This window comes from Phaseolus vulgaris, chromosome 1 (assembly GCF_000499845.2).
Source record: "Phaseolus vulgaris cultivar G19833 chromosome 1, P. vulgaris v2.0, whole genome shotgun sequence".
Lineage (NCBI taxonomy): Eukaryota > Viridiplantae > Streptophyta > Magnoliopsida > Fabales > Fabaceae > Phaseolus > Phaseolus vulgaris.
The window spans coordinates 25164432-25236343 of NC_023759.2; the positions used below are offsets into that span (position 1 = coordinate 25164432).

General features: G+C 41.0%; 4 protein-coding genes and 2 long non-coding RNA genes across 8 annotated transcripts; 3 read left to right on the forward strand and 3 right to left on the reverse strand.

Moving 5' to 3' along the window:
- Positions 1-3568: 3568 nt before the first annotated feature.
- On the reverse strand, positions 3569-16431 carry LOC137816130 (probable protein S-acyltransferase 1). Of its 2 annotated transcripts, none has more exons than XM_068619220.1 (6): positions 15975-16431; positions 14947-15126; positions 14549-14857; positions 13883-14104; positions 4085-4512; positions 3569-3989 (listed from the first exon to the last, which is right to left on the reverse strand). In XM_068619220.1, exons 1-5 carry the CDS (start codon positions 16098-16100, stop codon positions 4105-4107), a joined length of 1245 nt encoding a protein of 414 aa, XP_068475321.1. In that variant the 5' UTR covers positions 16101-16431; the 3' UTR covers positions 3569-3989; positions 4085-4104. The 2 variants fall into 2 exon arrangements, with proteins under 2 accessions (XP_068475321.1, XP_068475322.1); XM_068619221.1 differs by having other exon boundaries at positions 3569-3883; positions 15975-16379.
- A 7996-nt stretch (positions 16432-24427) lies between these two features.
- Positions 24428-26288, forward strand: LOC137813802 (uncharacterized). Of its 2 annotated transcripts, none has more exons than XR_011081508.1 (4): positions 24428-24569; positions 24643-24822; positions 25719-25810; positions 25921-26288. It is a non-coding gene; the product is annotated as an uncharacterized lncRNA (long non-coding RNA). The 2 variants fall into 2 exon arrangements; XR_011081509.1 differs by having other exon boundaries at positions 24432-24569; positions 24636-24822; positions 25921-26203.
- Positions 26289-26921: 633 nt separating this feature from the next.
- Positions 26922-32324, forward strand: LOC137813803 (uncharacterized). Its single transcript, XR_011081510.1, has 3 exons — positions 26922-27088; positions 27181-27242; positions 32185-32324. It is a non-coding gene; the product is annotated as an uncharacterized lncRNA (long non-coding RNA).
- Positions 32325-36350: 4026 nt separating this feature from the next.
- On the forward strand, positions 36351-36908 carry LOC137815749 (uncharacterized). Its single transcript, XM_068618862.1, has one exon. It carries the CDS (start codon positions 36351-36353, stop codon positions 36906-36908), a length of 558 nt encoding a protein of 185 aa, XP_068474963.1.
- Positions 36909-43157: 6249 nt separating this feature from the next.
- LOC137815750 (uncharacterized) lies at positions 43158-43574 on the reverse strand. The gene has a single exon (XM_068618863.1). It carries the CDS (start codon positions 43572-43574, stop codon positions 43158-43160), a length of 417 nt encoding a protein of 138 aa, XP_068474964.1.
- Positions 43575-50982: 7408 nt separating this feature from the next.
- LOC137815751 (uncharacterized) lies at positions 50983-51792 on the reverse strand. The gene has a single exon (XM_068618864.1). It carries the CDS (start codon positions 51790-51792, stop codon positions 50983-50985), a length of 810 nt encoding a protein of 269 aa, XP_068474965.1.
- Between the last annotated feature and the right edge of the window lie 20120 nt (positions 51793-71912).

Consider the following 71912-nt stretch of genomic DNA (forward strand, 5'->3'; position numbering starts at 1 on the left):
TTTAAACAAAAGTTGATCAGGTAGTTCGGTTGAAAGATCCAAATTAGCAAACACACGATCAAAGAAACCTTGTGTCTTTATCATAGTGCTGTCATCCAAAATGTTAAGGGGTACTAATGATCCTAGCAATTGAAAATATAGGCCATAGATTCTAACCAAACATTGTGTTTTGGTTAATTTGATCAGAGGCCACAAAATCTTTTGACCAAGCAAAAACTCATAAAGAGAGGTTCCAAGATCCAATAACTAAAACTCATTTCATGTCCTCTAAGGAAGAGAACTTATCGCGCTAAGCACGAAGAAAACTGCTTAGCCAAACCCAAACCTGTGTCACACGAAGCAAAAACACCACAGCGACAAAAGAGCAAACACTTCGTGTGCTCTCATGATAGGTCCAAAACCACTGCAGCAGAACAGATGACGCAAAGAAATCTAATCACACTCTTGGAGCGATTCTTGGAGCCAAAAATCTCAACCAACAACCTTTTTCCTGAAGAATGTATATTATTTAATACTTAATAAATTTATATTATTTAAATATTTGTAGATAAATGTTTTTCTTTTAAATCTTACTTAAATTTAATAATGTACTAAAATGAAGAAAAAAAACACTAAAGCAGAAGGACAACATTTAAATTTTATATAAAAAAACAAATAGTTGATTTAGCATGTTCTATAAAAAATAGGTAAGTTAATTAATTTTACTTATAATGTTTGAAATTTAATTTTTATTTTTAGAATGTCTAAAAAGTTAAATAATTTAACTAGTGATAATATTTATAAAAAAACTGTATATAACAGTGGACAAGCGCTTTTCCACCTAAGATTGAGACTTTTTTTATCGTTAATACACCAATAATACATCTACTTCCATAAAAAATGAGTGAACATTTAATTAATAAATTTCACAATAAATTAATATTATAAAGATAATTCTTCATTAGTACATATGAAATAGTGATCCAAATTTCTTATATTTTGAAAAAGAAAAAATTCATTTATTTCTTACATAAAGGTCCGAATGAAAATTAATTATATAATTAGACAAGGATTTATATCATATATGAATTTTAATCTCTGCAGTCACTATTCCTTAAGGTAGATTAAGAAAAGATGTATATACTATAGTTTATAGTTACAAAAATGCAATTTGCATAGATATTAACCTTTGAATACATAATACTAAGGCTAAAGAGTGTATAGTATTTCTTACCATTTGGAATATGTGCAATAGGTGGCTTGGTTGGGATTAGCTTTGTGTATCACAATGAGTTGGTTAATCATTTTGAGCAATTCTCTTGCATCTATTTTAACAAAGAAGGTAATAAATTATGGAAAAGTCTTGGGTTTCAGTGATTTGGTGTATCTGGAAACATAGAAACAAGACTATTTTTAATCTAAAGATAGATGCAGAGAAATTTTTTACCATGACACAAATTCAATCATGGACATGAATGAAACACAAAGTAAGGAAAGTTAAGTTCTCTTTCTCTAACTTACTTTTATCTCCCCTAACCTGCATTAATATGGCAACAACTAATCTGTTGGGGATACAAGTTTAACCTGCATTATATTTGATTGTTTACTCACTATTTGTTGTTGATAGCCTTGAACTTAACTTGTTGTATAAGTTATTGTTGATAAAATATTGGTTTAGATTTACTTTTTTTTATGGTTTAAGATTTTTGTGTATGTTGTATGTTGCTTAAGGTAACCTGTTGGCTGTTTTTTGGGTATGGTTGTCTCACTTTAAGGTTGCTCTGCCACAACCATAAAGGAGAGTCTTTTGTGTGGATGATGTAGGAAGTCCACTTCTGGGCTACTGTATATGGGTTGGGATACCCCTGAAGTATCCCCTTAATTTTATTTATTCATTGCTTATAAAAAAAAATGGTTTAAGATTTTTGTGATGACTGAAGAGGCGCGGAAGGTCGAGAGTTTTCTTTTTACAGTTATGCTTGAGTGTTACTGAAGACCTTGGGGATGATGGAATGTGGAATTACAAAATAAGAAACAACATTTTGATAACAAATAAGTGGTAGAATTGTAGGTAAGACTCTAAACTGTTTGGCCCTTAAATCTGTTAAAATAGTTTTGATGACGTTTGGAATTCTGACTTAAGCAAAACAGCATTGGTTTAATTTTGTCTTTTGAAAACCAACTTTAGCAATTTGTGCAAGTTTGTGCATGCATATTTTTCTTGGAAATGGTACAGTTTAACATAGATATTTGTTGGAAGGATGGTATTGTCTTGGTGTTGCAAGGGTATAGAGGTGTTACAGGTAGGGAGTAGACAAACAAACGAAAGCAAATATCAAAGGGGGTTGATGAAAGTCGGTTCATGGTGCCAAAAGGCTTGTTGATGCTGGAAATCTATACCTCAACAGCAAAACATTAAAACAATATAGATTTGCAAGTATGCAGGGAAGAGATATGTACTAGAGGTATTATTGAGCAGAGGATGTTTGTAATTAAGCAAAGGTGCACACGATAATAGTGGTTTTCATTGGTTGGTCAATATTGAAGCCAATTTTATGGGTTTATTTGCATATTCTAATTTAAGTGGAAGGTTAGTTTTATGTATATGGGTATGGCTTGATGTATCCTTCTGCGATAGTTATAAAAATTGTGTAATAGGGAGAGAATTATGTTAGTTCTTTTGGAATCTTTAAATGCAAATGGTAGAACTATCTCTTGGGATATAGGAATGAAAAGTATGTTTGTTTTTATGATTTTTGTATATGGATTGGAATACCCCTAAAATGTTCCTTTAATTCATTTATTTCATTGCTAAAAAAACTAAAGCTAAAGAATTTCTAGAAATTTGTAAATAAAATTGATTTGTCTATCATTATTTTAGATTTACAATATATTTTCTTCTAAATGTAAAATTTATTTTAAGTGTTGTGATACATGCTCACATTAGTAACATATATTGTTCTTGAAATTTATTATTAAAAACTATTATATTATGAGTTAAACTCATTAAATAAAAGTAAAATCTATATAATAGTTATGTGATTTTCAATGAATTTCAACATATAATAAAAGGAGAATTTTTCTTATGCTAATAAGTTCTCTATCAAGTAAAAAGAAATGGAATCCAAATTCAAATGCAATTATTACGCAGTTTCTGGTATTCTCAATCATAAAAGGAAATTAATAAGAAAAAAGTTATAGATGCAACGTTCCTCTTATTGTGATGTTAAAACCTTATTGTTTCTTTTAGTATATGTTAGTAACAAATTTGAAATTCAAAAATATTTTTTTTACTAAAGCACAGCGGAAAGAACACATTCTTTGTTATTAATTAAAATATATTAAAAATTACAAAACAAACATGCACATATTTTTTGTAATTTCTAATACATTTCAACTAATATAGAAGGAAAATAGGAAAAAAATTATTTAAAACTATTTCTCTTGAATAATTCTAAATTCTTCTAATTGTATTTTTTATTTAATTTTTTATGATTAAGTAAGATGATATAATATTACTCGTGTTCTAGATTATAACAAAGCAGTTGGAATTGCAAACAAAATTTACAATCCTCACTAAATTTAAGAAGGCGAACAAAGAACAGGTATTGTTGATTTTTGATTAATTCAGCTCTTTCATATTCATTTATAGGTCCTGCATTCATATGTGAACATGTCATTTTTTGTAACTTGTCACCCATTTTTTCTCTCTCTTTGAGTAGTGAAAATATCTAAGTTTCCATTGAGACATGTCATTTGTTTCATTGATCACTTTACAACTTTCATTATAAATCAAACCATTTGTACCCTTTTGCATGTCTCTTCATGCATCAGTAAATCAACATTCTAACCTCAGAATTCACTCTGCCTATGAATACTCCCTCTCAGAATATGCCAAATGGATCTGCATCAAAGACAGTTGAGACAGTGTAGCTATTACTATATGAATCATGCAAGTCCTCAAGGCTTCTGTGACAAACAAGTTCTGCAAATGTCCTGTGTGTTTCTCTCTTGTATTTCAAAAAGAAAAGCGTGTTATGCATGATTAATATAGTATGCCCCCGTGAAGAGTTACAAAAAGACTAAAGCAAACATCAAATGGTACCTTCAAAGAACCAATACGAATTATTGTTTTTCTTCATGTACATTGCCTCCTCCAGTTTTGGATTTAGTTTGATCAGCAGGAACAAAAATATCATATTCACCTTCTTTTTCTCCCGCCTTTTTCTTTAAATTATCATCAATGCCACTATAATCCAATTCCTTCAAAATGGAAGGAACTCGCATACCATCCTTCCCATACATTGTTCCCATTTCCATGTCAAATTTATGTTTTGAGCTTATAAAACCTCTTTCTAGATCTGAAGTATAGGATTCATCTGGAATTTCATCCTCAACCACAACCCATTCTCTAAAATTTATCAATGTGCTTGGGATTTTACTACAAGAAAGTTCTTTGAAGTTTTCCAATATTCCTCTTGTAAATGGATTTTCCTTTTTATCGTATCGATACCGAAAATTCTCATAGGTTGTCTGTAACAAAAGACACGATCAAAATATTAGTATATAATGCAAAGTGATGATAAATCATGTTAGATAATAAAGATCAAGACATATATGCACTACACAATAAAGATGAGCCCTAAACTTTGTAGAAGAAAATGACAAGAATTTCTCATATAACATTAAATTTCAACTTCATTTTCATATCTTAGCATCATTAAGGACTTAATTTTATTTATTGGAAACTTAAAATATCCCTATCAATATTTAAGATATAACAACAAACATAGTTCAACGAAAACGGTGTAATGTATAGAAATAAAGTTTAGTTTATACATATTTTAATCTAGTCAACATCTGATAAACATATCCTATTATCATAATAATAATAGGGCAAGCTCCTATTATCCTATAATTGAGTTCTTTGTAAATGCATGAAGTAATCTTCTTTTATTATGTCTGTGATTATCCTAGGTTAAAAAAGTTAGAGAATAATATAATGTGTACCTACAATCTTTTATCAAGTTGAATGAACTATGGATTTATGGATTGAAGGTGTTGAAACTTATGATTTTATTTTGAAAGAAATATTTTTTAGACTCTGTAATTTATCTAAAAAAATACTTATATTGGCTATACCTATTCAACTTATAATTTTTTATATTTTCCTTATCTATTATAAGATATGGAATAATAAATGATGCTTAATAAATAGTGTTTCATGAGTTATTGATTTTTTTTAAAGTAATCATAAATTTATATTGATAAAAAACACTTCCATGACACAAATGAAGAAAGAGATCCACCAAAGTTTTTATCTAGGTTAAATTTTTTGAAGCAACTTCTTGACATATTGATGACATGAGTGTAATATTTAAAAGCAACCTTGAATCAAATGAGTAAAGTAGTAAAGGAAAGCGGAATTGTGAGGAGAAAGACTAAAACAATGGAAAAACAACTTATTCTTTATTCTTTTTATTGGAAAAGTAATCTTTTATGTCATGATTTTGATATTAAGAACATTTAGAAAAATATTTTTGATAATATGATATATACATTTCTTAAATATGAAAAAGTATAAAAGTTATCTTTAACGTACTAAGAACATTAAAGCACATGAGTCTAAAGAAGATATTTGGTTAAGATGAAATAAAAATATATATATTTCTCTATGCTTTACAATGATAAAAGAATGAAGAAAAGAGATTTCTCAATATATTCAAGAATGTAAAGAGGCTAAACGGTTAATCAAGTAGAATATTTAATTTAATTAATGATGAGAACTATAATGTATTTAGACTTAAAGGTCATGGCATCATATAATATCACATCTTCATATAATATTTACTACCAATTCCATTAGTTTTTATGTCATCATTTACTTGATAGCTTGACCATAATGTTGGTAATGTTTTGTTAATTATTCAAGAGTTATGTTGATGATCATTCCAATTATAATAAAATAAATTTCTCAAATTGGTTATCCTCAACTAAGTAGATCAATGACAACTTCAACTTTCACTCCTACCCTATTATAAAAATCATAAGCATATCAATATTTACTACTAAATTGTCAAGAAGTCTATTCATATGTTAAGTAAAAAAAATTCATGTATTTAAAAATAGCACATTATTATTTTTGTGGTAGTGAATTCAAAACATCCACAAAGAGAAAAACCACAATTGAAGATATTCAAGTACAAAGTTAGAATAAGATAGTTAGTTAAGAATTTTCAAATTGATTTCTTTTTAGAGTAAGTATAAAATATAATTTCATATGAAAATTGTAATTTACTTTAATGACTAATATGATTTCAAAATTAGGTTGTAATTCTAGACAATGCAAAAATTGTGGCAAATGAAATTGAGTATATAGTTAAGGGTTCAATGTTAATCATGAAAATATATAGTAAGTGTAACATCAATGAGTACAAGGTTAAAAATATGGGACCCGTGAATGTTTGAAAATTAAAAATAATGGAATTTTTCTTAAATTATTACAAAATGAACTTTAAGCCTAACTCAACCCCATAAAACCGGCTCATGGGGTGAGGTTTGCACCCACTTATATACAATGAAATATTCTCATGTAGTGTTTGTTGGGTCTATCGTGTCACCCGCTATCGGGTCATTATTGGACCACCCATAATGTGTTGTCCCACGCACGAGCTGTCACTCTTGGCGTGAGGGGGTGTATTGGAGATCCCACATCAACTAGAGATGAGAATATTTCATTGTATATAAGTGGATGCAAACCTTATGGGATTGAGTTAGGGTTAAAGTTCACTTCGTAATATAAATCAAACACATCATGTATTGCAAGTAATGTTCATGAAAAATTGAGACAATCATATTCATCAAATTATGAGAAGTTAGAGGATATAATTGAGTTTGAGTATTACAATTTTCTTGATTTGTTTTCTTAATGTGCAAGTGAGCAAATACTACATGTCTTAGAGAAACGAATGAGAATGTTGACATCTGAAACAAATGAGCCTCAAACATGGGAAAAAAAATAGAGAATGAAATCAATAAAGGATCAGAAAATATACGTTTCCATCAGAAATAAAGGAAAAATCCAATCTACTATTATCACATTTTTTTAGTAGTATTAGTGGAATTTAAGTACATTTATGTACAAAAGTAGGGTACCACCTGTAATATACCTCTTGATTAAATTGCTACATTTTATTTTAAATGGTGGATGATTGAAGTGTCTTTATATGCAAAAGTAGAAGGATACTTTTGAAACACCTTTTGGTTAAATTCATGCACTTTTTTAAGTGGTGAGGAGTAGGATGTTTATAACTTTGGTTTTGGTGTGTAATTGTTATATTATCATATTTATATTATTTAGTTTGTATATGAATTAGACCACCCTAGTATTTTTATATATACACATATAGTTACTCTTTTATCAATAAAAAAAATTACATGTCCTAGAGGATTTGGAAAGGATATTTAGAAATTTACTTTGTGAACTTTTCTCAGTGCATTCATATAAGTGAACATGAAAAATATGATCAGTATATTGAAGTTAAGTAAGCACAAATTTTGTATTTTGTTGATTGATGAGGTTGATAAAGGTTGAAGTATCATTGTCCATATGCCAAGGGATTTATATTATATGAGAGAACTTAGAAAAGATATTACATTTGAAAGTGATTCATACCATTAACAAAACTTAAGCAAATTACTTTTAAATAAAACAAAAAACTTTTGATTAAGGATGAAGTAAAACTTTTGTTAAGGATGAAGTAAAGATGAATTTTATACACAAGTCATGCCGAAAATCAACTTTTAAAAAAATATAATATGTTTGAATAATTAAGAGAAATATATTTTATTTCACATGCAATAAGATTTTATTCACTATAATATTTTATTTACTTACTAATAATGTAACATGATAGATTATCCATTACTTGTCTGCATATGTAGCCATGTCTTCTAAAGTCAAATGCTTAAAAATAGTGCACCTCAAGGATATCATTTTTTTTACGAAACAATCACAACATATACAACAATCAAGATACTTACTTAGTGTCCACATGTTAGATGTGAATCTAGTAAAGTATGTATTCTACATGTTATAGGTAATATCATTTGTGCACAAGTCATAACAAATGAAAATTATTATTTTTCTTTATAATTTTATTATATTTTATCTAACCATTTTTTAAAATTTATTTTTATTCAGTCTAATTAAATCATCTCTTTATATATGAGAAATACAATATAATAAGAGGATTTAATTGATAAAATCAAGTATATATTGATGCCTCGTGATGAGCATATAATTGTGGTATTTGATAGAGAATAGTGGGTTTATAAAGAAGTAACATATTTCTTTTAACATCTCCTATTGTTGATTCAAAGAACATTTCCGTTAACTTTAAAAGTTGGCTAAAAGTTTAAAAATCATAAAAGAAAAATTGTTTTATCATTATAAAAAGAACATGCATAACTCAATTTATGTTGCCTTGTTTTTTTTTTTTAAAATATGATGTACTAACATTTTTTTAGTAATTTAAAAAAATATTACACCTCAACATATAGAAAGGAAAGAAAAACTATAGGATAATAATTTTAAGATTTTGTTATAAAGAAAATTAATTAATAATTAATTGTTAAAGTTCTTAATAATTAAAAATATCAATTATCTTCATTAGTCTATTTCATCTAAGTCCACAATAAGGCAGTTTAAACATATTTTACAATTATATTCGTATTTTGTATATTAATTAATAAATTGTTCATTTTATAATTTTATAGGGTTCATGTAATACAATTATTGAAATAAGGACAAACAAACAATTCCACGTATGGAGGAGTTTAAACTTGTTGTCTATAGAACAACATAAGAAGGTAAACATCTCATGTGTTATTTTGGGTATTAATAAATAAATAATTTTATTATTCATGTGAATTTATTTGTCATAAGATACATTCAAGGATATTATGAGGATTTAGAAGGATGAGAGACACCTTAAAGAGACCTTTTAAGGAATATGGAAGAAAAAAAGAATAAAAAAGAAAGCTTAAGAAAATAGATGACAAGATGAAGACTGGAAAAGCTAGAAGAAGAAATTAGGAAGCAAAATATTTTTTTTTAAATCATTTGAAGAAGAAATTAGGAAGAATAATATTTTTTAAAAATCATTTAAACATGTTGATAAGTATAGAATGTTCTATAAGTTTTGTTGTAGAATAAAAATAAAGTGGAAAGAGGCATGAATTAACTTAACTACCTAGGTGGTTAATCTAGTTCATAAACCCACCCACTTTATTAATGAGAGAATTGCAAACTCCATCACTATTATCATAAATGATTATGAGTTGAGTTCTTTCCTTTTGGATGAGTTTGTTGTGCTTTTCTCACCTATTAATAGGAAGCTTCATAAACATTTTATCCATCCTAAATAAATGGTTCTTTCTTTATACAAAACACATTAAAATTGAATAAATTAGAATTATTATTTTGAGTGTCTTGAGAATTTGATACTCTTTGTATAGGTTATTCAAGTAGTCAATAAACATTGCACTTATACTTGAAGCACTCAAGGTGGTTTCTTCTTCTCCATCCTATCCCCCTCTTTGTCCATTGTTTTTCATTCTAGTATTGTCTTTTCTTTTTTCATGTCTATTGTTGTTTGGGAGAGAGTTATGTCATGGTTCTTGGTGAACTCTTGGATGATTTTTTTTTCATGATTAGATAAATCCTTCCAAAATCCAAAAGAGACTGCATCAAGTTATAACAAGAGTTTTGGCTTTAACTCATCATATGAAGATGCTACATCACTCCAATTAAGTGCTCTTTCCAAATGAGTTTTCCTTTATTTTCCAAACCCAATTTTAAGTGATGTTATTTTTTATTTTCTTTGGTTAACCTTTTATATTGAGGCACTTTCATGGTTTCTTACACATGTTTATAGTATTGTTTTACATTATAATCCATCAATTATTTTCTTCTTGGTTGAGACATATACTTGGTACATATGTAAGACTATTTACTTGATAATCTAGTTTGAGTCTACCTTTTTTATTTTAGTATTTATCTTTGTTCTTTAGTTTTCTTTATAATAAAGTGCTTGAATAATTTTGTCTGTAGTCAATCTCTCAATTTTAGAGAAGTTGCTTCTTGAGAAGGTTTTTGAGAAAGTTTCTTGAATAAATTGTTGTTGAATTGATTTGAGACTTGCAAACATAAACATTCAAGTGTTATTAATTCTTCCATTGAAAATCAAATGTAGATTTTAGTCTAAGAATGGGTTTTCAAATTTGTAGAAGGTATAAAAAAAAATCAATACCAATTACAACCAAAATGGCAAAGAAAAAATGAAGATTGAGTAGTTCAAAGTGTTGGAAAGAAAAGCATTAAAAAAAAACCTGACCGATAAATCTTGGACTCAAATTCTAGTTGTTTTCTTGGGAATCAGCCAAATTAAATCGTCCAATTGATGTGATTTTTTTATTTTGATAATGTGCTTGTTTTGATAAATTTTATTGGGTAATTTAAATATAAATATTGTGGTAATTCTAATTGCTTAGTTATACCTTAAATGTGAGTCTTTTCTAGGTTTTTCTTTTTCTTTTTGGTTGGAGACTTTCGTCAACATCTTTTAATCTTTTGGTTTAACTTTTCTTCCTTTTATATATATTTTTTTAAGTTTGTAAGTTCTTTTTTTTTTTAAGTTTTGTCTATTTTAAAAATCTCTATAATTACTTTTTATTTTGTTTTTTGTTTTCATTTGAAAGTATCTTTTCTTTATTTGTCACTTTAGAAAAGTTTATCAAATTTTTAGATCTTTTGAGAGAAATAGAGTTAACTTCAATCTTTAACATCTTTATAGTAAAAGCCTAACCTTTTGTTTGGATAAGGAATGTCACAATTTCTAAGAAATCCAAATACATAGTTTTATTTTTTAAATGTTCTATTTGGATAAGGCAATTCAAATTTATGGAATTTTAATTTTCTCATTTGGATCTAACATTTCAATTACCAAAAATGCAAAAAAAAATAAAAATTAAATATTAAAAAGTTATTAATCAATTAGAAATATCAATATTAATTTTCTCTTTTAGTCAATCTTGTTTGATGTTATTTTTTTAATTAAAGTTCATCAAGAATTTTTTTATTGATATTGGCAAAGCTTCTTTTAGATTAACATTGACTAACAATGATTATTGAACACTACTAAAAATCATTAAATATAAACCAATTTTAGACACAAAAAATTATTAGTTTCTATAGTGACTAAATTAGATATTATTTTAAAAACTAAAAAAAAAACTATTAGTATCTAAATTAGTTTTTATTATTGATAAATAGTTTCTAAATTGGTATAAAATTAGCTACCTAAGTTTTAACAACCAATCATTTAGATTCTAAAGTTGGTATCTAAAACCTTGGTATCTAATTAGATACCAATTTAGAAATTACTTATCAATAATAGAAACTAATTTAGATACCAATAATTTTTTTAGTCTATAAAATAATATCTAATTTTGTCAATACATCAACTAATTATTTTTGGTATCTAAAATTGGTTTCTATTGAATGATTTTCTTGTAGTGAGAATTATTTTTACAATATTTTGGCTGAAAAGTTGTCAAATTTTCAGTCAATTTTAGTTGAAAAAATTCTCCAAACATTGAAAAAAGTAATCCTAGTTAATGTTTCAGTCTTCATCAAGTCAACGACTTGTCCCATGAAATTTGAATTTCTATATTTTTAAGTAATCTAATTACTCACATATATAATTTCAATTTCTTTTGAAATTTTGTACTTAAACAACGTATTTTGTCATAAAAAATTTAAATTATATATAATAAATTAGTCTTTGAAAATTTCCTACCCAAACATACTATAAGTATTTTAAGTGCAAAACTTCAAAGAGTGGTGAAGATTTTTACTCTAACCAAAAATAAAGTTTTTATGTTTTCTTTTTTTGTTTATTTGTTTCGTAACGATGTCTTCTAAATTTTATTCTCCAATAAAATCAAGAGGTCGAGTTATGTGTCAAACGGGTATATGAAAAAAGAAATAAAAATAAATTATATGAAAAATATAATATATATGTGGGAAAAAAACTGTTCGAGAAAAAGATGAAAGACTAGAAAGAGAAGTAAGAAGAGAAAGATTAAAAGAGAAGCAAGAATAGCAAGAAGAAAGGTAGAAGAGAAAGAAGAACATTTATAATGTCAAGAACTCCTTCTTTCTATGATAGTGAAAGAGAATATGAAGATTATAAAGAAAGAGAGTTCTCAAGAATAAAAACAATAAGAGAAAGAATGTTGCGAGACAAATTTATTAAATAAAATGTAAACAAATTCAAGATTAATGGTGATTCTAATATTGAATTGTGTATTATGTGGGAAAGAAAAGTGAAACAATTTTTATTTTTGTTTGCATATGAAATTAGTGAACTTAATATGGTTAAAATTGCTACTTTAGAGTTTAAGATTATGTTTTAATATGTTGGAACCAAATTTTGAATGATGATGTTAAAGGAAAAAGACTATAAATAGTCACGTGGTTTGGCTCTAAAGGTTGCATGAGAGAAAGATTTATGCCATCATATTACAAGAAATAATTAATCCTTCAACTCCAAAGGTTGTGACAAAGAATTAGAATAGTAGAAGAATACTACTTGAAGAAGGATGTACTAATTATTGAGTGTGAGCTAGAAGACAAAGAAATGTTATTGGAGAGTTTTTCAAATGGTGAATCAATATTTCATTTATCCTTAAAACACTCAAGATGGTGTCTTCTTCCTCACCTTTTCCATCTTAACTTTTTATTCCATTTGTATTTTTGTTTAGGTAAGAGTTATGTAACAGTTTTTGGGTTCAAGTCCCACAGATGATTACATCAATATGGTAATGTATGTGTTAAGTATAATTTGAACACTTTATGAGTTGAGGTGAATTACGCATTGCAACTAAAAAATTTGGTTGATGGTATATTAGTGAGGAGGAAAGGGATAATAGGTGTTATAAAGACCCAATTTGCTTGACTAATTTTGCTTCAAAAATTTATATTTATGACTTGTGATGTATAGATGAGAGAAAGACAAAGATAGAAAGGAAAACAAACGTATATCTAAAAGAGAAGTAAGGAGAGATAAGAAGAAAATGGAATGAAAGAGAGAAGTAACCTACAATAATGAACGAGGGTTTACATTTTGATTGGCCAAAACTTGTTATATTTTTCTATGGAAGGAGAAGTTAGAAGAAATGACTCAATCTAATAATTATACCACAATTTCATCTAAAATGATGTTGTTTATAAAATTTAGAAATATTTCCATGGAGTTGGGTGCTTGGAAATATTAACAATACTAGTAATCCAATGATAATAATTTTATTTGATTGAATTTATACAATCTTGTATACATTTTGTTATTTTTACTAACACAGTAATTCTCTTTGAATTTTTATATGATGAAGAGAGTAGATAAAATGTATAAGTACTAGAGATGTTTCCTGGATTGGATAACTTATGATCAAATTGAAAAGTTTGTGGAAAAACTTTAGCAACTACTTCAAATTCTCTAGAACCAATTTTTAACATATGAGAAAGTGATAACTATTTTAGTTTATAAAAAAAAACACATTTGTGATGGTTGTTGGCTGCCCAAACTTACATTCTAAACCTCCACAAATCATAAAATTTAGTAGTGTCACATCATATTAATCAACAAAATGATATACTAAAATAGTCCAATATTCTTATATATCTAAGTAAAATAATTAATATTATATATAAATAAAACTATATAACTAATAACCAATTCTAAGATAATCACAAATACATAAGACGAAATCATTATATAAATGTTGCAACTATAGCTAAGGTAAGCAAATAAAATAAGACATTGGAAAAACAAATAAATACCTGGTTGGTGGAAATCAAATAAAGATGAAAAACTGTTAGCCCTCCCACGAACCAAACAGCTATGAAGCAATAAACAATGAGAGTAACTGATAGGACATCATGTGACATGTTGACCCACAATTTTCCCTTTTGTCGGAGAAGGTTAACCCAAGAAAATGCAAATACATATATACACAACAAGGTTGATGACGATATGAACATAATGAAGAATGGGTAGTTACGCTGAAAAACATGAACAGAAGGAACAAGTTAGGTTCTAATGAAAAAAAAATAAAAATAATAATAATAATAATAGACTATAAAGTTCATTATCCCTATGAACTAAAACAGTAAAAGTGTGTCATGCTTAAACTCAATTAGAAAAGAAAAAATTATGCACAACATAAGATTATAATGCCATTCATTATTTCATATAAACCAATCTTAATCTTAATATGAGTTCTAAGTTCATTTGTGATTTGTAATAGTGCATACTAATATATTGAAAAGTTATGCAAGAGAATTATTATCATTCATGGGAAATTATGATTGAATAACTAGAAAAGTTCTTTAAAGTGTTTATGTATTTTAATTAAATTGGAGCAAATAATATATAACATAACAAGAAGAAGATAAAAGGAAGATAAGAAAGAAACATTAATGATGTAGATAAGTTGGAGAACTTACTAATCCAATACACTGACCAACCCAAGGGCAATGATGATCAAACTTTTGAACACAATTATTGCAGATAGAACAATGAGAAGCACGTGGTGGACGATACAACAAACAAGTGTCACAAAATTTGACCTTTACTGTGTGACCATTAACTATCATATCTTTGACTCTGGGCAACTTCAAATTAGGGGCCCTATTGTTTACCCATTCCATGGAGGGTGTGTTTAAATCTAATGGGTCATCTAATTCAGGTGGTTGTGCATTCCTTGGGATAATTCCTGGATCTCTACCAGATGTCATGAAGAGAAAAACAAAAACCTGTTGCAACCAGTGAAATCTCGTGTTAAAAATATCATTCTCATGTTAAGTACTCAACTTTGATAAGGAAACCTTTCAACTTTACCAACCAAAACTGTGAGAACTACTCCGCCGATTAGTACAGGGTTGCTAAAGTGAGGGTCTTCTTTCTTTAGTGATAATAGCATTCTTATGCAAAATGTTATTGCAGGACCTCCAATCAGGAATGATGTTAGAAAAAGAGATGATGCATCCTGACCGAAAACTAATCTTCCACCACATAGAAATTTCTAACAACAAAAATGTTAATTCAAAATTAGACACTACTTCCTAAATAAACAATTTGAGTAATTAATTACCCATAAGAGATTACTTGTTTATATATTTTTTTTTAAATATCAATTCTTTATTAAAGTTAAGTTTCACATGTTTACATTCGTTTGAAGTTTTATTGTTTTTTTTATATGGAAGAGTAATAAAGTAAGATATGAGTGTATCAAACAAAAAGGTTTTATTCTTATCAGAGAAATAAAGATAAACCAAGATTACCATTAGGGTGTTGTGGTCATAATAGAGAGATTGTTAGGCACATTTTCTACTTTTTTATAAAGAAAATAATAAAAATTGAGTATTGGGTGTTTCAATTGGAAAAAAACCGCAAAACCAAAGAAATATCTCATGGTATACTTCTATGTACTACTGCCAACAACACTTGAACATTTAAATGTTGAACCAATTCCAAGAAACAAATTTTGGACCAATGTTTGCATCTACTAATCATATCAAACATTGAAATATACATCTTGCAGTAATCCAAAATTCTTTGAAAAAATATTCTTTTTTCCTAATTCCAATTAAGAACATAAAAAAACAGCTTCAAAAGAAAGCTTCACTCATCCATAAAAACTATAAATTCTGAAAATGAATGGCACTAGATATCTTTATATGTTATCAAAATGACAAATACTCATCTGAATCACATAAAATGTAATTTTTCCCCTTAAGGCATCATATGTGACACATTAATTATGCCATCGAATAAAACCAATTTTCACCTTGTTTTATTATGAAGAAGAAGCAAGATATTTGATAATAGGAGTATAAAGGGTGATAAATTTAGAAGGAAAAAAAGGTGTACATTGTTTCCTTTCCAAACTTGATAGAGCCTTGCTTTGACAGTGGAAGGTTGAATTGAGGTGGCGATAGAAGAGGAGCGAGAGGCCATGTTATTGTTGTTCTGGTGGTAGGAATTATGGGTGAACATGATGATGTTGTGTACGTACGTTGTTGTTGCAATGATCACCTTTGTCAGCAAAAATCCAGTTGCATTGGTTGTGTTGTATGGAATAAAGATTTTTGCTTTATGTTTATGATTATTGTCCCTCACCGCGATATCAATTGGCCGTGGTAGGGGAACAACAAGAAGGGAATTCAATTTCCCCTCTGAAGTTCCTTCCTTTCTTTCTTACAATCTCATTTTCTCACACCTTCTCGCATCTCTCTCCCCTCTCTCTCTCTTCACCCATCAAACAACCATTGCTCTAACGATTTTTCAAATTTCACCGATCTTTTCGCTTCCACCAACTATTTTCGACAACATTCCCAAGAAAATAAATGCACTTATATTATGCATTAGGTTCCAATTACTTCAGATTATTTTTGTAATCAATTATCATTCAATTTAGAATTATAAATAGTTTTCTAAATTAATGAATTTTTTTTTATGGAATAGAGATGACTGAGTTTACAAAATATTCATTATTCCTCAAAACCATTAAAATATATTTTATTATGAGAAACTAATTACTTCATATATATATATATATATTATTAATAATAATAATCAAGGAAATATTTTTATTTAATTTTTTATAGTACTTTTAATTTGTATGAAATTAGTTTATGTTTCCTTTTTCTCTAAACTTTATTTGTTGCATTTTGAAGTTAAATGATTTTGATAAATTAGTCTATGAATTATAATTAAAATAAGTATACATTATTAAAGATAAGAATGTGATTAAAACTAACATACAAATGCAAAAAAATCACCCATCAAGTAATAATAACATAAAATATATAATATATTAAAATATAAGAATTTGCATAAGTACTTTTTATTATTATTGTTATTTTTATAATATTGTTTTCTAACTTTCCATCGTTAAAACTTACTTTAGTAATCAAATATTATATATATATATATATATATATATTATCACCACTAGGGCACACAGCGCATGTGTATCCGATTTTTTATTTTTATCATTTATATATACTGGAAAATCATAAAATAGAAAAAAAAATTTAGAACAGTTAAAGGGAAATCTGCATTTTTTATTTATATATAGTTATGTTTAATATTAAAATTGAATAAAAAATATTATTATTCACACACTCATATTAGTATAAATTTAAGTTCATTTTAATAAATACAAACACATGTAAGAAGACACATAAATTTTATCAAAACATAGCTAACACAATAGTAATACTTACCGATTATTCAATTTTATTTTATTTTTATTAAATATAAATTTTAATCAAATTAAATAATTTTTTAAAATGCATATTATCACCAATAAAAATAAAATCATAGTATGAAATAACATTTTAGTTTATAAAATTAAATATTTATATTTACTTTTAATTAAAAATTTATAAAAATTAAATATTTATATTTACTTTTAATTAGACAATTTTAAAATAGTAAATAATTTTTTAAATAAAATTATATTATTTTTTAATACTATTTTTTGATAAAACTAATTAAAGTAAAGAAAAGTAAGTTAATAAATAATAAGATAAACATATAAGGGTATTGATATATTAATTTCAAGTAAATTTCATATTTGTTAACAATATTAATTTATCTACAAATGAACTTATTTGATATTTCTTTATTATAAAATTTGAGAAAAGATTGATTTCTTGTCTTTAAAAACTCACATATTACAACACAATAAAAATTGAAAATTTATAACTATTAATAAAACATGAAAAATATACTATCAATTTATTCCTAATTTTTATTCCTCTCTCCAATTTTTTATTTTTTTTTATAATATATCAGTTTTTCATGAAATATGAGAAGTATGGTAGAAAAAAAGAATGTGGAAAGTAGGTAAGTTGAGAATGAAAGAGAGAGAAATTGGAAAGTGGTTTATGTGTACTGGAAAATCATAAAAACTGTTTATTAAATAAATTTTAAAACTGCTACAATAGTAGAGAGTATTTAGGAATAATAAATGTAGTGCACCTTTCTTTCAAATTTAATATTTAATATTAACTATTTTTTTAGTTTTAAATTTAAATTATAAAATAACGAAATAACCAAAATAAAATAATAAAATGAAATATTGATATAAAGATAAAATAGGAAAATAAATTTATACAAACAAAAACAGTTATAATGGGGAATCTCATATATATATATATATAAATAACCAAAATAAATTAATAAAACAAAATATGAAGTAAGGATAAAATAGGAAAAGAATTTAGAGAATATCTTGAATTTTGTATTTAATAAAAAAGGAGATAGATTTTTTATTTTATTATTTAATTATATTAAAATGTGGAAAAAATTAAATACAAAATTTATATTACTATTTGTGTTAATCTTTTATTATTTATATTTATTTTTAATTAAATATGTTTAAAATAATTAAATAATTATATTTTTTTATCACAATAAATCAAATGTAATATTATTGAAGAATATAATATTTTAACAATGTGATTCTTAATGAGTAAAGAAATTGAAGTTATTAATTTATAAAATAAACTAAACATTTCTATTGAAAAAAATAAAATAAAATGTATACATTAAAGAAATAGGAAAAAAAAGATAAATAAAAGAAATGAAATATGAAGAAAATTAGTAATACACCAATCTCAAAATTAGGATTTTTGAGGCATTGAGGAGGCGGAAGACACGACAGTAGTGGCAGCCAACGCAGAGTGCGCTTGCATTTAGATGTTGGAAGGGTCAACAATGAAGGTGTTTGCTCACGCAGTGATGCATCACAACTTTGGAACTTCTCAATTTCTTTCTCTCCATCTTCACTCACTTTGCTTTTTGACTCATTGTTAGGGTTTCGGTTCTTCCTCTTGTGCTTGAGAAATATGAAAGAAAACGCACAAAAATTGTGCACGGGACTAAAGAATATCAAATAACATCATACAACAGTTTTTTAAGATGTTTCTATATTCTTCATCTCTCATAGTTTTCTTATATATCACTTTTTTGCCTAAAAAAAGTAACCATCCATAAACCCACATTTCACCCCTCTCTCTCCACTCTTCTCTAATAAAACGTATCAATCTCTCTACTCTCCTGCCAGTTAAGTGAAAATAAATAAAATAAAATTAAAAAATCGCTTATTTAATAAAGAAGAATATCAGTTTAAAACAGAAAAGTAACCAATTTTTCCACTCTCCTCTCAGTTAAGTGAGAACAAAAATAAACTAACGTACCAATCTCTCCACTCTCCTGTCAGTTAAGTGAGAACAAATAAAATAAAATTAAAAAATTGTTTTATTAACTTTTAAAATTATAAAATGTCCAAATAACCAAAATAAATTAATAAAACAAAATATTAAGCAAAGATAAAATAGAAAATAATTTAGAGCAGTTAAAGTGGGGAATCACAAAATCTGTTTTATTAACTTCTAAAATTATAAAATGTCCAAATAACCAAAATAAATTAATAAAACAAAATATTAAGAAAAGATAAAATAGGAAAATAATTTAGAACAGTTAAAGTGGGGAATCCCCTTTATATATAAGTATAGATAGATATAATACTTACGTAAAGAATTGAATCTTCTATATTATTCATAATTTTTTTTTTCTCTAAATGATTTAGTGCTATTAATGGATTACTGGTCATTTCTATTAAACCCTATAATGATAATTATTTTTTGGAGATTCGGTAAATCCTCGCCACTTTCAGAAATTTTCCAAACCCATTAATTTTATTTTTTGTATTTTATAAATATATTATTTTTTATTTATTTTAATACACACCTTAAAAAGATTTTAAACTTTTGAAATTTATAATGTAATGTAATATTAATAAAAGAAACAAAGAACAAAGTCTACCATTTAAAGGGTAAAGTAATGTAAACATAAAAGTAAAATTCACATATAACTTAAAACATACTCATTTTACTTGTTTACTTTATATACAATTTTATATACAAGTAAATTTCACAGCTCAAATCTAATATAAGTTGAATTGTGACTTTTAAAATTCAAAGACTGTATATTAGAAGTATTTATATATTAAAGTTGAAGTGTGACATTTAAAATTCACATCTTAAAAAGTGGAGATTATAAAAATCTACATTCTTATATAATTATCAACCGAGAGACACTTCTCATGCTGTCAGTTTTTTCTTTTCAAATGTAGCACTTGCCAGTTTTAAACTTCTTATAGTTGATTTTGTCAACATAAAATAATAAATTCACAAAAATGTTAAAGAGATACAAGTTTGTCCCGACCAATTCTCGGTCATCAGTCCTGAGGCTAACTTTAGACATTACGCACCCATGTTTGGTAATGGAAGGGAGCCACGTAAAATGGGTCCCAGATGCTCCTACCGGGGGTTTGGTTAGTCTTTGGTACTATCCCCTAAGCCCAATGTTGGAGATCGAGATCGAACCTCGCTGATAGAGGGAGAAGATCGGACATCGGTCGTCAAGATAATGTAGAGGGCCACGTAAGGTGGGCCCTAGAGATTTGCTAAGATAACAGCTAAAGATAAGAGGTATGTGGGAAGCCTAAGGGACGAGGGATCCATGCATGTGGTGTGTGTGACGCATGAAGGCGCAACACGTGAGGATAACCCTGGGAGGCGTTAAAACTCACTAGGGTTAGGGTTCCTAGAGAAGCTGCATGCATGGCACGTGAATACTTAGGGCACCCACGAAGTACATGGCGCTAGAGAATAGATGCACAAGTTGGTACCCAAGCAACCACTTTGATTATACATCGCACTCCAGTTAAGGAAGGTTCTGATGGAAAAAATGCACGCGGAAGCAATACACACAATCACGAATCAACTGCAGAAAAATAAACGACACAAGATTTAACGTGGTTCGGTCACCAACTGCAACCTACATCCACACTGGCAACTATTAGGTTTACATTATATCCTGTTGCACACCAATTATAAGTACAATGATCTCTTTAAATAGAGATAATAAAGTGACACAATGATTAAGCCCACTCACTAAAACATGGTGTCTACTCAGCCCAACCCAATTGGTCCTGACTTCATACCCAACAATTTTCCACTTGAAGTCACGAAACAAAGTTCACCTGCGCTTCAACTGTGTACATGGTGTCTTGTCAGCCCAACCCAATTGGTCTTGACTTCATACCCAACAATCTCCCACTTGAAGTCACGAAACAATGTTCACCTGCGCTTCAACTGTGTACATGTACTTCTGTAATCTGTCGACGGAACTCAATGTTCCACCTCTAGTTGCCACCAGCCTTCTTAATCATTTTGAAGACTTCGTTAAAACTCCCCTGAGTTTCAACACGTCAGTCACTGACCCGTTCTCTGTTCCTACCGACTCCCACTTACAGGAACTGTCAGATCCTGAAACAACCTGAGAACAAACACTCTCCATATTCCCGTTCTTTGTTCCTACTGACTCCCACTTACAGGAACTGCCAGATCCTGGAACAACCTGAGAACAAACACTATCCATATTCAACAAGAAATTTTCTGGAGAAGTTTCAACCGCTGGAATACTGGTTCTCCTAACCCACTGTCGTCTAGGAACTTCAGCTAAAGCACAACCCGTGCTCCCACTGCCACAAGTACCTCTGACTGGTCTACCTGATCCTTTCCATGCTCGTTCATCCTGAATCTGACATGTGGCCCTTGGTTTCTCTCTTATAAAGACAACCCTCTTCTGCCCACAAGATTCTGTGAACCGGACTTTGTTTATCTTCTGAACTGGGATGGTCACTCCCTCAGACACGGTAATCTGACTATATACAACGAACTTCTCTTTCTTCCACAGGCCATGACAAGATTTCCCTTGACAACCTTCCACTGTTGATTTCCAAACTTCACTTCATGTCCTTGTTTGTCCAACTGCCTAATAGAAATCAAACTTTTCGTTAAGCTTGGAACAACTCTGACATTCGTCTAAGTTCAAAAACCAACTGGTGTCTTCAACACTATGTCACCCATGCCCGTAACATCAAGAGTTCTATTGTCTGCTAGTCTTACCTTTCCAAAGTCTCCAATAACTAGATTTTGCAATGCTTCAGAATCCATGACCCAGGAATCCACACTGCTATCCGCGCAACAGACTAAAAGGTCCTCGTCCGCGGAGTCTTCTGCAATGTTGACTTGTTTATCATTTGGGCATTGATTCCTGAAATGCCCCACCTCTTTCCAGTTCCATCATGTTACACTTGAGCAATCCCGAGTCTTTGACTGACTCCTTCTTTTGTTCTTACTCCCACTATCTCTGATATTATTCTTACCTCCGATGACATATAATGATTCACTAGATAATTTCCCAGAACTCCTTCTTCGGACATCCTCGCCAAGAATGAGATCACGAATCTTCTCAAAAGTGAATCCATCGGATCCCGCTGAACTGGTAACTATTGTACCCATTCCGGACCAACTGTTAGGCAAAGATAATAGCAGTAGTAAAGCTTGAACTTCATCATTGAACTTAATGCCCACTGACATAAGTTTGGCTAAGATCGAATTAGTTTTATTGATGTGCTCAGTAACTGAACTCACAAATCCTCAATTTGCATTTTTCACCAACTGAAATTTGTACCATCGAATTTTCAATTCGTAACTTCCCTTCTTCTACCATCTCAAATGACTAGACAAGATACTCGGTACAACTAATTTCAGATCTTGGCAATCCTTTTTTTTTTTAAATCAAAACCACAAAAATTGCACCACCCAAAATCACTCACCAACAGACCTGGTCGCAGTCCCCACTGCACTGGCGCTCCGCACCACGCTGGTCACCGCTGTTGTGAAGCAAATCTGGGAGCCTCTCCTTGCACCGTTGTGAAACCCTAAGCCTTGGGACGCTGCTGCAGCCCCTGCGAAACCCTAGCTTTGGGATGCTGCCGCCGCCTCTACGAAACCCTAGCTTTGGAACATTGATGTCGCCTCTGCGAAACCCTAACTTTGGGACGTTACTGCAAACACAATTTTCTCGTCGATTAATTTCTGCTGATAAGATCTCTAGTGTGTAAACAAACCAAAGCTCTTGATACCACTTGATGGAAAAAATGCACGCGGAAGCAATACACACAATCACGAATCAACTGCAGAAAAATAAACGACACAAGATTTAACGTGGTTCGGTCACCAACTGCAACCTACATCCACACGGGCAACTATTAGGTTTACATTATATCCTGTTGCACACCAATTATAAGTACAATGATCTCTTTAAATAGAGATAAATAGAGATAATAAAGCGACACAATGATTAAGCCCACTCACTAAAACATGGTGTCTACTCAGCCCAACCCAATTGGTCCTGACTTCATACCCAACAATCTTCCACTTGAAGTCACGGAACAAAGTTCACCTGCGCTTCAACTGTGTACATGGTGTCTTGTCAGCCCAAACCAATTGGTCTTGACTTCATACCCAACAAGTTCCATGTGCCAGATACGCTAAGATTACCTAAATAGCGGCGCAGGGACATTCTCCAAGGAACTCTAGATAAGGGTAACAACACAAAAGTAAACCCTAGTTTCAACCTATATAGGGTGCCTAAACCCTAGTAAGATACACAGTTTCTAAGACTGAAGCTAATATACAAACTTGGTGTTTCTTTGTCCTAATACTGACTTGAGCGTCAGAGTGCAAATGGCCGCTAGGGCGTCCATTTGTCTTTGCAGGTGAGGGATTTCTTAACCAAGAAGGCACGGTTCTCAGGCGAAGATAGAAGGGTCAATGCAGCCGTTGGAATCAACCGACGAAGCGAGTCAACTGGCGAGAACAAAATTTAATCAGAGAATGGTTAAAAGAAAACATGAAATAGATAGTATATGTGTGTCTCATTAATAAAACAACTAATATATTAATCATTACCTTTTTTATTAAATAAGTAATAAAGATAATGCACACATTACCTACATTAATAAATGTAAATAATCATGATTTGTAATGGCTATCTAGGCTTTCGGTCGAGTCAAACATCTTTTCTGGAAGAATGCAACATGTTTCATATAGAAGAAAATGGCCTTTACTAAGATCCCATTCTAGCTGCTATAATTTTTTGTCCTTTTTCATTACAAAGGCAGATAATAGTAGCCTATACAAAAACAAAGATAATAGTAACAATCCAATATAAATACATTTTAATTTTATTGCTATGAAATAAAGTTACACATGATAATTTGTAGTTGTATGAAAATCTTTATATTATCAACAATCACTACAAAAATAATTGATTTTAGGAGAGGTTTATTGGTAGAGGTTAAAATAACCTCTGGTAATACACTCAGCTTATGGAGGTTTCTCAAACCTTTGTAAGTGTCAGGGGTTTTTTATTAAACCGCACTAAATATTTTATTTATTTTGTTTTTAAGAATCTACACTTTGAAAAGTTTATTTTCTCTTCGCTGTGAACAAACTCTAGTGTGAGAGGAGTATTTCGTTTCAGAGAGAAATTACTCTTTGTTGCTCGCACGAGACTACAAATAATTTGATTTCAGAGGTAAATCATTTTCCAACCCTTTCGATTTTGATTTTGATTCTCATTTTAATTTTAACGCCGAAGAAGAAGCCAGCGCCGGAGAGGGATCGGAGAACGAGAGAGTACGCGGCCAGGGAAGGGTTGCGGTGGGAGCGGATCATTCGAAGAAATGAAGCTTTTGCGAAGGGTGAATCGATTTTTTTTGAAGGATTTTCAGAGTAAGGAGTTGGGTGTGTTCGACAGCGACTACGCCTGTGAGATTCAACGTTTTAGCGTGAGTCCTATTTGTTATTCGTTTTCTTTATGACCTAATTGGTTTTTCAAAATTGATTTTCAATTTTCCCATTTCTCACGCCTAGATCACTTATTTTGCTAACTCTTAGATCAAATGGTTGTGAAGTGGTTCGCCACCACCTCGACCACCAAGCTGAGGCCCTGGTCCACTTGTTTTGTGTAGTTTCCAGGAAGCCCCTCACCCACGACAATCTTCTCTTCCATTACTCCGATCAAGTTTCAGAGTTTGAATGAGGAGTGTAGTTATGTAAATCTCTTTTGGAAAGCAAAGTAGGTAAAAAGAGGTGCATGAGGAGTGAAAGTAACTAGCTGAGAATAAAGAATGATGGTGAACTGGGGATAAGCCAGATGATCGTAGTTGAATATAGATGATTTATATAGTTTCTCATTCATAAGCGTTCTTGTTTATTCCTTGCTTTTTCTTTTGGATTATATTTTTCTTGTTCATAATTCTTATGGGTTCATAGTCATTTTCCCTCAACCCATATTCTAAATTATCTCATCTGACAGAAATGACAACATTATATCATCTCCCTTAAACATTTGTGAAGTATTAGGTATACATTACAAAATAATTGTTTAACATTTCGTTTCGTGCATAGATAGACTGAGTTCACATTGGTGTTGTCAATGTGGCCTGCTTCTACTTTTAGAAATTTCCCACTTCTAACTATAAGCTATATATGACAAAGCTTGAATGTGAGTTTGGTCACTAGTGTGTTGGTTTGTTTCTCACATGTCCAAATCATCACAATTTTTTTTCGATTTCTATTTACTTTCATTTGTTATTTAATATATTACATTCGTTTGTAGATTTTTGGGATAATCTGAACTATGTCAACTAACTAGTGGTTGTTAATTTCTTTTGATAATCAGAAACTAAGAGACAGAGGACAAGGTTTGGGGATTCTTGTCTGAAATTCCCAAAGTACACTACTGCATCCTACTCTTTACAAGAACCTAAAAAAGCACGTATAATATGATTAATTTCCTTATTTCATCTATTTTTGCACCATGGTATCATATACACAAAAGATGTGTTTGTTTATATATTTATTCATATATTTGTTTCATGCAGGTGATGGATTTGCTTCAACAATTGGTGGAGTGGAAACAAGTATGTGTTTCTAGGCATGTCATATTAAGTTAGTTACCAATAAAATAATGCATTAGCAAATTTGATTGACTGCTTAGACCCAAACTCAAGCTTTAGGTACAACCAAATTAGATTATCTTTTTCGATCCATCCTTTCTAAACCAATCTTCTAAACATTATTAGTTTATTTTTTAGTTTGCCAAGTTCACTTTTGGCCTAATAAATAGATACCGAGCATCATTTTTAATGGAGAATTTTGGAGTTATATTGAGATTAGGTAGGAGGTGTGGGGTGGAAGTGTTAATGCTTTTATGTTGATTGGAATTTTATTTGAGTTGTACTTTTAGTTAAACATAAGCTGGGCAACATAAAAAGGAGAGAAACTGGTGATCTGACTACACTCGATAGTTTTAGTTGATTCAAATGTCTTTGCATTATAAGGTCATCAATTTGGAAATTGTCAAATGCTGCCAAATTCCACCTCAGCCATTAAAATGTTATTTAATTAAAATGTCACTATATCTAACCTTTATGTTTTCTTGTCCAGTGGATACATGTCAAGGTTTTCCATGCTAGACCTCTTTCTGCTGTTAAAAAGTTGCAAAGGGTTAACTTAGTAACCTTTTGATATGGTACGTGTATGATTATTATAATACAAATTAGGTGAGATAATAAGATAGAAGCATAGCATGAGCAATGAGCATTAACTGAGGGAAAAAGGATATCATATGATGAGAACACGATATTGAGCAACAATTTGAATGGTGCAGGGAGGGGTTGAGAGCAGGTGTAGTGCTGGTGCATGTGTGTAAGCTTAAATCTTAGTGAGTTGGACAAGTAAAAGATAACAACAGAACAAGAATCCAGTATGCCATATGCTACAGTATATGTAGGTTACATAAGCCTAAAGGTATTCCATCCCAAAGGTAATCCTAAAACAAGTAATCCTAAAGGTATTATAATACAAATTACAAAGTCCACCCCTAACTGTACCTGAAACAAGTAATCCTAAAGGTATTCCATCTCCATTTCCCCATCCACCTCCATATGCACATCAAGAAGGTACTAAACATGCTCACATGCACCTCAATGACACCTCAGTCAAGTATTGAACGGGCTCCCCTTCCACTTCCAACTGCATATTAGCCAAGTAATTTGTGTTCACTTCTTTTTCAAATTTATTAATCACCACATTATTAGACACAATTGTTTTTTTTTTTCATTGAGTTGATTTATTTTCAGGAACCTTGAAATTCAGGATATGTTCACATCAATATGTAAATGTACCTGTATCACAATACCTGGTATATCATATGTATATTTGAAAAATATTATTAGTTTTTTATTATTTTTATGACTAAGAAGAAGTGATACTTTTTTTTATTCATTTTTCAAGGTTTCATTGGTTTTAGTTATTCATGGGCCTTGTTTTGTTTGAATGTTACCTTTTGATACATGGTTTTTTCAATTTTGTGGATGCAGTAGAAAAAAAAACTACATTGCATTGACAATACAAAAATACCAGTTAAAAAATAGTTTGAAAAAAAAATTAACAAATATGGCTGCAATATTATTAATAGAGTTTAGAACCAACATAAATTATGAAGATTAAAAATATTCAAAGGTTTGCTAATAAATGCCAACTCACAGGAACTCAATGTTCAAATTTAGTTAATATCAATCCTAGATGTAAGAATAGTGTATTTGTCTGTACTTAAGGCCAATGTCTAATGGAATGACCTTTCCAAGTTCTTAACGTTCAGACCCCACAACTTTGGGTAGAAAAAGATAAAATATAAATGAAGGATGGGATAAAATTTACTGGGTAAAGTGCAAAATCTCTTATTTTTTATTTTTATTTTTTTTATCAGCAATGAATAAATTAAATTAAGAGGGATACTTAGGGGTATCCCGTATACAAAAAAATCCCAAGATTACTCCTCCTTAACACATAGAACAAAAACCATAATTGGCTTAAACTACAACATAACAAACCCAAAAAAGGAGGAATAAAGCCTATAACTAGAACTACATACAACAACATCCAAATGAAAACCAAAGAAAAGCCCAAAAAAGGAGGAATAAAGCCTATAACTAGAACTACATACAACAACATCCAAATGAAAACCAAAGAAAAGCAGCATTACAGAATTGTATGTGGCAGCAACCATACCAAACCATATACAACAGCAAATTATGCAGCAATTAACAGAATAATACATACATAGAATCATATCCAGACAATTATGCAGCAAACCATTTCAAGCATCTACAGGATCAGCTATCTTCCAGTTCCATACAACATTACCTTTGACCCTGTAAATTCCTTTCCCAATTATCCAAATGGCAACCCAAGTTGTTGTTCCTGTAACTAAGGCAAAGAGTGTACCACCCTGGTGGTCGGGTGTGATGACGTGGCATCCTCCTACAGTATAGGCGTATTGACAAGGCGCCAGGTTGGCAGAAGAGAAGGAAGTCGGGGGGCTCGTGTAGTCGCCAGTTGTTATATTGGCGTGTTTCGATTTCCAGCTTACCAGAATCGGCGATCGCCAGGTTGAAGATGAAGTCGCCAGATGTAGATTCAGGCGACCTAGTCATTGGAGATCGCCAGAGCGAGCACATCGCCGAAGATGAAGGAGAAGCAGATTGTGAAGGCGGCCGGCGAGACCACAGGGAAGGTGTATGAAGGCCCCTAACTCGTCAGTTCCAGTAGAGATCGCACTCCTAAGTTAGCTATGCACTGGGCAGTACCATGCATAAGTAACTTAGCCAAAATGAGAGTAGAAGCAGCGCCAAGTCAGGGAGCCTCCAGATGATGGCACGTGTACAGTTGGATGTGAGCCACGTGTCCAAGTCTGTAACTGCCAGGAGAGAGAAAGCTACCAGGTATATAAGAGTTCTTAACAAACTTTCTGAGGTACGCACGTTCAGTTTATACACTTTACGCTTGCGAGTGATAGAGCTGACTGTGAGAGAGGATTTGCACGGTTCTTGTTCTCTTAGTTTTTGGTGATACCGTCACTGACTTGAGCGTTGGAGTGCGATCGGCCGCAGCGGCGCCGCTCTGTTTCTTTGCAGGTTCTTGAGGTAGATCCCGGAGAGGAACGGAAGTGAGAAGCGGTGCGCACGTCGATCCTTTGACGAGGCGGTTTCCAGCGTTCCGGTCAACAGGCAGGATCAAAGAGCAAACCCACAAATCCAAGCACATCATAGGAACGTTTAAACTCTTGCCAGTACCCTACTCCCGTGAAAACCTGATCCTCCAAGCTAAGCCAGAACCAGCTACTGCTGTTCCTGCCAAACTATAGCACAAAGCAGTGAATAGAGCATAACCACACCCATGACAGATTCAAAACAGAAAATCAAATCTATTCCAGCGTTTTTGCACTACAAAGATACTTCCTGGAATTCGCAGAGAGACAAAAAAGCATATGTGCTTCACGCTCCCTCCCCAGAGCATTAAAAACTGTACTACATACGACCTTGAAGGAATCCTATGACATCCCAAAACCTCCACAAAATTCTTCACCAAACTCACGCCAACAACACAGATACAACCTAGCAATACATGTGTTTAAGAATAACCTTCTGCATAAACCAAAACCGACTCCACTTGTCCGTAACCTCATTACTCCTTCTTACTAGCCCATACTTAAATGCCTCCCCTTCTTTTGTAGATTCCCTTACCACCCTCTGCCTCCAGAGTAAAACCCCACTAATTAATGCTTTTTAAGCAGACAAATGGATTAAGTAACCAATTCGTAAACGAATGAGAGTTATAAGAAGCTCTATACTTCATCCACAACCATGACTTAAGCTGTGCCATTTGCAGAATCTCTTCATCATCAACTACATCTTGTTTGAAAATAATTGCATTTCTTTGGTCCCAAATACACCTCACAATGGCAGCCCAAATACCTTTTAAGACCAAATTTTGGTTGAAACTAGCTTGAGGTATGTGGAAACTCAGAAAGTGATCTTTGAGGCTATTTTGTTGAACTAGCGTGATACCTAACCATTTAAGACATAAGGACCAGACCTGCTGTGCATAAGTACATTCTAGGGACAAATGCTGACAAGATTCCTCCTTCACTTCACATAGCACACAAGCTAGAGAACTCAGTTGTACTCCTCTTCTACTCAGCCCCTCCCTAGTTGGGAAACGCTTTAGCTTTCCAAAGGTATTCAAAAGCTGCATGGTAGGTACCCCCACGTCCAACAGATAAACTTTTATATGCTGCATTGACTGAGTACTTCTCCAGATTCTCTTCTCCCCAAACTCTAACATCATCCTTGTTTTGCTTTACATCAGCCCCCACTAGGTGTTGAGAAAAAATTTCTTCCAACTCCGATTCCCATTCAAATCTGTCACGTCTCCATCCTAACCTCCACTTCCAATCCAAGCCTTCCCACATCCCAACCTCTTCAACTTTTTGCTCATTATTTGCTGACAGAGAATACAATCTAGGGAACAAGGATTTAAGGCTTGTATCTTCAATCCACACATCTTCCCAAAATCTAACCTTATCTCCCCTACCTAGTACCCAATGAACCTCCTTTTGGAACCACCCTTCTCCACCTCCCTCCCTACACACCTTTACTAGATCTCTCCACCACCAAGATTGATATTTTACTGGTAAATGGGGACAATCTAGCTCCCCCCCATACTTGGATTCTAACACCTCCTTCCACTTCCCCTTGTCTTAAGACAAAAACCTTCATCTCCACTTTGCTAGGAGATCAACATTAAATTTTTTGATATCTTTTAGCCCCAACCCTCCCTCCTCTTTTGGATTACACAGGTCCTCCCAACTTACCCATGCAATGGGTCTCCTTTTCTTGCCCCACCCCTACAAGAACCTCCTTTGAATACTAATAATGCTTTTGTAGATGGACTCTGGCGCTTTGAAGATTGATAGGTAAAAGAGAGGTATTGCATTGAGAACGGACTTAATAACACACATCCTTCCTGCCAAAGATAAAAACTACCCCTTCCACACACTTAACCTTGTTTTGAGCTTGCTTAGTACAGGATCCCAAAACGATTTCTTCCTTGGATTCCCTCACACTTCGAATTCCAGGTATTTGAAGGGTGTTCCCATCAGATTACAATTCAAGAACTTGGAATAACAGAGAAGCTTGTTTGACTGCACATTCACACCTGCTAGCCTTGATTTGTGAAAGTTGATCTTCAAACCTGAAACTATCTCAAACCCTCTTAAAATGGATTTCATTATAACCACGTTACACCATGAATTTCCATATTTTATATTCGTTTTTATTTTACAATGCTAAATTAGTAAACATTATATAAAGTAATAATAAATTATAATAGAATATTGTTATGTATTTTAGCCTTGTACATACATTTTCTACATTAATAATTCAGTATCTATATTTTTATTATGAAAAAAATTATACCTATATAATATTATGAAACCTTGGAAAGTAAATAAAAAAAAGTTGAAAGAGTAGTAATGTATTAGTGTTAGGTGATAGAAGAAGAACATAGGGTATGAGAAAATAATCGGGATATTTTGGTTTAACATTTTTATTATTTGTCACCTACTTTTTTATATATACACTTCCTATTGGGGGTTTTCAAACAGCCGAAAATAACGGGGGTTTGAAAACCGTTGGGAATAGCGGGGGTTTTCAAAACTCCTGGGAATAACGGAGATTTTTAAAACCGTCGGGAATAGCAGGGGTTTTCAAACTACCAGGAATAGCAGGAGTTTTCAAACCTCCAGGAATAGCAGGAGTTTTCAAACCGCCGGTACGTCAGTAATCAGTTAGCGACGCTAGATTTTTCAAAAAAAAAACAAACTGCGGATAACACACTTAACGGGGGTTAAAACCATAATCGATAATGCCAAATATAACTTCGTTAAAAATGATTTTTTTTAGTAAATGTAGTGAATCTAACTTTTTTCCTCTAAACAACAAATAATAATTTATAATATCAAATATTACAAGGTTTTGTATTATATATATATATATATATATATAAAATACATTTACAAAATAGTATATATCACTATAAAATATTTATTTTTAGTGAAGATTTTTTAATGGAAGTTTTAATAACCTCCGATAAACGGAGGTTAAGTAAATAGCGTGTTTTATAAAGCTAAACCCAATTTTTTTAGTAATTTTAATTTTTTTCCCGCGTTTTCTTTGGTTTACACGTTGCCTTCACACAAACCCTTTTAAACCATTCTCCAAATTTTCAAAACCTAATTGCAGAGAACAGAGGAGGAACGGGCCAGAGGGTTTGCCTCAGAGAAGAAAAGAATCGTGTCGGCGAAGATCGGTGAGACTAAAAAGAAAGGGTGCGATCGTCGATAGTGGAGTCCTTTCGCGGTTGCGGCCTGTTCGGGATCCAAATTGACAAGTACGAGTTGAAGAAGCAGTTCACCATTTCGCAGTACCTGCGTTACGCAATGCGCGATTCCATTCGCCTTCAGGACCCCGCCGCCGGTGAGTCATCCTTCCTCCTCCCCTTCCAGCATACCGTAATGTAACTTGGGGTACTTCAGTTATTGCGTGGAAATTAATCACTATTTTGTGTTGTGGAAAGTCTAAACATAAAGCAGTGTTTTTGCAGCTGTGCTACAGCATATCTGGTTATTGAATTGAAAATGCGGTGTGCCAGGGAGTGAGAGTTGGCTTCACTGGTAGGTCTTAACACCATTGACAAACAGGTTTTGGATTTGATTCCCATTTCTGGTGGCATGCTTCTTCACCTTCGAATGAGAGGGAAACTTTCACAGGTGTTAGTCATTAATATATTTGTCACAAAACCTGTATGGCTGTTTTGGTTAAAATATGTGTAGGTTGATGAATTTGTTAAAAAGGCTTGCTGGAATGCTGATTTTCGTATCAAGAATCCCTCCTGAATTTGCCTTCTCTTTAAGTTTAACTTTGGGGTTTTGGCCATTAAAGAGTAATTTTCCATTGTGGGCGCAAAATGCCAACCTACACACACCGGTGGGGAAATGAGGAGATGGATATAACATCAGAAGATCATGTCATAAACTCTAGTGTAGAATAGTTTTTACATTTTTTTGTCAAAAGTAGCATAGTTTAATTCTTTTGTATTTTTGTTGAAACATGCAAAGTGGTATCTAAAATGCTAACCTAAGTTTAATTAGAGTTTCCTACTCCTAATTAAACTTAGGTCCAACCCCACATTTAGCCTAAGTGGAGCGTAAGGTTCTAGAACTCTTAGCACATGGAAGAATTCTAGAACCTACCTCACATGTGCTGAATTTAGGAGCCACCTTCCCATGTGCCAACATTTGTATTTCCCTCCAATTCTCTTTTCATTTTCAGCCCACTCTTGTTATATATAAAGGAGTTTGGGTCCTGTCAATTCAAGATTAATACATGAGTGAATTGCTGCCAAAATTGTGCTAATATCACTCTTTGCCCAAAACCTCCTAGGTTAGGCTTTTAATCTTCACAAATTCGCCCTTTCCAAGTAGAATTTGCCTCACCACTCTTAAATCCTACCTATCATGCACCTTCAAGGTCACAACCACTCTTAGGAGGACCTTGTTCCATCTCCAATCCGTGTAGCTTCCGCAATTCATCAACAAAATCGAAAATAGGAAGGCACAAATCCATCATTTGGTATCATGAGCTATGGTTCTACAAGAGCTAAGTGTCTTCTTTCATTTTTATGTTTGTGTTGTTCTTGTTTCCGTGTTGTTCTTCAATTCTTCATGTTGTCTTGCTGTTTTTTGCATTTTAATTTGATTTAGGTGCTGCTTGAAGAAATTCAATCGGTGCATTGTGTTCAAATTGTTCTTGAGCTTCTAATTTTCACATTTATGTAGGAATCTACATAGAATTGTTTTGCTGTTTTGTTTTTAGTTTGTTTGAGTCTTGTTTGCAATTCTATTCGGTTCATTATATGTTTCTTGAGTCATTTTAATTTATGAATCCAATTATGTTTTGTCTAAGTCATGTTTCTCCTAATTTGTCATCAATTCCATGTAGTGCTGAATTTGTTGATAATTTTGGTTTCTTGATTTGATTTGAGTCCAGATTTATAATTCTGTGTTTGTTGATCCTTTGGTGAATTTTTCTTTTAGTTTGAGTTCATATTTGTATGTTAGATCCATACAAATTCATATACATTCACTCCATTGTGTTTTTGAAGTTCTTCATTCTGTTTTTAAATTCCAGAATTAGGATTACTCTGTTTTTCAAATTCTGTGCTGGCTGTTTTTTTGTTATTAATTTCAAATACGTTGAAGAAAAATTATAAAAATATGGATCTATACAGTTTGATGTCTTATAAAATCAAGAAAAAAAGAATCAACTGAAAAGACAAAATAGAGAAAAAATGATAAATAAAACAAAAAAAGTGTGCACCCTGGCGCCAAAATACGGTAGTTGGATAATAATTTTGAAAGATTTATCACAATTATTTGGTGCATATTTTTGATGTGATTCCAGCGCCAAAAGTTTTCTAAGACCTTGAATCGTTTGTGGTTAAAATTTCAGAATCAAATTCAAAATAGCCAGATCAGCATAAATATTTTAAGTCACGCTTTGTGGACCTAAATTTTCCAGTAGTGCTGTTTTGGTTTTTCTAATCAATTCTAGTGCCTTTCTTTAGGTTCCATTTGTGTGCCATCCTTTGTTGAGTGTCTATTTTTATTGCTTGCCCAATATTATTCAAAACTCTTTCTAAGTTGTGTCATATAATTCAAATCCATTTGCTGTTGTTCTGTTTTAAAATTTGAATTGTTTCTTGCTTTCATTTCTTGACCTCTAAATTGTTGGTGGATAAATTCAATTGGTGCTTGTTAAGTGGAATTAACCTTGTGGTGAGTATATCCCTACTTAGTAGGTACTGTTTTGAAGATTTTAATTGACTAACCATAAGAGGTTAAGACAAGGAGCTGCAGCAAATACAAATACAAATACAAACACATACACTTTCTAGAACACAACAAGGAAGATCAATCACAAGCCAAGGAGTGCATAGTTTAGGAAATCTGAATTTTATTTTGTGTAATTCAATTTCTTTGTATTTCTTTGAGTTGTAATTACATTCAACTTAATTCATTAGTGGATTAATCACGTGTAGACGGTGAGTGTGTCTTTAATGGCTCCAACTGTCTAGAAGCCTCACCTTAGGAATCGTCTAGTTTAAAGCTTTGTAGTTAGCAATCTTTAATTTGTGCTTAGTTAATTGCTTTACTTTAATTACTTGATTTGCATTGTTTAATTGCTTTGCATTGTTTTCCTTTGCATAAAAATGGACTTTTCATTCCTAATTGTGATATAAGTAAATTACTTAGAAAAAGAATTGTGTGAAGTTTTGAGGGATAGGTTTTGGCAAGGAAAGACTTGGTACTTAAGAAGTCCTAGTGACTCACCTCTCTTTCCTGGAAAGCTACCTTCATTACTTTCCTTTTCTTTCTTAAGGTAAAATACTTTTAACACAAAGCTTTAGCCATGTCAACTCACTCTTCTAAATCTAGTAAAAGTGATATAAAGTCCATTAAAACTCTTTTAAAACAATTAGCCAAGGACTTTCAATCACTCTCATATAGACAATTGGAACATAAGGCACAAATCGAAGAGTTGAAAATGGCTAAAGAAAAGGATGAAAGCTCTCAAAAATCTAAAAAAATATATTCACATGCATCTAGTTCTCACAATCATGAATCTTTTGGGGAAGAAAGTCTTAGGATAAATGAATATTATCAACCACTCCCTAGGAGAACTAGAAGAGAAAGAAAAGAACAAGAAAGCCTAAGGAGGTTAGGGTAGATCTACCTTATTTCCATGGGAAAGAAAATGTAGAAACCTATCTAGATTGGGAAATGAAGGTAGAACAATTGTTTGCTTTCCATAGAGTGAGTGAGGAAAGAAAGGTACCCTTAGTCATCTTAAGTTTTCAAGGAAATGCTATGAATTGGTGGATTGCCCTAAAAAGAGAGAGACATCTCCCCTAGGACCCTCCCATTACATATTGGAATGACCTCAGGGGAGCCTTGAGATGTCGCCATATTCCCTCATCCTACAAAAGGAAGTCAATGGACAAACTCCAAGGACTTCATCAAAAAAATCTAAGTGTAGAAGAATATTGGCAAAAGATGGCGCTATATATAAAAAGGGCAGGGATTAACGAAGACAACCATACCACTATAGCTAGGTTTTTAAGTGGTCTCAAACTTGAGATAAGAAACAAAGTTGAACTTTTACCTTATAGAGATTTAAATGACTTGATTCAACTTAACATTAAAGTTGAAAAACAAATTGAGAAAACAATCAATTCAAAAACAAAGTTCATACTTTGTATCTTATGACACACTCAAGCTAGAATAAATCAATGTTTAGAATATCTTGGTAAAAGTCATTTAGCACCTTATTGTTCCAATGAAAGATCTATGATCTTAAGGGACAAAGGTGACCATAGTAGCCAAGAAAAACAAACTAGTGAGAGTGAAGAAAATGTAAAAATAGAAAATCAAAAGAAAGTTCTTATGGACCAATCTGAGGTGTGGGAAAAGAGTGTTCATTCCCACAAAGTCATTCAGAAAGAAGAAAAAATTGAAAATATACTTCTATCTGAACAACCTTTCGACCTCCTTTCTTGTAAAGGAACACTTGCATGCACTATCACACTTGCTGAAATTTGTGAGCTACCTCCTCAAGAGAAAACATTTTTAAAAGAATTTGTTGATATATTCCCTAAAGACAAAATTGAACTTACACCTTTTAGGGGTATAGAAAATCAAATAGATTTAGTTATAGGGGCTAATCTACCAAATAGACCAGCTTATGGAACTAATCATGACAAGACCAAGGAGATAGAATCACAATTTCGGGAAGTGTTGGAGAAGGGCTGTGTTCGAAAGAATCTAAGTCCTTGTGTTGTACCTATTCTTAGACGTGATAATATGCTTGATGAATTGCATGGGGTCCACTACATTCTTCAAAGTTAATCTTAAAAGTGAATATCACCAAATAAGAATCAAAGAGGGTGATGAGTTGAAAACTACTTTTAAGACTAAATTTGGACTATGTGAGTGGTTAGTGAAGCTTTTTGGAATCACTAAAGCACCTAGCACTTTCATGAGGCTTATGCATCAAGTCCTTAAGAATTGCATAGATAAATATGTAGTAGTTTATTTTGAGTATATACTAAGATATCACCCACAAGTGAAGGTCGAGTTATCTATCGGCATCTACAAAGATAAAATTTTATGTGATGTAGTGCCTAAAGAAACTTGTCATGTCTTATTGAGACGACCATTGCAAAGTGTTAAAAATTCCATGTTCAATGGTTGTACCAACGGGACTACCTTCACACATAAAAAAAAAAATTCATGAAGGAGAACTCATGGGCCAATTTGAAGTTAATAAAACTCTAAAGCTTTTAAAGGGAAAATTATTTTGGCCACCTATGAGGAAAGATGTTCAAAGACATTACCCTAGATGTATTTCTTATTTTAAAACTAACTCTAAGGCAATGTCTCATGAACTCCATGCTCCTTCACCTTTTGCAAGTGCTCCATGGGAAGACTGATAGAGATCAAATAATAGAGGATTTTACTAATGAAGGAAGAGGTCATTCACCCAAACATTTGAAGTTCTTCCTTCTAGTCTTCTAAAAAATTAAAGAAGAATTTAAATAAAGAGAGGACCAAGCCTAAAGCCAAAAGAAGACTACAAGCTATCAAGAATGGGCTTCAATTAATATCTCTCTTTATAGTTTCTTTTGTATAAATTTTGTTCCCGCCGGTTGACTGGAACCGTCTTTGCGCGTGGCTTGTCCTCGCGAGCTAGAGCACCTTCGTTCTGCTCCGTTTGTGAGTACCTGAAAAGAAGTGGACAAAGGGGCGCCCTCGCGGCCGTTTGCACTCTGACGATTAAGTCAGCTAGCGAGAAACATCAAAGGTGACACTCCTCCGTATCGAAACACCCTGAAGGGATGCTCTGAAGATGGTCGAAAATACTGAGTAGCTAGTACTATGTGCCCTAATTGTCTGTGCGCACAGTGGGTGCACCGTGAAACAACTAGAGTTTGTGGCTCTGTGTAAACTGTGAGAATTAGGTCAAAACTCGGATCCTTTTCAAACGTCTCGAGCCCTTTTTAAACACCTCCCGCATTTAAAGCGCGTTAAAGTGCATTGAAAGCGTATCAAAATGTTCCTCGAAACGTTCAAAACTTCAACTGAATTAACGCGTACCTTAGCGAACTGTTAGGAAAGCCTTGATGTTTTCAGTGCTTATTGCCACATGTTCTTCTAACTTGATCGCTGCTCTACGCAGAGTGCCTCACAGCGCCACAACCCAACTTAGGGTTATTCCATTGTGTGAGTCCTTTTTCCTCGAAGTGCCTCTGGCGCAGGGGGTGACTCCCTGGGTGCCAACTCATGCGCCCCAACCTCTAGTCATTTGCCCTGGGAATGTATCTACTTTACTCACGCACCACGCACCTGGTTCGCCCCTGGGTTTGGCCCTCTCATGGGTCGTATCTACCCTAGGGGTCTCCCTGAGGTGGCGTGGGTACTTCACGAGACAGGGTACTCCCTGCTGGTATTAGAACTATGGTCCTGAAACCACCTTTCTCTTCTCTTTGTTACTGTTTTGAGCTGTCGAGGCCCGAGGCCTCCTTGCGCTGTCGCCCCCTCCATGGTCTTTCCTACCTATGAGTATCAGGGGGGTAACACCGTCAATACCTTAGCCTGGCGATGCCTTAGCCTGGCGATGCCTTCTCTTGGCGACGCCTTAACAAGGCGACGCCTCGAGCGGTCAATCTGTTGACTTTCTTTCTTGGGTCCCTTGAGGGGTCCCACCACACGTTGACTTTGACTTTGACTTTGGTCAATGCCCTGGGGCGGTACACAAGCCCCCCAGTCTTGAGCTGATACTTGTTTCAGCAAAAAGACTAAGGCCTCGCCCTATCGTCCACGTGGCATTCTTGCTGATGTGACATTCTCTTGAGTAGTTGATGTGACACTCTCTGAGCGTCTGACGCGATGTTCACTGGGCCGAAGATGTGACGCTTTAAGTCGTATGCTAATCTCTCGACACGTGGCATGATCCTACAGCTGGGGACGAGTGTCGTTGGCGCTTCCAAGTTAACGTTATAACCTTTCGAAATCGCGCGCTCAAGGCATTGTTCCATTTGTTCTCTTCACATTCTACTCATTGTTCATCTTCTTCTCCAAAAGCTCTCTCTGCATTCTCTCTTCGCACTCCCAACCTTCATCCACCCGATCACCTAAAGGTACAGTTTTTCCTTTTCGACGACTCTTCCCCTCTACTATTTTGCACTTATAACTGCCTGGGACTGTTTATATTTTTGCATTTCTTGTGTTTTTCTCTTTTCCTCTACATTTCTTCGTTCTCCCCTCTTTTCTGGATTTCCCGTGTGGGTAGGGGTTTTCTTAGGGTTTCTTCCCCCTTTTCTTCCTGACCCCATTTGCTAAACCCTTTCTTTTCTTCATTCTTCAGTTTCTTCATCAATGGCGCGTACTAAAACAATGGCCAACCCTCCACCCCCCAAAGTCAACTATAGGGCCCTTTACCCCTGGGCTCTAGATGGGCTGCTCGACGAGTACTCGAGCTTGGTCTCCACAAAGGCCTGGAGGGATCACGTAGGAGAGTCGAGCGCCTACGACCATCGTGCCTTTGCGAAAAAGCACGACGACGACATAGCAGTGCTCCCTTGTACCCTAGGGGAGCCTGTATGTGGGGGGACGAGCGGGCCAATAATGGTGTCCCCTTCTTCTACTTTTACCAGGTGGTTTTCAAGCGCATAGGGATGCGCCTGCCCTTCTCCAGGTTCGAAAGGGAACTATTAACTGAAATCAACGTCGCCCCAGCCCAGCTACACCCCAACGGCTGGGCCTTTGTCAAAGCCTTTGACATCTTGTGCGGGTTCTTCGGACGCGCTCCCTCCGTCGACATCTTCCTTCATTTTTCGAAGTGAAGAAGCAAGGTAAAAGCCTCTGGGTGAGCTTCAACAGCATACCTGGAAGGGTCCTCCCGATCTTATTCTAACAATCCTTCAAGGGGTGGAAGGGCAAATTCTTCAAAGTTTGCTGTTCTGACTTTGACCCCTCCGCCCTCGACGGCTTGCCCTTGTATTGGGTGAAGGAGCCCAAATCCCTTGACGAGTTGCCCTCGAACGATCGAGAGGCTTGTCAAATTCTGACCAGCGCGGGGGCCTTCAACACTACCACCCTGATAAGCCTAGAGTACAACGCTGAGGCTCTAGCAAAATACATAAGTATGAGAGCCACCCTTATAACTCTTCCTTCACTACACTTGCTTGTTCTTACTTAGTGTAGGACTTATCTGCTTTCTTTGTATAATGTTTGACTTGTGCTTAACCCCTACTGCATTTATCTTCTTGGTGCAGATTCGAAGATGGATAGACAACGAAGGTTGAGGCTGGCTCATGTCCTGAAGTCCAAAGACGGGGCTTCGGCGAAGGAAGTTGGGGGGTCCCCCCTTCCAACCTCCAACGCCTCTCCATCTTCTCCCAATTCTCGCCCTCAACACACCACGACGCCATCAACTCCACCAGTCCAACTCTCTCCTAGTCAGCCTCCACACTCACCACCTCCCATTGCGGCCATGCCCCTCGCGCTGGTCGAGGCTGCTACTTCATCAACCCCCCTTGACAAAGGGAAAAGGGTAGTGGGGGTGGCCTCCGACGATGAAGACTCTGCTGGGGGGCAAGTCTTCAAACGAGAAAGAACTCAGCATGCCCCTCAGACAATCACTTCTACCACTTCCTCCTCGCATGGGGCTGAATCCTTGAGGGAGGACCCTCCAAGTGCCACTTCCCCCCCTTAACCAACGGCCCTGGAGGGTGGAATTGAAGCTGATTCCACGACAGTTCCACCACCTGCCCCAGAACTCCCCCTCCCAATGCAAGACTCACTGAGGGGCTTCTTGGGTAGTATGTCCTCGCACGGCCAAGCTGAAGGGCCCTAGAAGGAAAGCATCTACTATTACATGGGCGCCTTCATGTCTTGCGCCCACACCTGGCATGCGCAGGCCAAGGCTAAAGCTGTCGAAGCCTCTTCCTTCCAAGTGCTAGAGAGAGAGGTTGCCTCCCTGAAGGATGAGAAGGAGAGGTTGGCCACTCACTGGGGGCGTCAGGAGGATGGGTACAAGACCTCTCTGAGGGTGGCGCAAAAGGCGAAAGAGGAGGCTAACAAACGACTGCATGAGGTGCCGCAAGCCCATGCCGAACTCCTCAATTAGGTGGTGCCCCTCCGAGTGAAGGCCGCTGATTTGGAAGCAGCGCTGGAGACCTCAAAGGCGCAACAAAAGAAGCTTGAGAACCAGTGTGTGGATCGGGAGCAGACACTGGGAAAAACTGAGGTCGCACTTGCGGACAAGACTGATGAATGCTCCCGGTTAGCCAGTGAGAACGCCACCCTCCAAGCCAAGGTCCAAGAGTTGATGGCTGCTTTGGCCTCCAAAGACCAAGAAATGACCACTCAAGTCGCCAACTTCAAGGTTGCTGAGGAAAAGCTGGTCGCGGAGGCTGCCACTGGCTTCGCCGATGGGTTCGCAGAGGCTCTAGTCCAAGCGGCCTGTGCCAACCCGGGTATCGACGTCTCCGGGTGCAGCCCTCTGAATGAAGTGGTTGATGGCAAAATCGTGCCATTGGAGGCCTCTGAGGAGTAGCCCCTCTTTGTAACCATAGCCAACTTTCATTTATATCGATTTGTAATTCCAACTCTTGACTTGATTTGTTTTGAATGCTATTTAAACTTTTGTCTTTGCATCCTTGTTTGTTTTAACTTTCCTTGCATCTTTTGCTTCTGCTTCTTTTTCTTTATCAAAGGCACAATTGGTATTCACGTTCGATTCGTATCTTCATCGCTTCACCTTTGACTCTTTAGGTAGTACGTGACTTTCTCTCTTTCTCTTTCTTTCGGAGTCGTAGCACACACCCTTCTCTTGGTCTCTCCGCTTAGAACCTTGCTTGGCCTTCGTATCTGTAAGGAATCTTCCTCATGAGGGCGTTGCCTGCCTGGTCATTGCCCAAAGGCAAAGGAGGATTTTACCTTTGTGTATTTTTCTTGTCTCTGATAACTCATGCTTTTATGCTTCTCCTTCTTACTCTTTGAATTTCTTTTTCCCTCTGAATTTATAAAAATATTCAACCTGCTTTTTACTTACTTTTCTTGAGCCCCGAGGCACTTGTAGCCAAAGGCATTGCCGACTTCCTCATCGCTTTAGGAGGGGGTCTTTTTTTTTTTTTTTTTTTTTTTTTTTTTTTTTTTTTTCTGGCCTCGACATCGCTCAAGGGCGAGGGAGGACTTGATCTCTTCTATGGCCTCAACATCGCTCGAGGGCGAGGAGGACTTATCTTACCTATACTGGGTGTCCACGCTCGAGGAGAGACCTGCTCTGGGTGTCCTCAGCGTGTCTAAACACTTGGGACAAAAGTCGCGCTTTGGTGCCCTTGCCCGTGGAGAGGCCTATTACAACAACGTTGTATCGCCCATGGGGTGTCTAAACACCAGAGCAACTTAGCCCTTATCTCTTCGCGCTTGGTGCCCACGCCTGAGGAGGGCCCACTACAGCAGCGCCGTATCGTCCTCAGGGTGTCTGAAAGCACCAAGGCGAAGTGTCTAAACATCAGACGCTGGGGCTAGCTGTTCCAACCTGAGGAGGGGGTGTCCCGACGGAATCCCTTAACCCCTGCTCAGGGACTAGGCACCTAGGTTTTAGCTTACGTCTAACGTCTGATACCGGGGCTAGCTGTTCATACCTGAGGAGGGGGCGTCCCGAATGAATCCCTTAACCCCTGCTCAAGGACTAGGCACCCGGGTTTTAACTTATATCTAATATCTGATACCGGGGCCAGCTATTCATACCTGAGGAGGGGGCGTCCCGAAGAAATCCCTTAACCCCTGCTCAAGGACTAGGCACCCGGATTTTAACTTTTACTCAACATACCTGTTATCTTGCTCTGAACTTGATCTTCACTCCTTAATTTGGCGATGTTTCGTCTTGGCGATGCCTCATCTTGGCGATGCCTTGTCTTGGCGACGCCTGGCGTAGCCTTGAGTCTTTGTCTTTTGTTTCTTTAATATTTGATATTACATGAGAGGGAAAAACTAAGGCAGAAATATCCTAAACTTCTCTTTTCTTTATTTGGGTGACCTCATTAAAAATCCCCCGGGAGGGAAAAAAAGTTCCCCCTTTACAAAATTTCAACTGAAATAAAACTTTAAATTCGCCGCATTCCAACTACGTGGGATGGGGCCTCCTTCTAGAGTCTCTAACTTATATGAACCATTCCCCTTGGCTTTGATTACTCTGAACGACCCAGTCCAATTGGGAGACAACTTGTTTTCCAACTCGTAAGGATGAGCCTTCCTCATGACCAGATCACCAACCTGGAATTGTCGCAGCTTCACCTTAGAGCTGTACTGACGCTCCACTCTTCTCTTTACAGCCTCAACCTTTATTCTCGCCTCTTCTCTAGTTTCGTCTATCAAATCCAGGTTCACTTTTCTTTCTTCATTGGATTCTTCTGCCATGAAACCTAGGAAACAAGGCAAACTCTCGTGGATCTCCACTGGGATCATGGCGTCTGACCCATATACTAGGCTGAAAGGCGTCTCCATGGTGGAAGATTGAGGTGTGGTGTGGTAAGCCCATACGATCCTTAGTACTTCTTCTGCCCACGCCCTTTTAGCCTTCTCTAATCTGCGTTTCAAACCCCTCAACAAAACTCTATTCGCTGACTCGACCTGCCCATTCGTCTGGGGGTGTTCGACTGATGCAAACACCTGCTTGATTCCTACTTCTGTACACAACTTCCCCAACTGTTGGCTCGCGAACTGGGTGCCATTATCGATTCCGCTGCTTAATAACTTCCTGGGACTGTTTAAATTTCTGCATTTTAGGGTTTCTCTAGTTTTTCTCTGTTCCTCTGTTTTCTGGGTTTCTTCGAATCTTCTGTCTTTCTGGTTTTACTGAGTTACACCATTGCCTTCTTCTGAACCTTCATTTTCTTCCTTTCTTTTCTTGCTTTTTTTAGCTTTCTTCGAGATGGTTCGAATGAAAACCACATCCAATTCTCCTCCCAGCGAAGATTACAAAGCCCTCTACCCTTGGGCTTCCGCTGAACTCCTCTCCGAGACCTCCACCCTCACCTCCAATGAGGACGAGAGGAAGCACCGGGACGAAGAGCCAGATTGTAAAGGACGAGTGTTTGAGAGGGAGAGTGACGCGTACGTCTCGGTTCGTCCCTGTGCGAAGGGCGAACCCATGTGCACTGATGATCGTGCCAACGAAGGAAAGCCCTTCTTCTTCCTTTACTCTACCGTTTTTAAACGGATCAAGCTTCGTCTCCCACACACTGGCTTCAAAAGAGCCTTGCTGACGGAGATTAACGTGGCCCCTCCCCAGCTGCATCCCAACAGCTGGGCCTTCATGAGGGCATTCACCATATTGTGCAACTACTTCAGGCACCCTCCCTCCGTCGACGTCTTTCTTCATTTCTTCGAGGCTAAGAGCCCCGGGAAGAACCTGTGGGTGAGCTTCAGCGGCGTTGCACCAAATGGAGGCGAGAGCCTCACCCTGCAACAGATCATGGAAACGATGTAGGTCCTTCAAGAAGCGGTGGCGGCATCAAGAGCGGATCAAGAACGCATCCAGATTGATCTGGAAGCGTCGCAAGCAAGAAACGAAGAATTGCGCAGAACCAATGAGAAATTGCACAGGGATTTGCGGAATCAGGCCGGGAAACGTGAGGTGGAAGAGCAAGAACCTGCCACATCACCCAGGGATTTCCCAATGCCATTCTCACAAGTGATCATGGATGTCGTGATACCAGTCACGTTCGTGGAGCCAAAAGCCACCTTCATAGGTGTAGAGGACCCAAAGGCTCATCTCACGGCCTTCCTCACACATATGATGTTAGTTGGGGGCTCTGACGTGGTGCGTTGCAAGCTGTTCATGAGCATGCTGGTTCATGAGCACAGCGCCTCCTTGATGGCCACGTGACGTTGTTTGCACAACTTTCTAAGTTGTTCAGAGAACAGTATATAGCCAATTGGGCTCCCCCACCAATTTCTTATGATCTTTTCAATGTAAGGCAATATCAGGGAGAGTCCCTGAAGGAGTTCCTCAATCGTTTTGGGGAACAGGTGGTGAAGTTGAACACCAAGGACGAGACCATGATGGTACACGCGTTCAGGAAGGGGATCGTGTTGGGACCCTTCAGTGAATCGCTCATCAGGAACCACCCCAAGACTTTCGACGAGATTAGGCGTCGAGCGGTGGCCCATATTGTCGCAGATAGAGAGGTCAACGAGAAACGCACATGCGTTGCTCCCTCGCGCCCGCGAGCACCAAGTCGACCTCAGCCCCTGAGAGTGCATGAGGCAACGACGGAGAAGAGGGCCCCAACGAAGCAGCAGCCCTACGATCCCAGGAAGCCCCAAACTAGGGGGCGCACAGGGGAGAACGTGCCACTGAGGCACAACTTCGTGGTAGAGGCAAAGGAACAACCTCTGGGTGACCTTCAGTAACATTCCCGGCAGAGTTCTCCTGACTCCCTTCCAAAACTCCTTCACTGGGTGGAAGGGTAGGTTTTTCAAAGTCTGTTGCTCTGATCTCGTGCCCTCCGCCCTAGATGGTTTTCCACTGTACTAGGTGAGGGAGACGAGAGCCCTCAAGTCCAAACCCTTCAAGAAACTAACCCCGAACAACCAGGTGGTGTGCCGGATCCTAGCTGAGGCGGGGGGTTTTGACTCCGCCACCTTGTTGAGTTTGGAGTTCAACGCCGGAACCCTAGAGAAGTATATATGTACGAGGGATTGCGTTAGAAACTTCCGCTTGCGATCCTCTCTAAATCTTTGCATGTCTTGCCTCGTGGTGTCTTTACCATGTTTGTTTCCCTTGGTGCAGGTTCGAAGATAAACCAGCAACGGAGGTCACAACTTACCCGGGCCCTGCGGGGTGAGAGCGGAGCTTCGTCCTCCTCCCATCCCGACTCTGGAAGCCACTGAAGAGTGGTTTGTTTGTATTCTTTGTATGAGCACAGGGCATGTAATGTTTGCCCCCATTCGCCTTACTCCCATTTATCTCGAACACTACTTGTAAATTTGACTCTACTGTACCATGCTTGGTTTCTGTAACGCCGCTTTACTTTTGCACACGTTTGTCATATACTGTGCGTATTTTCTCCGTTGTGTTTCTTGGCGACGCCTACGCTTGGGCGACGCCTTCTACATTGGCGACGCCTTCTTTCTTGGCGACACGTGTTTTGCGACGCCTGTCGCCACTTCGAACGGGAAAAAGATAAAGACTGAAACCAAGGCAAGGTTTTTCTCGAAGTTCTTTTTCTTTTTATTTGGGTGACCTCGTTAAAAAACCCCGAAAGGGAAAAAGAGTGTCCCCTTCAACAAGATTGTTACATGTGTGCTTACATAAGTCAACTAAAATAAAACTTCAAGTTGGCTGCATTCCAGCTACACGGAATGGGACCCCCCTCCAAGGTCTCTAGGTTGTACGAACCATTGCCCTTAGCCTCGGTAACTCTGAAGGGTCCGGTTCACTTGGGAGACAACTTATTTTCCAGCTCGTATGGGTGAGCCTTCCTCATAACTAGGTCGCCAATCTGAAACTGCCGTGGCTTCACTTTAGAGTTATATTGTCGCTCTACTCTTCTCTTTACTGCTTCAGCCTTTATTCTGGCCTCCTCCCTGGCTTCGTCTAGTAGGTCCAGGTTCACCCGCCTTTCTTCGTTGGATTCCTCAGCCATGAAATTTTGGAAGCGTGGCGAGCTTTCGTGTATCTTGACTGGGATCATGGCATCCGACCCATACACTAAGCTGAAAGGCGTCTCCATGGTGGAAGATTGGGGCGTGGTGTGGTATGCCCATACTATCCTTGGCACTTCCTCCGCCCACGCTCCTTTGGCCTTTTCTAGCCTTCTCTTTAACCCTCTCAGCAAAACTCTATTCGCTGACTCTACCTGCCCGTTAGTCTGGGGGTGTTCGACTAATGCGAACACTTGCTTGATGCCTAACTCCGCACACAGGTTTCTCAACTGCTGGCTGGCGAACTGGGTTCCATTGTCGGATATTAGCCGCCTAGGCACGCCAAAACGACACACAATGTTCTTCCAAACAAAGTGTTGCACCTTGTGTGCAGTAATCTGGGCCACGGGCTCCGCCTCTATCCACTTGGAGAAGTACTCAATGACAACGATCAAGTACTTCATCTGCCTTATCGCCAATGGGAATGGACCTAGGATGTCGATCCCCCACGTATGGAAAGGCCACGGGCTGTATATGGATCGCAGCTCTTCTGGCGGCGCCTTGTGCTAGTCAACGTGTTTTTGACATTGCTTGCAACGCTGGGCGTGTCGCACGCAATCTTCCTTTACTGTTGGCCAATAGAAACCTGCGCGTACCACCTTAGAGGCTAAGGACCTTCCCCCTACGTGACTCCCACAAATGCCTTCGTGGAGCTCCGCCATTATTCTGGTACACTCGTCGCCACTTACGCATGTTAAGAGAGGGTGGGTGAACCCGTGCCTGAACAATACTCCGTCCACCAGAGTGTATCTTGCGGCATTCCTCTTAACCTTCTTACCCTCTTCAAGCTCCGCTGGGAGAGCCCCATCCGCCAGATACCGTCTGTATGGCGTCATCCAGGTGTCTCCCACGGCTAAAGCACATATCTGTGCGTGCCTTCCTCCTTCGGGCGTATCCGCGTATGTGCTAATGTGGGGTGTTTTCACCGTATCTTGAGTCAAAAAACGATGACTCCTAGGCCTCCCTCTTGTTGTACAAATATGGAGGACGTCCACCCTGTTATCTTCCACGAATTTACGCGGAGTTTTGAGTGTCTCTTGGATTACTGTCCTCTGCCTACCCCCTTGCCTGAGCTGGCTAGCTTGGCCAGCAGGTCAGCTCTGGCATTTTGTTCTCGTGGGACATGTATTAACTCAAGAGCGCTAAAGGCTCCCTTCAGCAGTTGGACGTACCTCAAATACGCCGCCATCTGTGGGTCTTTCGCTTGGAACTCACCCGATACTTGCCCAGTAATCAACTGGGAATCACTTTTCACCAAGATGTTCTGCGCGCCCATCTCTTTAGCTAGGAGCATTCCTGCAATCAGGGCTTCGTATTCAGCCTGATTATTACTCGCCTTAAAGGCGAAGCGCAGAGCCTGCTCAATCAGCACACCATTGGGTCCCTCCAAGACTATCCCCGCACCACTTCCTTGCTGGTTGGAGGAGCCGTCAACCGAGAGCAACCATTGTGAGCCCGCCTCCACCTCTTGTTCACCTCCGGGCGAGAGTTCTGCCACAAAATCTGCGTACACCTACCCTTTGATGGATCCTCTGGGCTCATACTGGATGTCAAACTCCGACAACTCTACCGCCCAGCGCACCTTTCTTCCAGCTACATCAAGCTTCTGCAACACCTTCTGTATAGGGAGGTTCGTCATCACCACCACTGTAAAGCTGTGGAAGTAATGGCGGAACCTCCTGGCCGAAAATACCACGGCCAACGCTACCTTCTCCAGCGCCTGGTATCTTGTCTCCGCGCCTTGTAAGGCCTTGCTCACAAAATAGATGGCCTTTTGAATCTGGTCCTGCTCCTGGACCAGCACAGAGCTGATAGCTCGCTCTGTCACCGCGAAGTACAGCCGGAGGGGCACACCTGCTACCGCTTTGCAAAGGACCAGTGGCGTCGCCAAGTACTCTTTCAACTTTATGAAGGCCGCTTCGCATTCGTCAGTCCAGGCGAAGCGACTATTCCTTTTAAGGCACTGGAAATACGGGTGCCCCTTCTCTCCTCCAGCAGAGACAAACCTTGATAGTGCCGCCATACGCCCTGCCAGCTGCTGTACTTCCTTTACTAACGTCGGGCTTCGCATGGCGATGATTGTTGCACATTTGTCAGGGTTCGCCTCTATTCCCCTCTCCGTGAGCATGAAACCTAGGAACTTACCGGCCTCTACCCCGAATACACACTTCTCGGGGTTTAGCTAGAGGCGGTACTTGGATATAGTGACGAACAACTCCTCTAGGTCCGCCACGTGCTGTGCCCTATCCTTCAACGCTACTACCATATCATCCACGTAGGCGTACACATTCCTCCCTAAAATGGGCGCTAGGACCTTGTCCATCAGCCGCTGGTAGGTGGCGCCTGCGTTTTTCAGCCCAAAAGGCATCACCTTGTAACAGTAACTGCTGGTCTCCGTCATGAACGCAGTTTTACTCTCATCTCGCGGGTGCATTTTTATCTGGTTGTATCCCGAGAATGCATCCAAAAAGCTAAGTACATTGGAACCGGAGGCGCTGTCCACCAACGCGTCGATGCTGGGTAGTGAGTACGAGTCCTTCGGGCACGCTTTATTTAAGTCTGTGAAGTCCACGCACATCCTCCACTTCCCATTCGCTTTCTTCAGCAGGACGACGTTGGCTAGCCACTCAGGGTATTGAATCTCCCTGACGTGACCAGCACTCAGCAGCTTCTGCGTTTCTTCCCTTATCACCAGCTGCCTTTCTTCATTAAATTTTCTCCTTCTTTGGCGCACGGGGCGGATCGTGGCGTCCATGCTAAGGTGATGACATAGGAAATCAGGGTCGATGCCGGGCATATCCGAGGCAGACCATGCGAAAGCATCTAAATGGCGTGAAATTATCTCTGCCACCTCCTCCTGTTCCTCTTGGCTCAGCAAACGCCCTAGCTTGAACGTTTTGCCGCCAATCTCCCTTTCCACCACGTTAGCCGCCTCCTGATCCCTGTTATTATCCTGAACGGGCGCCGCCTCTTCCACAGGCGCTGCGTCGTCAGGGCCCTCCTCCATGAGTGTATCTGCCTCGAGCGTCGCCCTCACGGGTGTGGCCTCGTCAGGCGTTGACCCAGCGGGCGTCGCCTCAATCATCGTCGTGTCTGCACTTGGCGGACGCTCAAACACCATGAACACGCCCCTCTTTGTTTTCAGGCTGTTCTCATAACATTTCCGCGCTTCCTCCTGATCCGACATGATGACTATTACCTTGCTGCTGAGGTCTGGCAGCTTCATCTTCATATGGCGCGTGGAGGCTACTGCATTCAGCCTATTCAACGCCGGTCTGCCCAGCAAAATGTTGTAGGCGGAGTTGGCGTTTACGACCAGGTACCGGATGCTTTCGGTACGCGAGGCCTCTCCATCTGTGAACGTTGTCCTCAGCTCCAAGTAGCCTCGGACTTCCACCTGGTTATCCGCAAACCCATATAGGCACCCTGTGTAGGGCCTCAGAAGGTCGGGAGACAACCGCAACTTGTTGAATGTCGACCAGAACATGACGTCTGCAGAACTTCCCTGGTCGACTAGAACCCTGTGCACTTTTCTTCCAGCTGTGACAACCGAAATGACCACGGGGTCATTGTCGTGCGGCACGACATCTCGCAGATCCGCCCTCGTGAACACGAGGTCCGACTCACACGGATCACCTGAGATTCTCTTCTCAATCGAGTTGACCCCCCTCGCGTATTTCTTTCGCTGGGAGGCGGTGGGTCCTTCGCCGGAAAAACCTCCAGCAATGGTGTGGACCTCGCCAAGAACAGGCATCTCGTGCGCTTGTTCTTCCGTTGGCACCGACAGGACGGCGGTCGCGGCGGGTTTTGCGACATAATCCTTCAGAAACCCGCTTCTCACCAGCTCATCTAGCTGGTAACCCAGCGACAGGCAGTTGTCGATGTGATGACCGAAAGCCTCGTGGAACTCACACCAAGAGTCTTTCCGAGGCCCTAACACCTTATCAGTCTTCGCCGGTCGCCTCAACCTATCGGCTATGTTAGGCACGGCGATCAGGTCCTTCAACTCCACCACAAAGTTGTATCTCGCCGGCCTCGCCCTCTCTCTGGCCGGGCGATCGCCTCCTACTGGACCCCGGGGCTGGGGTTTTCTGGTCTCATAGGGGCATCTCCCCTCCGGCTTCTTCCTCCCCGTCGTGGTCTCGTTGACCCTGACGGGCTGAGTCCGCGTCTGCGCCCTCGGGCGGGAGGGCACAACGCTGGTTCACTTCTCGCACACCTCTCCTTCGGAGGCGATATGTTCCACTGCCCGACGCAGTATTTCAGCAAAAGACCTTGGGCGATTGCGAATAATAGATTCGCAAAAAGGGCCGGGACACACGCCTTTCCTGAAGGCGTACACAATCATAGGCTCCTCCGACGTACCAACTTTTACCACTTGGGCCCCAAAACGGTTGATGTACTCCTTCAAGGTCTCCCCTTGATACTGTTTTACATCAAACAAGTCGTGGGAAACTGGCGGCGGGGCTCTGTTCGCAAGGTATTGCTCTCTGAACAGGTGTGACAACTGCTGAAAGGAGGTGATATGGCCGTTAGGAAGGCTGATAAACCAATCCATCGCCATCCTTGTTAAGGTGCTCATGAAGAGCTTGCATCTTGCGGCGTCGGAGCCGCCTACTAACACCATCTGCGTGTGGAATGCCGTGAGATGCACCTCAGGATCCTCCATCCCGGTGAAAATCGCCTTGGGCCCTGCGAAGGTGTTGGGGATCACTGCATCTAGGATCTCCTGCGAGAAGGGAGTGGAAAACTCCCTTGGTGGGGTGAGATGCTCCATCTCATCTTGTTCGCGTTGCCCCTGGTTGTTCCTCAGACCCCGGCGCAACTCCTCATTTACACGACGGAGCTCTTCGTTCCTCACATGCGAGGCTTCGAGATCCGCCTGCATGCGTTCTTGTTCCATCTTCGACTCCGCCATATCATCCTGCAACCCCCGCATTATCTTCATAACCTGCTGCATGGACATTTCCTCACTCACAGCGCGTGCGGTACCTTGTCTAGTGGTAGCCCTCATCTTCGCTGTTTCCTCCAACTTCTGCTAACGTTATAGTGGCTTGATAGGTCTTCGTTGCTTGTGATGGGATTGATGTTTTAAATCGGCCCCATGGTGGGCGCCAAATGTTCCGGCCGGTTGACCTGGGGCATCTTTGTGCGCAACCTCACCCGTCAGCTAGGGACTCCTTCCCACTGGTTACCTGTGGATTCCTACAAAGAAGGACAAAAGGGCGCCCTAGCGACCGTTTGCACTCCGACGCTCAAGTCAGCTAGCAAGAAACACCAAAACTATGCAGCTCCGTATCGGAGCACCGTGAATGGCACTCTGAAGGTGGTCAAAAGAAACTGTCTCTAGTGTCTATTTTCTCCCTCTGGCAAACAACCTCTCTCTCTCTAGTCCCTTGTCCGTAATCTCAAGACTCGAGCAAGCAACTAGAGCGTACTCTCGGAAAGTCTGCCAAAAGTCCGAACCCCGTTTCCAACATTCAAGGCGCTATTTAAGCTACTCCAGCATTCAAAGCGCCTTAAAGCGCATTTAATTATAAAACGTTCAGCGCGTTTAAGACGTTTAAACCGCTTGGGAGCATTTATAGTACCTTAAACGCTCGAAACGGAAACTGTATTAAATAACTTTAATTACCTTGTACCTGACAAAATGGCGTTTCTATTCTGACTTGGCTGCTGTACACGTGGAGGGCCTCACAGCGCCGTGACCCCATCTGGGGGTATTTCCTCGTGTGAGTCCTCCTACCTGGGAGTGCATCTGCGCAAGGGGTGACCCTTTGGGTGCCAACTCATTCCCCCAAACATCTAGTCACTCACTTTGAGAGCGTATCTACCTTTCTCTCGTACCCTGCACCTGGCTACCCTGGGCGTGACCCTCCTCATGAATCGTATCTATCCCAAGGGCGTCTCTGGGGCAGCAGAGGCACTTCACGAGTCAGATTGCTCTACACTGGCGCTATTACTATGGCCTTGAAGCCACCTTTCTCTTCTCTTTATTACTGCCCCGGATTATAGGGATTTGAGGCCTTCCCACGGCGTCGCTCCCTCCATGGTCTTTCCTACCCATGGGCATCGGGGAGCGACACTGTGATTGCCTTGCTTTTGTGACATTTGGCCTTGGTAACACCCTAGCTGGGCGACGCCTTGACTTGGCAATGCCTTCACCTAAGCGATGCCTTACCTTGGCGACGCTTCCTTTCGGCGACGCCCTACCTCGACGATGCTTGCACTTGGCGTCTCCTCACCTAGGCGGCGCCTTATGTTGACTTTGACCCCGACGTTGACTTTGACCTTGACTTTGTCAACGCCCGGATACGGGACGGTACACAACTCAAAAATTAAGCAAAACAAACCTAAACTCTAGATACCACATGATGTGAATGCAATAGCAAGAATACATGATTCTTTGACATTCTTAGGAACAACTTGAGTTGGTCATGAATTGGCACTTTAATTAGAATTGGGTCAATGTTCTAATTCAAGAACTCACCAAGACTTTGCACCGAACCAAAGCTCACATGGAAGTCCATGTATTGTCAAATTGAATCAATCAACAAGAATTGAAGAACAACAATTGAAAACCGAACAGAATTGAAAGATATAACCAATGCACCGAATAGAATTGCAAATTACAGCAAGGTACCAAACAGAATTTGATGAACAAGTAAAACTAGAACATGATTCATGAAGAAGAAACAAAGCTTGAGAATAGAAAACTTATGGAGATGGAAGGAGAGGTGAGTGATCACGCCACTTAGAGTGTGGATACTCCAAGATTAGTGAGTTGCCGCCACTTGAGGTTCACCATAGACACCCAAGATAAGACTTGATGAAGGCACCAAAGCTCTTCCAATTTCTCTCTCAATTTGAGTAGAGTTTTCTTACTACAATTTCCAAATCTGATTTGTACAAGCCAAACACCTCTGTTTATAGCCTATAAGGTGCTGAAATGCAAAGCTAATCAAATGCAAATGTGCCCCTAAATGACATTCAAATTCGGCGCCAACTAGTGCATGAAGGAAGTGTGACTTTCCTTCCTAGTTTGGCCCCTCCTAACTCATATCTACACTCCCCCTAGCTTCCATTACTAAGTTCACACCCCCCTAAGCTACTACTATTTCTAAACTACAAACTAAGGATGCTTTTACAAAAGAGGTTTCTTATGTTTCCCTCTAAGCACCTTCCTAAAGACTATTCTATATATTTTCTACTAAAGAGAGATATTAAAAAAGAAACCTTTTATTTGAGAGTTTGTAGACTTCTTTATCTTTAGCCTTGATCTTCTCTTTGACTTCTTTTAATTTGTGAGAAGACTAGAAGGAAGAACTTCAAATGTATAGGTGAAAATCCGCTTCCTTCATCAATAAAATCCTCTCCTATTGGATATCCATCATGTGAGAAGATGTGTGTTGACTTGACAGACCTCAACAAAGCTTGCCCGAAGGATTCTTACCCTTTACCAAGCATTGATGCCTTGGTGGACAATGCCTCGGGCTACAAAATGCTCAGCTTCCTGATTGCTTTTTCTGGGTATAACCAGATTAAGATGCATCCTAGGAACGAAAGCAAGACAACGTTCATGACAGAGCTGTCTTGCTACTGCTACACAGTGATGCCCTTTGGGTTGAAGAATGCAGGCGCCACCTACTAGAGGCTGATGGACAGAGTGCTCGCGTCCATGATAGGGCGAAATGTGCAAGCCTATGTGGACGACATGGTGGTGACCTCACAGGTGAAGGATCAACATGTAGCTGATCTAGAAGAGCTATTTACAACAATATCCAAGTATAGACTGAAGCCGAACCCCGAGAAGTGCGTGTTCGGGGTGGAAGCGGGTAAGTTCTAAGGTTTCCTACTCACCGAGCGTGGGATAGAGGCGAACCCCGAGAAGTGCGCTGCAATCCTCACGATGAGAAGCCCAATCTTAGTGAAGGAGGTGCAACAGTTGACAGGGCGGATGACCGCTCTGTCTAATTTGTATCAGTTGGAGGAGACAAGGGTCACCCTTACTTCCGGTGCCTGAGGAGGAACTACAGGTTCATATAGACCAGGGAGTGCGAAGAGGCGTTCCTCAAGCTGAAGGAGTACCTGGCCAGTCCCCCGGTGTTGTGCAAACCACAACTGGGTACTCCGCTCCGCCTGTACTTCGCAATGAAAAAATGAACGATTAGTTCGGTCCTTGTGCAGGAACAGGACCAAGTGCAAAAACCTATATACTTTGTGAGCAAAGTATTGCAAGGGCCTGAGGTAATATACTAGGCCCTAGAGAAGGCAACCCTGGCAGTGGTGTTCTCAGCAAGGAGGCTCACCAGAGTTTTACCGTGGTGGTGATGACAGACCTGCCTATCCGCAAGGTCCCACAGAAGTCGGACGTGGCGGGAAGGATGATACGATGGGTAGTGGAACTATCAGAGTTCGATGTCCAGTACGAGCCCCGAGGTCCTATCAAAGGCCAAGTCTACGCAGATTTTGTGGTTGTTCCGTCCGGTTGACCTGGGACGTCTTCGTGCGCAACCTCAACCGTCAGCTAGGGACTCCTTCCCACGGGTTACCTGTGGATTCCTGCAAAGAAGGACAAAAGGGCGCCCTAGCGGCCGTTTGCACTCCGACGCTCAAGTCAGCCAGCAAGAAACACCAAAAACTATGCACCTCCGTATCGGAGCACCGCGTGTGGCACTCTGAAGGTGGTAAAAAGGAAACTGTGTCTAGTGTATATTTTCTCGTTCTGGCCAAAATCCTTCCCTAGTCCCTTGTGCGTAACCTCAAGGCTCGAGCAAGCAACTAGAGTGTTTCTGGAAAATTAGCCAAAAGTTCCAACCCCGTTCCCAACATACTCGGCACTATTTAAACTACCCAAGCATTTAAAGCGCCTTAAAGCGCTTTTAATCATAAAACGTAACGCACTTAATTAACGTGTCTAATTAGAAAACGTAGCGCATTTAAGACGTTGAAACGCTTGGGAGCCTTTATAGTACCTTAAACGCTCGAAACAAAAACTGTATTAAATGACTTTAATTACCTGGTACCTGACTAAATGGTGTCTCTATTCTGACCTGGCTGTCGTACACGTGGAGGGCCTCACAGCGCCATGACCCCGTCTGGGGACGTTTCTACGTGTGAGTCCTCCTACTTGGGAGTGCTACTGCGCAAGGGGTGACTTTTTGGGTGCCAACTCATTCCCCCAATCATCTAGTCACTCACTTTGAGAGCGTATTTGCCTTCCTCTCATACCCGGCACCTGGCTACCCTTGGCGTGACCCTCCCCTTGAGTCGTATCTGTCCCAAAGGCGTCTCTGGGGCGGCAGGGATACTTCACGAGTCAGGCTGCCCTACACTGGTGTTATCACTATGGCCTTGAAGCCATATTTTCCTTCTCTTTATCACTACCCCGGATTATCGGGACCTGAGGCCTTCCCACGGCGTCGCTCCCTCCATGGTCTTTCCTACCCATGGGTATCGGGGAACCGCGCTGTGACTGCCTTGACTTAATGATATTATTCCCTGAACAATCGTGACAGTTGTCGGAAAGAGGTGATATGACCGTCCGGTAGGCTAATGAACCAGTCCATAGCCATCCCGGTCAGGGTGCTCATGAAGAGCTTGCACTTGGCAGCATCAGAACTGCCTATCAGGACCATCTGTGTGTGAAATGCAGCAAGGTGCGTCTTTGGGTCCTCCATCCCGGTGAAGATCACCTTGGGTCCCGCGAACGTGTTCGGGATCGCTGCGTCTAGGATCTCCTGCGAGAAAGGAGTGGAAAACTCCCTTGGTGGGGAGTGGTTCTCCATCTCGTCATGCCCAGGCCGCCTCCGATCATTTCTCAGGCCCTGGCGCAACTCCTCATTCACACGGTGGAGCTCTTCGTTCCGCTCATGCGAGGCGTCAAGATATGCCTGCATGCGTTCCTTCTCCATTTTCGACTCCGCCATGTCCTGCTGCAGCCCCCTCATTATCTCCAGGACCTGTTGCATGGATAATTCTGCTGGGGCTGCGCGTGCTGTACTCCGTCTGGTGGGGGCCATTGTCACTCCAACCTCCTTCAACGTTCAGCAGTTCCTTCAACGTTACTGTAACTTGGTAGATTTCCTCGAACTTGTGATGGGACTGATGTTTTATATCGGCCCCACGGTGGGCGCCAAATGTTCCGTCCGGTTGACCGGGACGTCTTCGTGCGCGACCTCAACCGTCAACTAGGGACTCCTTCCCACTGATTGCCTGTGGATTCCTGCAAAAAAGAGGACAAAGAGGCGCCCTAGCAGCCGTTTGCACTCCGACGCTCAAGTCAGCCAGCAAGAAACACCAAAACTGTTCACCTCCGTCTCTGAGCACCGTGTATGGCACTCTGAAGGTGGTGAGAAATAACTGTGTATTGTGTGTCTGTGTTCTCTCTCTCAGGCAAAAATATTCCCCAGTCCCTTGTTCGTAACCTTGAAGCACGAGCAAGCAACTAGAAGGTTCTGGTAAATTTGCCAAAAGTTCGAACCCCCTTTCCAACATTCTTCGCGCTATTTAAACTACCCAAGCATTTAAAGCGCCTTAAAGCGCTTTTAATCAAACGTAACGCACTCATTAAAGCGTTTAATTAGAAAACGTAGCGCATTTAAGACGTTGAAACGCTTGGGAGCCATTATAACACCTGAATGCTCGAAAGGGAAATTGTATTGAAGGACTTTAATTACCTGGCACCTGACTAAAGGGTGTTTCTATTCTGGCATGGCTGTCGTACACGTGGAGGTCCTCACGACGCCATGACCCCATCTGGGGGCGTTTCTGCCCATCTGGGGACGTTTCTACGTGTGAGTCCTCCTGCTTGGGAGTGCTACTGCGCTAGGGGTGACTTTTTGGGTGCCAACTCATGCCCCCAATTATCTAGTCACTTACTTTGAGAGCGTATCTGCCTTCCTCTTGTACCCTGCACCCGGCTACCCTGGGCATGACCTTCCTCTTGAGTCGTATCTATCCCACAGGCGTCTCTGGGGCGGCAGGAGCACTTCACGAGTCAGGCTGCCCTACACTGGTACTATTACTATGGCCTTGAAGCCACCTTTTCCTTCTCTTTATCACTGCCCCGGGCTATCGGGACCTGAGGCCTCCCCACGGCGTCGCTCCCTCCATGGTCTTTCCTACCCATGGGTATCGGGGAACCACACCGTGATTGCCTTGCTTTAGCACTGTTTGATCTGGCGACGCCCTGGTTGGGCGACGCCTTGTCCTGGCGACGCTTCCTCTTGGCGATGCTGGCACTTGGCGTTTCTCCACCTAGGCGACGCCTTGCGTTGACTTTGACTCTCCAGTCGTTGACTTTGACCCTCCAGTCGTTGACTTTGACCTTGACTTAGTCAACGCCCGGATACGGGACGGTACACAAGCCCCCCAGTCTTAAGCTGAAGACTTGTCTTCAGCGTAAAGACTAAAGCCTCGCCCACGCCGTCCACGTGCCATCCTGATGACGTGTCATTCCCTGCTGACTCAACAAGTCTCGAGTTGTTGACGTGACGCTCTCTGAACCCTAGGAGCGCTCTTACTGACTGATTGGACCTCCTCTAAAATGATGATAATAACACCTTTTGGGGCTACCCTTGATCGCGCGCCACGTGGCCCATCTCACGGCCAAACTCTAGAGACCCTTGCGCTTCCCTGAGGCGATTGATCCTTTGACACGTGGTACGATCTCACGGCCCTCAGTTAGCGCCTCTTGAGTTGCGAAATGTAACGTTTAAGTTACTCTAAACCCCACGCTCACCCTACTGTTACATTCATTCTCTCTGCATCTCCGCACTATTCATCGCCTTCAAAACCCTTTTTCTCTGCTATTGCGATTCTCTCCTTCCTGCGCTCTTCTACTGCCTCCATTCCAATAGCAAAGGTACGATTTCGAGTACTCACGACTCTTCCCTTTCGTCGCATTAGATGATTTATTGAACTGCTTGGGACTGTTGTTATTCATGTATTACTGCGTTTCTCCACTTCTTCTTCCTCCCCTGATTTTTCTCGCGTGGGTGATGTTTCCTGGGGCTCTCTCCCCTTCCTGCCATGGCTACACTTGCTAAACCCTTTTTCCTCTCTGCTTTCTCCAACTCTTTATTTACACCATGACGCGCGCGAACGCGGAGCCTGATTCATCCCCCACGACCCCCAAGTCCAACTACAAAGCCTTCTACCCCTGGGCCCCCGACGAGCTCCTGAGCGAATACACCAGCCTGACTTCCTTCCAGGACCTGGAAGCTCACCGTGGGGATCCCCATTTGTACAACTTTAACGCCTTCTGCCGCACACACGACGCCCACATATCCGTCCGTCCCGGCAGGCCTGGGGAACCTGTTTGTTTGGACGACAGACCTAGAAAGGGGAAACCCTTCTTCTTCATGTACCAGACCGTGTTCAAACGCGTAGGAGTGCGTCTCCCGTTCACCCCCTTTGAACGGGAACTCCTTACTGAAATCAATACTGCCCCCGCCCAGCTCCATCCCAACAGCTGGGCATTCGTGAGGGGTTTTCAAATTCTTTGTGGACACCTGGGTATCCCCCCTTCTGTAGATGTCTTCCTGCATTTCTTTGAGGTGAAGAAGCAGGGGAAGAGCTTCTGGGTAAGCTTTTCTGGGATCGCGGGCAGGATCCTCCTCTCCCTCTTCCAAAATTCTTACAAGAACTGGAAAGGGAAGTTCTTCAGGGTGTGCAGCGCCAAGCACGATCCCACAGCTTTGGATGGCTTCCCCCTCTACTGGACTAAACTGCTCAGGGCCAAAACCCTGGAAGAGCTATCTCCCGCCGATAGGGAGGTAAGCAAAGCCTTGGCCGGGTTGGGGATCGTTTTCGATACTTTGAAGCTGGTCGCTAGCGAGTACAATGCTCACGCCCTGACCACCTACTTTGGTAAGGAGGCTCTCCCCTCATCTTTCTTGTTGTGAACAGCCTGCTATTGGACGTTTGTTCCCCCAGACTATTATGCTCGTTTTATATTGTGCCATGTTACTTGCATTTCACGCCTTCATGTGTGTTATAATTTCGCATAGCTGCTTTGGTCCTAATTCTTGCTGTTTGGTCTGTCTTGATGTAGGATCGGTGATGGGCGCTTCTAAAAGAATGATGTTGGCGAAAGCAATGAAGGAGGCACGTGCCGCCAAGGCGGGCGCCTCCTCCACCCTTGCTGCCGATCCGGTTCCCCCACCGACTCTGTCACCGCCTCCTCCGATCACCGCCGAGGCTCCCCTTAGTTCACCTCCGTCATCTCCACACAGCCTCGCAGCACTTCAGACTCCCCGCTCTCCTCTACCCATCGCCGCTGTTACCCTAGCCGCGGCCTCGTCACCGGCTCCAACCCCCCTTGACAAAGGGAAACGGGTTTTGGAGATTCTATCAGATGATGAGGACTCAGAAGGCGTGGCACCCTTCAGAAGAAGAAAATCTGTGCGAGTTCCTCTTTTGGTAGAGGCGTCGCCCCTGGGAGGGAACCCCTTCATGGACAACCCCCCAAGCGCGACCTCACTCCCTCCCATGACACTCCAGGAGGAAGGGGGCGAAGGCGCCGAATCTGCCCCGCCTCCGCCGCCGGCAGAAGCCATTGTTTCCCCTGCTTCCGTCGCTGCCGCCCCTGATTTCATCGCCATCCCTCCTCCGATTATGCATCTAATGAGGGGCTTCAGTGGCGGGACTCTGCCAGAGGGCACCGACAGGAAGGAAGGCATGCCCTTCTACTTGGGGGCCTTCTTGGCAGTGGCCCTTGAATGGCGTGCCCAGGCCAGAAACGCAGTCATGCAAGCTCAAACTCTCCAGGCCTTGGAAACAAAGGCGACTACTCTGGAGGAGGAAATGAGGACCCTGGGGCGCCAGAACGAGACCTACCAAACCTCTCTGAAGCAAGCGCAAGAGTCCAAAGCGGAAACTGAGAGGCAACTGGCAGAGGGATTGGAGCTCCAGGCTGGCTTTTATACTCGTGAAGTCGCCCTCCAAGTCCAGGTAACGGGCCTTCAGGAATTGATCAAAGCTGATGCAGAAATTCAAAAGGACCTGAAGGACCGTTGCCGTGAGCAGGCTGACAAGACGGAGCGGATGGAGGGGGAAATGGCCACCCAGGCCAAAGCTATGGACCTTCTCCGGGCTGACTACGACAAACTACAGGTCGAGGTCAGTCGGCTTCGCGTGGAGAAAGAGGCTCTGGAGAAGCAGGTGACCTCTGGGGATGCCGCCATCGAGGAGCTGGAGAACGACAAGAAGTCCCTTATCCAGGAGATGGCGGGTACTTTCGAGGAGGGGTTCCAAGAGGCTCTGACCCAGGCGTCCTGCGAGAACCCTGGCATTAACATTTCGAACTGCGACCCCACACATCACGTCGTCGACAGGAAGGTCGTGCCCATGGACTTGGATGACTGAACCACTGTCTCTCACCCGCCACCTTCACCTTCAAGCTTAATTCCTTTATACTTTACCTTTACTTTTGCCTTTCTCTGTTAAACTTGTAATTCTTTGAACCATTCATACTCTTGCTACAAATTCGGGTGTTCGTATGACTGCTTTTGTGCCTTCGCGATATAAAATTCTGCTTATGTGATCTTATCATCGCTCTTTGCCTTCGCGTGCTTCGGTTGTTTTGTTTGTATTATATTCGCTTCTTTGCTTCGTTGGGCGGCCTTGTATGACCGGGAAAGGTCGCGTGCCACCCTCACGCCCATGGAGAGGCTCACCTAGTGACGCCGTATCATCCACGGGGTGTCTCTAACACCGAAACGATTCTCTCCTTGATCCTTAGCCCCCGGCGCCCACGCCTAAGGAGAGGCCTGCTACAGCAGCGCCGTATCGTCCCCGGGTGTCTAAAACGTCGAGTGCTTTGGGGGGGGAGGGGGGTCGTTCCCTCTATGGTCTTTCCCTCCCATAGGTATCGGGGAACACCCTGCCAGCAATTCGCTGGCGTTTGGCAGTCTTATCTCCCTCCACAGTCTTTCCTACCCGTGGGTATCGGGGAGATGACGCCAGCAACTAACTCTGCCCCCTTCAATCTCGTCTCCCTCCACAGTCTTTCCTACCTGTGGGTATCGGGGAGATGACGCCAGCAACTAACTCTGCCCCCTTCAATCTCGTCTCCCTCCACAGTCTTTCCTACCTGTGGGTATCGGGGAGACGATCCTGCTGATATTTGGGTTGGCGACGCCTGCGACGTCTCATGCCGGCGTCGTCCTTTATGTCATTCCAGGCGACGCCTCGGGCGTCTCATGCTAGTGTCGCCTTGGGCGTCGTCCCTAACTTGACATTGACTTTGACCTTGGGCTTGGTCGATGCCTGGGGGCGGCGAAGAGCTCAAGGCCCTTCCCGTATCTTCCACGAGGCGCTCCCTGTATAGCAGATGGGACATCCAGTCATTCAACCTGCTCTACGTGGCGCTTTCTGTATGGCTGATGGGACATCCAGTCATTCAACCTGCTCTACGTGGCGCTTTCTGTATGGCTAATGGGACATCCAGTCATTCGATTTGATCTTGACTCCTACTGTGCCCCTGATCCCCTTTCGACGGCGCATCGTACCATCAGGTATTCCATTGATACGATGTGTTCTGAGCTTAACCAGGGATGCCAGAGCAACCCTTCCATCTGCTGCCACGTGGCTCGATCGTGCGGTGCATCCATTCGCGTCGTTTGGCGCTCTAACCGCTTTATTTAACTCTTCAAACTCTGAAACTATCCTCATCATTTTCCCACTCTTCATAACCTACTTACGTTCACTCTTCTTGCACCCTTGACAATCCTTGATCTTGTTAAAGAATGTCTTCTCATGCTGCTTCCTCCAGGGTCAGTCCCAAGGACTTGTACCCCTGGGCTTCGAGTGAACTTCTTGATGAGTGTTCATGCTTACTCGCTACCAAGGCCATGAGGGAGCACAAAGGGGATTCGTGTTCTTATGACCACCGGGCCTTCGCGAGGAGGCATGACGACGACATCGCTGTGCTCCCTTGCACTCTAGGGGAGCCAGTATGTGGAGACGAACGGGCCAACGAAGGGGTCCCTTTCTTTTACTTTTACCAGGTGGTGTTCAAGACCATCGGAGTGCGCCTACCCTTCTCTTGGTTCGAGAAGGAACTGCTGTCGGAGATCAACGTTGCTCCGGCCCAGTTATACCCCAACAGCTGGGCCTTCGTCAAAGCCTTCGACATTCTCTTCGGGTTTCTGGGTTGTGCACCCTCGGTTGACCTCTTTCTTCACTTCTTTGAGGTGAAGAGGCAGAGACACAACCTCTGGGTAACTCTCAGTAATGTACCCGGGAGGGTTCTCTTCACACCCTTCCAAAGCTCGTTCTCCGGGTGGAAAGGCCGGTTCTTCAAGATCTGCCGTACTGACCTTGTTCCTGACGCTCTGGATGGGTTTCCGCTGTACTGGGTGAGAGAGACGAGGGCCCTCAAAACCAAACCCTTCAAGAAGCTGGCTCCAAGTGATCAAATAGCTTGCCGGATTCTTGCTGAGGCGGGAGGTTTTGACTCTGCCACTCTGATCAGCCTGGAGTTCAACGCTGGGACTCTCGAAAAGTACATAGGTAAGAGTCGCTGCCCTAGAAACTCCGGCCTTTGTTTTTTCCTGTACGTGCATGTCTTGCCCCATGGTGTCTCTGACACATTTATCTCCCTTGGTGCAGGTTCGAAAATAAACCAAGAAAGGAGGACACGACTTACTCGAGCTCTGCGGGCTGGGAAAGGGGCTTCGCCTTCCTCCAGTGCTGATTCTGATGACCACGGAAAAGTGGCTCTTTTGTGACTCTCATGAGTTGTAATATTCGCCCCATTTGGGCTACTTCAATTGTATTGAACATTGCTTGTAACACCAACTTTTTCTATATCAGTTGATTTTTGCAACGTCCCTTTACTTCTGCATACATTTCACATATTGTGCGCTTTCCTTCGCCCTTTTCATCAGCGGCGCCCGCCTCCATCCGGGCGACGCCTTCTTTTTTGACGACGTCCTGACCTAGGCGACGCCTTCTTTCTTGGCGACGCCTTCTTTCCTGGCGACGCCTTCTTTCTTGGCGATGCCTTCTTTCTTGGCGACGCCTTATCTTGGCGACGCCTTACCTTACTTCAAACGGAGAAATATACAGGCTAAAAACCAAGGCACTTCTTTTTCTCAAATTGGTTTTACCTTTTATTAGGGTGACCTCATTAAAAAACCCCCGAGAGGGAAAAAGAGCGTCCCCTTCAACTAAATTGTTACATAACTGCTTACATAAGTCAACTGAAATAAAATTTTAGGTTGGCTGCATTCCAACTGCGCGGGATAGGACCTCCATCTAAAGTCTCCAGGTTGTACGAACCGTTGCCCTTAGCCTTAGTAACTCTGAAGGGTCCGGTCCACTTGGGAGACAGCTTATTCTCCAACTCGTATGGGTGAGCTTTCCTCATCACTAGGTCGCCGACCTGAAACTGTCGCGGCTTCACCTTAGTGCTATATTGCCGCTCTACTCTTCTCTTCGTCGCTTCAGCTTTTATTCTAGCTTCTTCCCTGGCCTCGTCTAGCAGATCCAGGTTTACCCGCCTCTCTTCTTTGGATTCCTCCGCCACAAAGTTTTGAAAACGTGGCGAGCTCTCATGTATTTCTACCGGGATCATCGCGTCCAACCCGTAAACCAAACTGAAAGGCGTCTCCATAGTAGAGGATTGGGTCGTGGTGTGATAGGCCCATACGATCCTTGGTACCTCTTCCGCCCACACCCCTTTGGCTTTCTCTATCCTTCTTTTTAACCCTCTCAGCAGAACTCTGTTTGCCGATTCTACCTGTCCATTAGTCTGGGGGTGCTCAACTGATGCAAACACCTGTTTAATGCCTACCTTAGCACATAGGTTTCTCAACTGTTGACTGGCGAACTAGGTTTCGTTGTCGGATATCAATCGCCTAGGTACGCCAAAACGGCACACAATGTTCTTCCACATAAAATGTTGTACTTTGTGCGCTGTGATTTGCGCCACGGGCTCTGCCTCTATCCATTTGGTGAAGTATTCGATGGCAACGATCAAATACTTCATCTGCCTGATCGCCAATGGGAAAGGGCCCAGAATGTCGATTCCCCATGTATGGAAAGGCCACGGGCTGTATATGGATCGCAACTCTTCTGGCGGCGCCTTGTGCCAGTCGGCGCGCTTTTGGCATTGCTTACACCGCTGGGCGTGCCGTGCGCAGTCCTCTTTCACTGTTGGCCAGAAGAAACCTGCGCGTATTACCTTGGAGGCTAAGGATCTTCCCCCTACGTGGCTCCCGCAGATGCCTTCGTGTAGTTCCGCCATTATCCTGGTGCACTCATTGCCACTGACGCATGTTAGGATAGGGTGAGTGAAACCGTGCCTGAACAGCACCCCATCCACCAAAGTATATCTTGCGGCATTTCTTTTGACTTTTTTACCTTCTTCAGGCTCCACTAAGAGAGCCCCATCCGCCAGGTATCGCTTGTAGGGCGTCATCCAGGTGTCTCCCCTGGCCAGAACGCATACCTGCATCTGCCCTTCTTCGGGCGCGTCCACGTATGTGCTGATGCGAGGCGCCCTCTGCGTATCCTGGGTCAAAGAGCAATGACTCCTTGGCCTTCCCCTGGATGTATAAATCTGGAGGACGTCCACCCTGTTGTCTTCCACGAATCTACGCGGAGCTTTGAGAGTCTCCTGGATCACTGTCCTCTGTCTACCCCCCTTGCCTGAGCTGGCCAGCTTTGCAAGCAGGTCAGCTCTGGCATTCTGCTCCCTCGGGACATGTATCAGCTCAAGAGCGTTAAATGCTCCCTTCAACAACTAGACGTATTTCAGGTACGCCGCCATCTGTGGGTCCTTCGCCTGGAACTCACCCGACACCTGCCCCGTAATCAACTAGGAGTCGCTCTTCACCAGGAGGTTCTGTGCGCCCATCTCCTTGGCCAGGAGCATTCCTGCTATCAGGGCTTCATATTCTGCCTGATTGTTACTTGCCTTGAAGGCGAAGCGCAGGGCCAGCTCGATCAATATGCCGTCGGGTCCCTCCAAGACTATTCCCGCACCGCTCCTTTGTTGGTTGGAAGAGCCATCAACCGAGAGCAGCCACTGCGAACTCACCTCCACCTCTTGCTCACCTCCGGGCGACAGTTCCGCTATAAAATCTGCGTACACCTGCCCTTTGATGGATCCTCCAGGCTCGTACTGGATGTCGAATTCTGACAGTTCCACCGCCCAGCGCACCATTCTTCCTGCCACATCAGGTTTCTGCAGCACTTTCTGTTTAGGGAGGTTGGTCATCACCACCACCGTAAAGCTGTGGAAGTAATGACGGAGCCTCCTAGCAGAGAACACTACCGCCAGCGCCGCCTTCTCTAGCGCTTGGTACCTTGTCTCAGCTCCCTGTAAGGCCTTGCTTACGAAATAGATGGGCTTCTGACTCTGGTCCTGCTCTTGGACCAACACGGAACTGATGGCCCGCTCCGTTACAGTAAAATATAACCGGAGGGGCACGCCCGCTACCGGCTTGCAGAGGACCGGTGGCGTCGCCAAGTACTCCTTCAGCTTAATGAAAGCCGATTCGCATTCATCAGTCCATGCAAAGCGACTATTTCTCTTGAGGCACTGGAAATACGGGTGCCCCTTCTCTCCTCCGGCGGAAACAAACCTAGAGAGCGCCGCCATCCGCCCCGTCAGCTGTTGCACCTCCTTTACCGACGTCGGGCTCCGCATGGTGATAATCGCCGCGCATTTGTCGGGGTTTGCCTCTATCCCCCTCTCTGTGAGCATAAAACCCAAGAACTTACCGGCCTCTACCCCGAAAACACACTTCTCAGGGTTTAACTTGAGGCGGTACTTGGATATTGTGGCGAACAACTCCTCCAGGTCCGCCATGTGCTGTGCCCTATTCTGCGACGCCACCACCATGTCGTCTACATAGGCATACACATTCCTTCCGAGCATTGGCGCCAGAACCTTGTCCATTAACCTTTGGTACGTGGCGCCCGCATTTTTCAGCCCGAAGGGCATCACCTTATAGCAGTAACTGCATGTCTCAGTCACGAATGCAGTCTTGCTCTCGTCTCTTGGGTGCATCTTGATTTGGTTGTACCCTGAAAAGGCGTCCAGGAAACTCAGCACCTTGCTGCCGGACGCACTGTCTACCAAGGCGTCGATGCTGAGCAGCGGATACGAGTCCTTTGGGCATGCCTTGTTCAGGTCTGTGAAGTCAACACACATCCTCCACTTTCCGTTCGCCTTTTTCACCAACATGACGTTGGCGAGCCACTCAGGGTATTGAATCTCCCTGATGTGGCCAGCACTGAGCAGCTTCTGCGTTTCGTCTTTCACCACCTGTTGTCGTTCCTCATTGAATTTTCTCCTCCTCTGACGCACGGGGCGGACCGTGGCGTCCATGCTGAGGTGGTGACACAGGAAATTGGGGTCGATGCCTGGCATATCCGAGGCGGACCATGCGAAGGCATCCAGGTGGCGTGAAATCACTTCTGCCACCCCTTCCTGTTCTTCTGGGCTCAGCGAACTTCCTAACTTGAAAGTCTTGCCGCCAATCTCCCTTTCTACGGCGTTAGCCGCGGGCTGCTCCCAGCTATCATCTTCGGCGGGCGCCGCCTCTTCCACGGGCGCCGCGTCGTCAGGGCCTTCCTCCATAGGCGCATCTGCTTCGGGCATCGCCCTTTCCGCTATAGCCTCTTCAGGCGTCAACCCAGCGGGCGTCGCCTCAATCATCGTCGTATCCGCGCTCGGCGGACGTTCATACACCATGAACACGCCTCTCTTCATTTTCAGGCTGTTTTCATAGCATTTCCTTGCCTCCTCCTGGTCTGACCTGATGACTATCACCTGGCCATTGAGGTCTGGCAGCTTCATCTTCATGTGGCGTGTGGAGGATACCGCGTTTAGACGGTTTAACACTGGTCTGCCCAGCAAAATATTGTAGGCGGAGTTGGCGTTCACGACCAGGTACCGGATGCTTTCGGTACGGGAGGCCTCTCCGTCTGTGAACGTAGTCCTCAACTCTAGGTACCCCCGGACTTCCACCTGGTTATCCCCGAACCCGTACAGGCACCCCGTATAGGGACTCAACAGATCAGGGGACAACCGTAACTTATTAAAGGTCGACAGAAACATGACGTCTGCCGAACTTCCTTGGTCGACAAGCACTCTGGGCACCTTCCTTCCGGCTGTGACAACTGAGATGACAACGGGGTCGTTGTCGTGGGGTACCACATCTCAGAGGTCTCTTCTCGTGAACACGATATTCGACTCCCACGGCTCCCCTGAGAGCCTCTCTTCGATTGAATTCACCCCCCTCGCGTATTTCTTCCGCTGGGAGGCGGTGGGTCCTCCGCCGGAAAAACCTCCAGCAATGGTGTGGACCTCGCCAAGCACAGGCATCTCGTGTGCTGGTTCATCCGCCTGCGGCGGCGACAAGGTGGTAGTCGTCGTGAGCTCCGCGACGTAATCCTTCAGAAACCCAGTCCTCACCAACTCATCTAGCTGGTAGCCCAACGACAGGCAATTATCAATGTGGTGCCCGAAAGCCTCGTGGAATTCGCACCAAGAGTCTTTACGAGGCCCTAACACCTTGTCGGTCTTCGCCGGTCGCATCAGCCTCTCAGCTATGTTAGGCATGGCGATCAAATCCTTCAACTCAACCACGAAGTTGTACCTCGCCGGTCTCGCTCTTTCTCTGGTGGGGCGTTCGCCTCCTGTTGGACCCCAGGGCTGGGGCTTTCTGGCCTCGTAGGGGCGTCTCGCCTCTGGCTTCTTTCTTCCCGTCGTGGTCTCATTGACCCTGACGGGTTGGGCTCGCGCCGGTCCCCTTGGGCGTGAGGGCACGGCGCTGGTGCGCTTCACGCATACCTCCCCTTCAGAGGCAATATGCTCTACCGCCCTACGCCGTAGTTCAGCGAAAGTCCTAGGGCGGTGGCGGATGATGGATTCTCCAAAAGGACCGGGGCATACGCCTTTCACAAATGCGTACACGATCATAGGCTCCTCTGTCGTACCAACCTTCACGACCTGGGCCCCGAAGCGATTGATATACTCCTTCAGGGTCTCCCCTTGATACTGCTTCACATCGAACAGGTCGTAAGAGACTGGCGGCGGGGCCTTGTTTGCTAAGTATTGTTCCCTGAACAATCGCGACAATTGGCGGAAAGATGTGATATGACCCTCTGGGAGGCTAATGAACCAGTCCATAGCCATCCCGGTCAGGGTGCTCATGAAGAGCTTGCACTTGGCAGCATCAGAACTGCCTATCAGGACCATCTGTGTGTGAAATGCAGCAAGGTGCGTCTCTGGGTCCTCCATCCCGGTGAAGATCACCTTGGGTCCCGCGAACGTGTTCGGGATCGCTGCGTCTAGGATCTCCTGCGAGAAAGGAGTGGAAAACTCCCTTGGTGGGGAGTGGTTCTCCATCTCGTCATGCCCAGGCCGCCTCCGATCATTTCTCAGGCCCTGGCGCAACTCCTCATTCACACGGTGGAGCTCTTCGTTCCGCTCATGCGAGGCGTCAAGATATGCCTGCATGCGTTCCTGCTCCATTTTCGACTCCGCCATGTCCTGCTGCAGCCCCCTCATTATCTCCAGGACCTGTTGCATGGATAATTCTGCTGGGGCTGCGCGTGCTGTACTCCGTCTGGTGGGGGCCATTGTCACTCCAACCTCCTTCAACATTCAGCAGTTCCTTCAACGTTACTGTAACTTGGTAGATTTCCTCGAACTTGTGATGGGACTGATGTTTTATATCGGCCCCACGGTGGGCGCCAAATGTTCCGTCCGGTTGACCGGGACGTCTTCGTGCGCGACCTCAACCGTCAGCTAGGGACTCCTTCCCACTGATTGCCTGTGGATTCCTGCAAAAAAGAGGACAAAGAGGCGCCCTAGCGGTCGTTTGCACTCCGACGCTCAAGTCAGCCAGCAAGAAACACCAAAACTGTTCACCTCCGTCTCTGAGCACCGCGTATGGCACTCTGAAGGTGGTGAGAAATAACTGTGTATTGTGTGTCTGTGTTCTCTCTCTCAGGCAAAAATATTCCCCAGTCCCTTGTTCGTAACCTTGAAGCACGAGCAAGCAACTAGAAGGTTCTGGTAAATTTGCCAAAAGTTCGAACCCCCTTTCCAACATTCTCCGCGCTATTTAAACTACCCAAGCATTTAAAGCGCCTTAAAGCGCTTTTAATCAAACGTAACGCACTCATTAAAGCGTTTAATTAGAAAACGTAGCGCATTTAAGACGTTGAAACGCTTGGGAGCCATTATAACACCTGAATGCTCGAAAGGGAAACTGTATTGAAGGACTTTAATTACCTGGCACCTGACTAAAGGGTGTTTCTATTCTGGCATGGCTGTCGTACACGTGGAGGTCCTCACGACGCCATGACCCCATCTGGGGACGTTTCTATGTGTGAGTCCTCCTGCTTGGGAGTGCTACTGCGCTAGGGGTGACTTTTTGGGTGCCAACTCATGCCCCCAATTATCTAGTCACTTACTTTGAGAGCGTATCTGCCTTCCTCTTGTACCCTGCACCCGGCTGCCCTGGGCATGACCTTCCTCTTGAGTCGTATCTATCCCACAGGCGTCTCTGGGGCGGCAGGAGCACTTCACGAGTCAGGCTGCCCTACACTGGTACTATTACTATGGCCTTGAAGCCACCTTTTCCTTCTCTTTATCACTGCCCCGGGCTATCAGGACCTGAGGCCTCCCCACGGCGTCGCTCCCTCCATGGTCTTTCCTACCCATGGGTATCGGGGAACCACACCGTGATTGCCTTGCTTTAGCACTGTTTGATCTGGCGACGCCCTGGTTGGGCGACGCCATCACCTAGGCAACGCCTTGTCCTGGCGACGCTTCCTCTTGGCGATGCTGGCACTTGGCGTTTCTCCACCTAGGCGACGCCTTGCATTGACTTTGACTCTCCAGTCGTTGACTTTGACCCTCCAGTCGTTGACTTTGACCTTGACTTAGTCAACGCCCGGATACGGGACGGTACAGGTTTATTTGGGCCTTAACTATTATTATTGTTAATTTTTTGTTTTTAGAGTAAATTATACGGAGGAAGCATCTACCTTTGTGAATGGGCCAAATATGCAAAGTCCAAGTTACTTATTGAACCAAAACAGGAAACAAATTTTGAGGAGAAGAAAGAGAAAATAAAATCTACAATATCCTAGAAACAGAATTGGAAGCAAATCTTCTGCAAAATACAAGAATTATGGAAAAGTTGGAAACTTGGAAACTATTAACAAAATATAAACTACAATATTATCCAAGATCCTTGGAGCAGAAAAGCCTATAAAAGGACACATGCATCAAGGAGAAAAGGGGAGAGCTTCATAGGGTTTTCTTAGTTTACTTTCTTCTTTGTAACTATTTTGTTTTGCCTCCGCATGGAAGGCTAAACCTTTTTGGTTGATTCTTTTGTAATTCCCCATTGAATTCTGAGGTTTTGTTCAATAAAAGTTTCGATTTTTAATTCTCTATAGCAGTTGTTTTAATAGTCTAATCTCATGGAAAACTGGTTTTTGTGAGATATTGTACTTGAACGCATGATTGGGAGTCTTCCTTATCTTAAACTTTGGTTTCTTAGTTAGTTCGCATTGTTCTAATTAATTTCTTGGGCGCATGATTCAAGAGAGAGAAGGTAAGCATTCCCATGGAGTATACGCATGGAACAAAGTGGGTATTGATTAAACCAGTAGACACATGTTTTACTGGTGAGTTTCAGTTGAATTAGATTGACGCATGTTCAATCTGGTTTAACTCTGTTGGAGGATTGAGAAAGGATTAATCTTTAGAGAACCTGTGAAGAATTCAATGGTAGAAGAACTTGGGGAGCAACCGCTTTTTATTTTCTATTTCAATTTCTTTTATATTTTCTGCATAACTATCTTAACCCTCTTTTTATTATTATTGTTATTACTAACTTTTCATTGCTTGTAGATAGATTTTGAATTCGGTTAACTGAATCACTATTGGATTCGTTGGGAGATGACTTGAGGTCATCTGGCCACAATTATACTATCATCTCTCTAGTGTTAGACAAGTCTACGCTAGAATCATATTAAATTGACAGCAAAACAACAGTTATCACACATCCTAAAGCTATTTCTATATTATTTACAAATTTATACAAAAGAAATTACAAAAAGAGATATTAATTGGAGCCCATTCTTGAATGT

Excerpts from the sequence above, each read along its gene's own strand:
- LOC137816130 (XM_068619220.1), bottom strand. The coding sequence starts at position 16,100 with ATGTTCACCCATAATTCCTACCACCAGAACAACAATAACATGGCCTCT. Across the intron at positions 15,127-15,974 it reads AAGTTTGGAAAGGAAACAAT|AAATTTCTATGTGGTGGAAG; the intron begins GTACACCTTTTT and ends TTTTGTTGTTAG. Across the intron at positions 4,513-13,882 it reads ATTTGATTTCCACCAACCAG|ACAACCTATGAGAATTTTCG; the intron begins GTATTTATTTGT and ends CTTTTGTTACAG.
- LOC137815749 (XM_068618862.1), top strand. The coding sequence starts at position 36,351 with ATGATCTTAAGGGACAAAGGTGACCATAGTAGCCAAGAAAAACAAACT.
- LOC137815750 (XM_068618863.1), bottom strand. The coding sequence starts at position 43,574 with ATGGAGACGCCTTTCAGCCTAGTATATGGGTCAGACGCCATGATCCCA.
- LOC137815751 (XM_068618864.1), bottom strand. The coding sequence starts at position 51,792 with ATGAGGGCTACCACTAGACAAGGTACCGCACGCGCTGTGAGTGAGGAA.